General features: G+C 47.3%; 3 protein-coding genes across 4 annotated transcripts in view; 1 reads left to right on the plus strand and 2 right to left on the minus strand.

Annotated features, from left to right (window-relative positions):
• LOC149341322 (uncharacterized) overlaps positions 1–3,156 on the minus strand; it is a 6,932-nt gene extending 3,776 nt beyond the window's left edge. Inside the window, exon 1 of the mRNA XM_089542848.1 lies at positions 340–3,156. Coding sequence (XP_089398974.1) covers positions 340–3,156 — 2,817 coding nt within the window. The remainder of the gene's footprint in view (positions 1–339) is intronic.
• A 21,390-nt stretch (positions 3,157–24,546) lies between these two features.
• LOC149341323 (insulin-induced gene 1 protein-like) lies at positions 24,547–34,537 on the minus strand. Its single transcript, XM_089543351.1, has 5 exons — positions 33,607–34,537; positions 33,086–33,207; positions 31,764–31,930; positions 29,159–29,258; positions 24,547–26,566 (listed from the first exon to the last, which is right to left on the minus strand). Exons 1-5 carry the CDS (start codon positions 33,788–33,790, stop codon positions 26,519–26,521), a joined length of 621 nt encoding a protein of 206 aa, XP_089399477.1. The 5' UTR covers positions 33,791–34,537; the 3' UTR covers positions 24,547–26,518.
• fidipidine (coiled-coil domain-containing protein 93) lies at positions 34,300–60,660 on the plus strand. 2 transcript variants are annotated; one of them, XM_089543349.1, is made up of 18 exons: positions 34,300–34,768; positions 34,942–35,049; positions 35,134–35,228; positions 35,312–35,423; positions 36,368–36,463; positions 36,937–36,996; positions 39,110–39,256; positions 40,446–40,493; positions 41,948–42,034; positions 42,132–42,224; positions 44,023–44,085; positions 46,164–46,454; positions 49,443–49,551; positions 50,784–50,866; positions 51,228–51,265; positions 56,307–56,391; positions 59,065–59,178; positions 60,479–60,660. In XM_089543349.1, the coding sequence occupies exons 1-18, from the start codon at positions 34,748–34,750 to the stop codon at positions 60,539–60,541; spliced, it is 1,713 nt and encodes a 570-aa protein (XP_089399475.1). In that variant the 5' UTR covers positions 34,300–34,747; the 3' UTR covers positions 60,542–60,660. The 2 variants fall into 2 exon arrangements, with proteins under 2 accessions (XP_089399475.1, XP_089399476.1); XM_089543350.1 differs by having other exon boundaries at positions 34,302–34,445.
• The last annotated feature ends 288 nt before the right edge of the window (positions 60,661–60,948 follow it).

The following is a 60,948-nucleotide window of genomic DNA, read 5'->3' on the forward strand; positions in this document are numbered from 1 at the left end:
ATTAGGGTTTTCACATGTCCTTCGAAGCTTCGGATCAACCACAGTATCGTCTTCCACTCCTTTACAACCGTATCAGCCGAAACACTGCCTGTCGGAGCCGAACCATCCGACGCAGCAGCCGTCGCGACGAGGCGCGCGCCGAGCGGTCAGGAGGCGAGTAATGGCGGCGTGATCACGTGATCAAAGATGGCAGCCCCCATGATACGCCGCTGTAAAGCGTCTATACAAGGGGGTGCACCTGCCTCTGCTAGGCGTACACGGGATAGAGATGCCTCCTGGAGACAGGGTGGTGGTGGTGATTTCTTTTATTCTCCCAAAACAGGGGACGAGTCCAAGGACCGGTTGCGCTGGCTTAGAGGAGGTCGCGGCCTCCACCGCGCGCTGGATAAGCCGGCGTTGGTCTGCCGTCTCGGAAGTACGCAGGAGAGACTCCCACGTCTCTGGGGTGTTTGGGTTGTTTGTGTTGTGATGTGTACAAGTCCACACCATGTGTATGAGAGTGGCTGGAGTTGAGCAGTGTTTGCACATGGGGTCTATCTGTTGCGGAAAGATCTTGCTGTATAAGAGGGGGTATGGAAAACTGCCAGTTTGTAGTTTGCGCCATTGGACGGCCTCGCGTCTTGTTAGATCACGGTGTGCGGAAGGATAGAGACATCTTTCGAGCCGGTAGTGCTGTAGTATGTCCGTGTAAGTGGTGAGTAGAGAAGCGCGTGAGATATTAGTGTCAGAGGAAGCAGGGAGGCCGATCACACACTCTGCTCGGCAGCTGAGATCTCGGGCGAGTGTGTGCGCCTGTGCGTTTCCGCTGAGCGACTCGTGGGCTGGGGCCCAAAGAAGTAAGCGAGAGTTGGAAGAGGGTGCAGTAGAAAGGAGAATGTGTGACGCCTGGCAAGAGATACGGCCAGCATCGTAGTTGCGGATAGCCTGTTGAGAATCACTGATGACGACTTTGGTATTAGGGTCAGCTAGCGCTAGCGCAATGGCAACCTCCTCTGCTGCGGTGACTGTTTCTGCATTGCGAATGCTGCAGGCTGTGTACCAGCTGCGGTGAGGGGCGAGAGCTACCGCCACCGTCGCTGGCTTCGAGGGATGGTAAGAGGCGTCCGTATACGTGACGTCCGGACGTCCGCTGAAGCGTTTCTCGAATTGACGTGCACAGTCGGCCCGTCTCTCGGCATGGTGTTCCGGGTGCATCCGTTTGGGAATGGGAGGGATGCGGAGATTTTGGCGATATTCCGGGGTAAGTTCAGCATAACTTGGGGCCGCTCTCGGCGGGGAGATCCCAACTTGCTGCAGTACCGCTCGGCCAGCGTGTGTGAGTGAGAGCCGCTCGTATTGGGCAGTGAGGGTTGCTTCAATAAGTTCGCTCACGGTATTGGAGATTCCGAGAGCCATGAGCTTATGCGTAGCTGTGGACATGGGAAGGCCCAAGGCCGTCTTGTACGCTTTTCGGAGTGACGCCTCTAGCCGTTCGCTCTCGGCACGAGTGAGACGTAGGTAGGGTGCAGAGTAGGTGATGCGGGAGCAGATGAAGGCTTGAACGAGGCGCAGGAGGTTGGACTCTTGCATACCATGATGCTTATTGGAAACTCGCTTAAGGAGGCGTCCGATCTGTACCACCGACTGGTCGATGCGTTGGAGCGTGGTGTTGTTGCTACCGTTGGCCTGTAGGTGTAAGCCCAAGATCCTGATGTGATCTGTACGAGGGATCGGGTTACCTTGCACCTGGAGGTTGATCTCAGGATGTATGCTTGGAGGGCGTCGTCCCGGGGACGGGATGATTATATACTCTGACTTTGTCGCCGAGCAGGTGAGGCCAATTGTAATGAGGTAATCTCCGATCCGTTTGATTGCGGTCTGTAGAGTCTCCTCTATCTGGCCGTCACTGCCGTGCGTGATCCAAAGTGTGAGGTCGTCAGCATAAATGCTGTGGTGCAGGTGAGGGATGTCGGCGAGTAGCTTGGGAAGGCCTATTAGTGCAACGTTAAAAAGCATCGGCGAAAGCACGGAGCCCTGGGGCGTGCCGCGGTTTCCCGGAGAGATGATGGAAGGATCTGCCGTGCCGGTGTTTAGTTGTACTGTGCGGTCGGAGAGGAAATCTCGGACGTACGCATGCGTGCGATGTCCGACACCGAGAGCCTGAAGTTGTTGAAGGATCGCTTCATGAAGGACGTTGTCGAATGCCTTGGGAACATCGAGGCCGACGATGACTTTCGTGTCTAGTGTACGTTTCATGACCACCTGATGATGGAGAAGAAGCATAATGTCCGTGGCCGCTAAATGAGGGCGGAAGCCGAACATTGTGTCTGGTAGTAGATGGTTGTCCTCGAGGTATCTAAAGAGTCTGGTGTGGATAACGTGTTCCATCAGCTTCCCAACGCAGGACGTGAGAGAGATGGGGCGGAGGTTGGCCAAGGTTGGTGGTTTTCCCGGCTTAGGGATGAGGACTAGATTCGCGCATTTCCACTCCTGAGGGATGGTACCGCTGGCCCAACATTCTTGAAGATAGTCGGTAAGAGCATGAATGGATGCGTCGTCCAGGTTCCTAAGCATTTTATTTGAAATGTGGTCGGGACCGGCCGCTGAAGTCGTCTTGAGGCGATTTAGTTCTGCTCGGACCTCCGCAAGAGTGATTGGAGCGTCTAGGCCGGGATTGTCAGCGCCCTGATAGAAGGGGAGGTTGGTTGCTGGTTCGGGGCGGATGTAAGTATTTATAAGCTCTTGTTTGAGCTCGTCTGGCGTGCCAGGATACTGGTGGAAGATTCGCTCGAGCTGTTGGCGTGTTTGGAGTTTGCCTCCAGCTGGGTCGAGTAAATGTCGAAGGAGGTTCCACGTGTTACGAGTGTTTGGAGTCTTGTTCATCTGGTCACAAATGTTGTGCCAGCTCTGTCGAGTGAGTTCGATTGCATAGTTCTCGATATTCGTGTGTGCGCGCGCCAGTCTACGTCGGATATCGCGGTCCCATTTCCGAGTGGCAAGTAGAGCTTCGAGCGACTTCTTGCGCTCCCATAGATGGGCGTAGTAGCGGTCGCAGTGGGGAACTGTGTCCTCTAACTCGACGGTTTTTGTGGCGTCGGCCACTTGTTTGACAATTTCGGTTGTCCACGCCTTGATGTTAGTAATAGTGGGATGTTTGTCATGCTGTTCCCTGTGCATCCGGAAAGAGTCCCAGTTAATCACCTGAGCCTTCCGTGTACATTGCCTGGTGGGCTCATGTATGACAATCTCGAGCACAAAGTGATCACTCCCGAAATTTTCGTGAGTGTGGCACCAAGTAGCTTTAACTGCGGAGGTCGTAAAGGCAAGATCCGGAGTTGTATCTCGGTGTAGGCCCGTACCTTGTCTAGTGGGGTAGGAGACGCCCGTGATGAGGGTCAGCTGATGCGTATGCCAGTCATTCCAAAGGCGTCGGCCTTTAGCCGAGTCGTAGTGGTAGCCCCAAGCACGGTGATGCGCGTTGAAGTCACCGAGGATGAGGAGGGGTTGTCCCTGCGCTAGCTGCTGGGCTTTGAGGAAAAGAGGACCGAAAATATCCCTACGGGCTCGGGGAGGACTATAGACATTAATTACAAACAGACTGGTGCGACGCTTGCGCGAGGGCCGAGGTAATATTTCTAAGAAGACGTGTTCGGGGAAAGTTGGATTTAAATTGTGTTGGAGGACAGTGAGATTACGTTTGACGAGAGTGGCTAATCGAGGCTTTACTCGTTCCGATAGGTATGTAGTGTAACCGGCAAGTTGCGTGTTCTTGTCGCATTCCTGTAGGACTATTAGTTCGGGGCGATCACTCGCGGTGAGGAACTGCTCGAGGACCGGACGCTTACGCGCGAACCCGCGACAGTTCCACTGCCAGATAGTGGTGTTACCCGAGCTGTTCGCCATGATTAGGCTGGAAAAGCTGTGGGGTTGGAGCGGGTGTTGGCGCAGGGGCCACGGGTACCACAGCAGCGAGAAGTTTGCCCTGTGCTTCTATAGTTTTGCTCAGAATCTCAAATTGTCGTGTGACTTGTGAGCCGATTGTGTGGAGTGAGCGTTCAATGTGTGCTTCTAAAGCTGTGATGCGAGTTTGACTGAGGGCGCAGCTTTCCTCGATTTTGACAAAACGCGCCTGCCAACCATCCGTGGGGGAGTCAGTGTCGGGCGTTGCTTTGCGTTTTTGTGCGGATGGGTTGGGGGCAGCGATATCCATAGGTACTGTTTCAGGTGATCCCTGCGGATACGGGGGAGTGATTGTGGCCGTTGGCTTTTCGAGAGCCTCTACTCTGAGTATTAGTTGTTGGATGACTGCTGTCAGTTCCATAATTGCTTTGTGTGTGTCCGGAGTAGTGGGAGTCCCTCCCTGCGTACTCACCGGTTCATGACGTTGTCGTAGATCGGGTAGTGATGGTGGTAGCCCAGGTGGCTGTTGCAGAGGCTGAGAAGAGGCCCGTGTCTGCTGGACGACTGCAGGTGGCCCGGGCCTGGTTCGGGAGGTATCCTGAGACCCCATCCGTGGAGCGGGAGACTTGAGTGGCGGAAAAGAACTCGAGCGGTCTCGGGGCTGCCGTTGCTGGCTATCTGAGCGTTGCCGGTCCCATCGGCTGATGTGCTGGAGCGTGACCCGCTTGGCGGTCTCTTGGGACTTGAGTTTATCTGCCTCAGCTTTTTGGATTTTCTCCCACTTCCTGCGCTTGACTTCGTAAGGAGTCCTGAAGATTTCCCTGCAGCGACTATCGCCCGTGAGATGTTCCTTGCCACACAGGCGGCAGATTGGTTTGCACGTGTGGTCTTTGGTAGGATTGGATAGTCCGCAACCTCTACATTTAGTAGTTGGGCTTGCGCAAACGTCGGCTCGATGACCGAGCTCACCACAGCGATAGCACACCTCGTATTTCTTCTTGAATAAGTTGCACCTATGGCGACTATTGCAGAAGTAGACCCAGGTAGGCACTTGGGGCTCAGCGAACGTGATGAGTACAGCGGTGGTGTTCCCGAGCCGCCGAAAATCCACAATGGGTGGGTTACGGTTGTCTTGTAACTCTGTTTGAATTGTATTTCGATCCAGTCGGAGATCGACGCCACGAATCACACCGCGGCTCGAACTATCATCTGGAGCGCAGTAGACGGATATCTCATACGCCTTGTTGTCGACGGTGATCTCTTTGAGTTGCATGACCCGTTCAGCTCTTTCGACGACTGGGGTGCAGTACGCGAAAGTATTCTGAATCAGGTTAGCTTGTATTAGGTCTTCGTGACGAACAGCGTCCCTGGTGAAGTGAGCAGCCGTGCAGATCGCTTCCAGTAGTTGGTAGGTTGTAATCTTGGAGAGTAGCAGTCCGCCGCGTGGGCGCACAATCAGCTTGAGAGCGTTGCTGGGTAAGCGAGGCTGGTTCGAAGCTACAGATTTCTTGGCTAGTAGGCGTCCTCGCTGCCGAGGCGTGAGTTCAGCTGTCATCTTGTTCACACGCAGCCCATTGGTGATTTGGGACGCTTGGCTCGGTCCCGCTTTGTCTCCAGGGAAATCGGGCACGGATGGCCTTGATGTTGTTCGCGCTTCCCGGAGCTTGTTAACTTTTGTCAACCAATCACTGGCTGCTAATTCTTGAGAAATTGGGATGCCTTCTACGGTGACCTTCATGACGAACTACGGCGCGCGGGCACGGTCCACGGCGCGGCCCAGCTGGCGAACGCTGCTGCGACGCAGGTGGCGAACGCCACTGCGACGCGGAGCTCCGTGTTCTTCGGCGCTGCGCGGTAGGCCTCCTGGAGACAGGGCTGCTCGTTGGAATGAGAAGCAAAAATCAGGGGGCACTTTGACTGTCTAAAGTGCGTAGAGGCGAAAGCGTTTTCCGCACCACTTTGACTGCTTCTGTGGCACTGGTGGCGTCACATGTAATTGAGTACTAATTACTAAGTGATGACAAATCACCAATTAATGGTTAATTACTGATTAATGACTTAATACTAATTAACTGCTAATTAACTATGCTTAAGCTTCGCTTTTAGGAGTGGAACGCGACAGCGTGTTGTAGCGCTGCCAGGGAGTCCACGGAACGCCACCATCCGTTCGGCGCGATGCGTTTCCCTTTGAACGCAACGCTTTTTGAGGAAAGGAAATGGTGCAGTAATTCTCTGTCATCTCGGTGGACACCTGAACCGCACCGTAGAGGAGGGAGGAAGTGGGAGTGAACAAAGAAAGACAAAGATGGGCCGTAATGAAGAAAATGAATATTGTATTTGAGGAAAAGAAATTACGCAGTAACGGTCTCACATATCTCGGTGGACACCCGTTAAAATTCAGGGGGGGGGGGGGCACTTTTTGACCTAAAGTGCGGTCACTGATGTGCGGTTAAGATGTTAAGCTTCGCCTGTAAGTGGAACGCGACAGCGTCTTGCAACGCTGCCAGGGAGTCCGTAGAACGCCATCGCCCATTCGGTTCTACGCCTCGCTCGTCGGTAATTGGTTTTTGAGGAAAGGAAATGTATCTGTCTCTCATATCTCGGTGGACACCTAAACCTCGCCGGAAGGAAAGGCCGGAAGATGAGAGTGAGCGAAGACACCGTATTCTCTAGACGCGCCTTTGTTCATTCCAAACCATCGAGCTGGCTGGCGGAGTGGATAGCATGCTCGCCTCGCACTCCGAAGACCGGGATTCGATTCCCGAGCTCGACCAATTTTCTACTCGGTTTTATTTATTTATATGGCCTGACTAGAAAAGTTAATTAGGCTAATTGTGTAATTAGGCAATTAACTAAGCTTAGTCCCCCTTGGAGCATCACCACATGGTCCCTTCAATTCGTTGCATGGTTACTAGCCAAAGTACAATGGGCCCCGTTTGAAATTCGCGCACTGTGACGTCACGACAGTTTCAACCAATTGAAAAGCGTGACATTTCTGTCGACACCTGCTGCTTACAACGATGAGACATTAAAGGCTTTCGCCTTAAAAGTTGCGGCGTGCTACAGAGACTGATGAAGAGCGTGAAGAACGTCTAGCCAAGCGGCGTGCTCGATATGCAACTCGGCGACAATATGCTTCGCATCTGACTAGGCTTAACCTAAGCTAAGCCTCAGCCATTTTTTCAGTAGCGTCCGCTCCGGCGGACGCAGTTGTTGCTGCGACGTGCGTCTTTTCTTTCCTTTTTCTTCTTTCCTCTGATCTTTTAACTCTCCTCTATCTGCACGTGGCAGCGGTGGTGGCTCGGCTGGAGCCAGTTGGCAGGCCCGTGTAATTTCCTTTTCATCCTTCTCTCAGTCACAACAGCAACAACAACGTCGCAGTCGAGGAGGTGGTGACGAAGCGCCGCTACGGCCGCTTTGTTTTTTCAGCCAGCGTCCGCTTCGGCGGACGCGGTTGTTGCTGCGACGCGCGTCTTTTCTTTCCTTTTTCTTCTTTCCTCTGATCTTTTAACTCTCCTCTATCTGCACGTGGAAGCGGTGGTGGCTCGGCTGCAGCCAGTTGGCAGGCCCATGCACTTTCCTTTTCATTCTTCTCTCAGTCGCAACAACAACAACGTCGCAGTCGTCCCGGCGTAACCACGCTGTACGTTTCAGCCAGGCCACGTCGTCCGACATGCAAGGCAAGGCTGCAACGATTCGCTCAAGCTAGGAAACGACGGCGGGCTGAAGAAACGGATGAAGTTGCTTTCGCAATTTCCGGGCTTAACCAAGCTCAGCCTCTGCCAATTTTTTTTTCGGACCTAGAAACCGCTTTGGATCACCGATTGCATTACGCCTTAGGACATCGGGAAACGAAACTGCTGTGTTTGCGCAGGCGGTGGCTCAAATCACGCTGGGTGATTGTTTTTCCAGCTGAATTTTCTTAACGGAGTCAGGAGAGAGGAGGCAGGTAAAGTGAACGGAGAAAGTGAAGACAGGGCTAGTCAGTGGGCGAGTGGAGTGGGGTTGCAGCGTGTCATACACTTGTCACACGGGCACTTGCAATGCCGATTGAGTCCATGGACATCGAACTCAATGGGGATCGGCCAGTGACACGCGGCGGTTTTCAGTCACCACTGAACTCGATGGACATCGATATAATGGAGGTTCGCAATTGAGAACCATTGAGAATAGCCTCGCACTGACCATACGTTGAAAAAATGACATAAAAACTTGAAACAAACAAAAATATCTTTTTGCTTAATTTACAAAAATTTTTAGACTATATTATCCAGTTTATAGAGTAATTTTTATTCAGTAGTGTTGTGACCGTACTTCTGACCACGTGGGCCCGATCAAGCAGCTACCGTGAACAATCAACGAGGCCGACAACCTCGCGACGGCGGTGGGAAGTGGGATGCTTGGAATGCCCCTCCGAGCCTCAGCGGATTAGTGTAGCAGGAATGTCAAGGGCCATTGTCAGCAGCAACCCCAGCGAAATTCCTTGAGCGGAGGTGACCACTATAGCGGCGAAGGCCGGAGACGCGCCGGAGGTATTGTCCGAGCGACCACGGCGGAGGCGACGTGCCGGCGCCGGTCACGCTGGCGGTTAATTGAAGAATTCTGTGTCCCCGACTCGCGTTCTGGGCAATCGGCGGGGAAGCAAGTTCATTCACCTGCTGGAAGACTTCGGGAGATTCCTTTCCCGCAGGGCTGGATGAGTCAGCATCTCCCCCTCTCATCGACCCAGCTGCGAGAGAGTGGAAAAACCCGCACCTGCCCAGCCGTGGGTGGCAACAAGAACGTCCCCTTCGGTCCATCCGATTGGACAGTGCTCGTCGAACATTATTCCCCAGCCAGGGTTCTGGGGAAACCGAAGGATATTTAACTCGGCCGTGAGTGTGGCCGAGAAGCTAGCTCCAGTCGACTACGGTTGACGAAGACGTTCCCCCCTCCACTGAGAGCCATTCTCAGTCCCGCTCTATGTAAATAATGTAAATAAGTGTATAAAGCGTTTTTCCTTTACTTCCCCTACTCCCCGTCTCCGGCCCACGTTCCTTCCTCCTTCGGCACAGCGGCGGTGCTCTTGGACCCGATGCCTGGTGGGACACGCTACAAGTACGGCAAAACATATCAACTGGTGGCAGCGGTGGGATCGTCCACGCTTGGTCCTGGCTTCAGCAGTGGTGAGCGCTTGACTTTCTTTAAGAATCTGCCAGGCTGATAACTCTGGAAATTTATCAGTACCTGTAGATTAATCTTCTGCACGTGCTCGCTAAAGCATTTCACGTAGCAGCTTATTGTTGAAAGTCCTCGTTCGGAAGTTGCCATGGATTTGAGCAAACTAAAGAAGCCAGATTTGATTTTGCTGTGTGAAGAGCTGGGTATTGAGGTCGGGAAAGGTCGCAGAAAGCCGCAGCTGATTGAGGCTATTGAGGAGTGTGGTGTCAAGGACGACGAAATTGCGGAGTCCTGGGAGATCATTCAAGAGGGGATCAGGAAGGCTAAGGAGGAGGCCGACAGGGTTGAAAGGGAGCGCAAGGAGGAGGCCGACAGGGTAGAAAAAGAACGCCTTTACCAAAAGGAAGCAGCTAAGGAGGAGGCCGACAAGGTTGAAAGGGAGCGTCTTTACCGCAAGGAAGCCGCTAAGGAGGAGGCTGACATGTAGGTTAGACAAAGAACTTGCTCTGAAGCGTTTAGAGTTACAAATTGCGGAGGCAAAGCGCACCGAGAATAATTCGACCAATAATCAGGAGGTCTCGACACCTAGAAAAATTAAAATCAAAGATCTTCTACAGCCTTACAAAGCAAATGAGGACATCGGGTTGTTCCTCGTAAACTTCGAGAGGGTTTGTGAGAAAGAAGGAGTACAACGAGAGACCTGGCCGCAGAAAATATTGCATGTGCTGCCTTGTGAATCGGCCGAAATTATTGCCAGGTTGTCAAAAGAAGATGCTGATAACTATGACAAAGTAAAAGCAGCGCTTCTCAAGAAATACCGACTATCAGCGGATGCATTCCGGCGCCGCTTTAGAGATGCCAGGTGGAAACAGGGCGAGACGTTCCAAGATTTCTCATACAAGTTAAAAGCCGATCTCATTGAGTGGCTGAAAGCGGAGGATGCTTATGAGAGTCGCGACATGGTCATTGAAGCAGTCTGCCTCGAACAGCTTTATGGTTGTCTGGGGGAAGAAATGCGCTTGTGGGTGCAGGACAGGCCAGAAAAGAAAACCGTAGAGCGCGCGGCAGAACTTGCTGATGAGTTTGTGGCCCGTCGGGAATCTGAAAGAGCACGTGTTCGGCCCATGTCTCAATCTGACAAAGATAGTCGGGCGCGTTTTCCAGGAAATGAGAGAACTAAGAAAGCAGCGAGAAACATGTCGTCGAATGGTCCTCCCGCACCCAACAACAAAGATGCTAGCAACAAGGAAGACGCTAAGAAGGAAAAGGCTTTTGAAGCCAAAAAGCCGATCGTGTGTTTCCGGTGCCGAGAGCCCGGACACCTTTCGACCGGCTGCCGTAAGACAAAACTTATCTTCTCATTTCTGGATAACGAGGACGACAACTTCCGATTGTTGCAGCCCTATCTACGGGACCTACAGGTTAACGGAAAACCATGCAAAGTTCTCCGCGACTCCGCTGCAACGATGGACGTTGTCCGCCCAGAGTATGTTAAGCCAGGAGAATTTACAGGTGAATGTGCCTGGATACGGCAGTGGAGGAGAATAGCTTATGCTTGCCCATCGCCCGCGTCACAATCGAAGGACCATTCGGGGTGCTTCACACCGAAGCAGCAGTGTCACAAAACCTGCCCAAGCAGTATCCTTACATTTTTTCTAATCGCTCGGATATGCTGCTCAGAGAAAAAGGCCTTAGTTTTGGCGATCACGCTGTCCAGGCTCTCACTCGTGCAAAGGCTCGAGAAATCGCAGCGCATGCAAAGCGCCTGGAGGAAGAGGGCAGGAATGAAACTTTTATCCAAGAGCATGTCCACAATGACGAGCCAGACCAGGACTTACTCACTTCTGGCACAGGGGTAAAAATTACCGATAGTAGTGCTGGCTATATGGTGAGTATTCCGAATCAAGCGCAAGTGATGAGCTGGGGCTAGGAGAGGGATTGAATACGAATCTAGTGTTGCCCCACTCGGATGGCTTTCTCGAACTCCTTCGTGTGGACAGAGAAACGTTCGCCGCTGAGCAAGAGAAAGACCAAACTCTACAAAACTTGAGTCACCAAAGCAACATGGGTGTGTCACGGAAGAACCTAACTTTCCAGCGCCGTTCTGGCCTACTACACCGCCAGTATCAGGATAGGAAAGGTATCCAACACGACCAACTTGTTGTCCCGTCTAAGTATCGAGCTCAAATTCTCGGCCTCTCTCATGGAAAAGGTTGGGCCTGTCATTTGGGAATTAAAAAGACCAAAGAAAGATTGTTGAGAGAATTTTATTGGCCCGGATGCTTCAAAGACGCGGAAAAGTTTGTCCAGACTTGCGACACTTGTCAAAGGATTGGGAAGTCACATGAGATCAGAAAAGCACCAATGAAACTGGTTCCCATAATCACCGAGCCTTTCCGTCGTGTTGTTGTTGATGTGGTGGGGCCCTTGCCGGTGACTACGTCTGGTTACAAGCACATTCTCACCATAATTTGCCCGGCTACCAAGTTCCCGGAGGCTGTACCACTGAAACAAATCAACTCGGTGGAGGTAGTTGAGGCACTGCTTTCGGTTTGCCCGGGTCGGATTTCCGGCCGAACTACAGAGTGATCAGGGCAGCGTTTTCACCAGTGCTCTGACGACTACTTTCCTCGAGAGGTGCGGCATTCGCATTGTTCATAGTTCGGTGCGGCACCCGCAAAGCAACAGCATGGAGGCATGGCATTCTGTGCTAAAGAGAGTGCTGAGGGCTTTGTGTTATGAACACAAAAGAGACTGGGAGGCTTGTTTGCCTGCTACAATGTTTGCATTGAGGTCAGTGCCTCACGAAGCCACCGGTTTCAGCCCAGCAGAGTTGGTATATGGCCGATCCCTGCGGTCCCCGCTACAGATGCTCCGCGAGGCATGGGAAGGGCGCGGAGAGGATCCCACTGTCGTAGAGTACGTCTTGCAGCTGTTAGAACGCCTTCAGTCATGTCGCGAGCTGGTAGAGGTCAACATGAAATCCGCTCAGGGACGAGCAAAACTTTATTACGACCGGAACGCCAGAAAAAGAACTTTCGCCGTTGGAGACAAAGTTCTTTTGCTTAGTGCCTCACGGAAGAACAAACTAGAGGTGCTGTGGGAGGGCCCCGCGGAAGTGATACAGAAGCTTTCCGACACTAACTATGCTGTTAGAATTCCTGGCAGACGCAAAGAGGTACGCATCTATCACACTAATTTAATGAAGCCGTACCGAGAGAGAGAAGCTGTTGTACACCTGGCTCTGAACGCGCCTGAGGAAGTGGAGACTGAGATTTTTTTCCCGGAGTCCGCGTTAGATTCCGCACTCGAAGGGCTTTGTGAGAAAGTTGGCAGTGATCCAACGCTAGACGATAATCAGCGAAGGGACCTGGTAGCTATTCTGCGAGAGTTCGGCGACCGTTTTGTAGACCAGCCCGGGAGAACGAGCTTGATGGAACATGACATACAGTTAACTTCTAACGAGCCCGTTCGGTGCAGACCCTACCGTGTCTCGCCTAGGCAGAAAGAGATACTGGCAACAGAGATACAGCGGATGCTAGACTCAGGACTGATAGTGCCGTCGGAGAGTGAGTACACATCCCCGATCATATTAGTTGAAGCGCCCGGTAAAGATCCCCGGCCCTGTATCGACTATCGTCGTCTGAATGAAATCACTCGAGATCAGAGCTATCCGATTCCAAACCTGGAGGAGAGGGTCGAGACCATAAGTAGCGCTCAGTATGTCTCCACGCTAGATCTCACTAGAGGGTACTGGCAAGTGCCTCTGACTGAGCAGGCGAGCCGATTTGCCACCTTTATTTCCCCCATGGGAACGTTTCGCCCTCTTGTCCTTACCTTTGGCCTCAAAAACGCGCCGTTTTGTTTTTCCCGGCTTATGGACCGGGTCCTGCAGGGCATGCCTGACTACGCACTTCCGTATTTGGATGACATAGCTGTCTACTCAAAGAGCTGGGAGGAACACTTGTACCATCTAAAAGAAGTGTTGACACGGTTGTGAGAGGCCGGCTTGACCGTCAGGGCTACGAAATGTCAACTGGGGAGAGCGGAAGTTACCTATTTGGGCCATGTCGTCGGACGCGGTTACCGGCGTCCGCTAGAACTAAAAGTAGCGGCGATATCTGAATATCCCAGGCCAGGCACCAAAACAGACATTCGTTCTTTCCTCGGGCTAACCGGATACTACCAACATTATATCCGAAACTTTTCCGAGCTCGCGAGCCCCCTCACGGACAGCTTGCGAAAGAGCGAACCTGTGAAAGTCGTGTGGGACCTCCCCAAGGAACGCTCATTTCTTGCCCTCAAGGCAGCCTTGACTAGCCAGCCCGTTTTACGAGCCCCTGACTACGAACGGTCGTTTGTTCTGCAGTGCGATGCCAGCGACCGCGGTATGGGCGCCGTCCTCAGTCAACAGGCCGAAAACGGAGAGGAACACCCCGTAGTATTTGTTAGCAGGAAGCTAACGCTACGCGAGCAGGCGTACAGTGTGTCGGAGAAGGAATGCGCCTGTCTCGTATGGGCAATCCAGAAGTTACAGTGTTACCTGGCAGGATCTCGGTTTACTGTGGAAACCGACCACTGCCCTTTGACCTGGCTTCGGAACATGTCAGCTAAAAACGGTAGACTCCTTCGTTGGAGCCTGGCGTTACAGGAGCACTCATTTGACGTGCGTTACAAAAAGGGACGAGATAATGTCAACGCTGATGGCCTCAGCCGAAGCTTTCCCGTGTAATGCCCTTTCCTGACTCCCCAGACGTTATTCCGCTATGCAAATTTGTATTTTTTTTTTTGCTTTAGCGGGAATCATTTTTTTTTTCTCTGTTTTGTATGTATGTTCAGCAGCTCCACCTTCCCTTTGTGCTCTCACGGGAGGTGGCTTTCTGTGACAAAAACCGTGCTACGGCACCCCCCCAAAATTTTAGGAAATTTTTCCCTTTTGGCTAAACAAGCTCTGTGTATTCTGGTTTGGTCAAACTTGGAAACTTTCGGAGGACGTAAATTTCACGCGACAGCTCATTTTCTCTAAAGAGACTTTGTTGACCGAAGACAGCTTGGCAGGTCTTAAAGTTGGTTTGGCGCTTTCTGCTTGTTGGGCTTTGGACTTTGCTGGTTGAGATCGTTACAGCTGTCAACGAAGCAAGAAGAACCTTTGGGCCCAGCTGTGACCAAAAGCCGAACGGACACAACTCCAGGTCTCTGCGCGCAGCAGCGTTGGCTGCAACCACTACGAGACCTCTTCGGGCGGCGGACGAGCTGTTGTGACCGTACTTCTGACCACGTGGGCCCGATCAAGCAGCTACCGCGAACAATCAACGAGGCCGACAACCTCGCGACGGCGGTGGGAAGTGGGATGCTTGGAATGCCCCTCCGAGCCTCAGCGGATTAGTGTAGCAGGAATGTCAAGGGCCATTGTCAGCAGCAACCCCAGCGAAATTCCTTGAGCGGAGGTGACCACTATAGCGGCGAAGGCCGGAGACGCGCCGGAGGTATTGTCCGAGCGACCACGGCGGAGGCGACGTGCCGGCGCCGGTCACGCTGGCGGTTAATTGAAGAATTCTGTTTCCCCGACTCGCGTTCTGGGCAATCGCCGGGAAGCAAGTTCATTCACCTGCTGGAAGACTTCGGGAGATTCCTTTCCCGCAGGGCTGGATGAGTCAGCATCTCCCCCTCTCATCGACCCAGCTGCGAGAGAGTGGAAAAACCCGCACCTGCCCAGCCGTGGGTGGTAACAAGAACGTCCCCTTCGGTCCATCCGATTGGACAGTGCTCGTCGAACATTATTCCCCAGCCAGGGTTCTGGGGAAACCGAAGGATATTTAACTCGGCCGTGAGTGTGGCCGAGAGAAGCCTGCTAGCTCCAGTCGACTACGGTTGACGAAGACGTTCCCCCTTCCACTGAGAGCCATTCTCAGTCCCGCTCTATGTAAATAATGTAAATAAGTGTATAAAGCGTTTTTCCTTCACTTCCCCTACTCCCCGTCTCCGGCCCACGTTCCTTCCTCCTTCGGCACAGCGGCGGTGCTCTTGGACCCGATGCCTGGTGGGGCACGCTACAAGTACGGCAAAACATATCAGTAGTCAAAAGCTCCGCAGAACGTCCCGTGGTCAAACCGCGTCGCAGCGTTCCGCTGTGTTAATTTCTCCCGTTTTCACCTCTTAGAGCACTTGGCGACAGAGACCAAGAAGTACATCAGAAATGCTGCAACGATAGTAGCTGCGAATAACATAGGCGCCGAGTTTTCAATCTGCCGGGCGGTGGGGGGAGGGGAGTTAGCACCCTCTCTCTTCTTCATGAGATGTTCATTTATTTATTTTGCTCTCAGGGTACACAGTACATTACGGAGGGGAACAGCAATCCACAGCAATATATAAGATAACAAAAAGGTAAGGAGGCCAAGCACTGATCCTTGAGTAACCTCAGTAGGATGAAAAAGCGGAGTCCAAGTATAAGTGGATGTCGTAAGTCAAGGAAAATAGTTGAATGTCACAAGATAGAAACTTTCATAAGCCGTGCTATGTTAGAAGAAATTGTTATCTGTGTTAAGGCGGAGACTTGGGCAAGTTGGTACAACATATAAAAGTAAAACAGCGCTAGACACGGGCGCTTTGTGTTGTGTTGTTCTTCCTTCGTCCCGTGTCTAGCGCTGTTTTACTTTTATATAAATTGTTATCGTCCAGAAAATTAACAAGATGTGTAAATATATGTACCATTATTTTTCATGCTATTGATATCAAAGATATGGGTCAATAGTTAGATGTATTGTGTTTATCTCTGGTTTTATGTACTGGTATGACCACAGCAGTCTTCCGCACTTCTGCAGTACACCATGGCGATACGATTGTGGTGGTGGTGGTGGTGTGACACTTTTTATTAACAGCCTTTATGTTAGGTGGTGGTGGTGGTGGTGAAAACTTTATTTACAACTGGGGAGTTCGGGACACACAGGTCCGTGGGCCCCCGCACGGCCCCACTGCACTCAAACGTTCATGTCCCGGAGGCTCATGACGCTGGCAGCCCGGCCGGTGGCGATGGCTTGCTTGGCCGGGTCCTCAGAACGCAGTAGGGTCTCCCAAGCCTCCCAAGCGGTAAGGTGCTCCAGGCCCCGCGGGGGAGGATCCGCCGGGCAGAGGTAAAGGATATGGTCTAGAGTGCCTTTGGGGTGGTGGCAGAGGGTACAGGAGGGGTTTGTGTGGACTTGGTCATAGCGCGAGCGTATATAAGCGGAGAGTAAGGTGCGTGTTTGAAGCCTCCTCCAAAGTGTCTGATGATAATGGTCGAGGGAGGGATGGGGTGGAGGGTAGAGCCGACGCTCGGCTTTGCAGGCCTGCGTCATTTCACTGAATGAGTGCATGTGCTCCCCCGAGAACCCCAGGTCGGAGGCCGCCGGTGCCCGGTTGAGAGAACCTCGGGCTAAAGCGTTGGCGGCCTCGTTTCCGGGATTCCCGGAGTGGGCAGGAACCCATATCAACTCCATGTGGCGGGGTGGGTGTGCGGCGAGGGAGTTCAGTATGCGAAATGCAGGGACGTGAACTCTCCCGCGAGCAAAATTTAGTATGGCAGTTTTAGAGTCGGATAGAATATATCGGGCCTCCGTGCGTGTGATGGCCAGGGAAATGGCGGCCTCTTCGGCATATCCTCCGAAGTGGCAGTAGGGGTTATGTGAAGGGTGACAATCGGTTGGAGGGAGGGGTTCGTGATGGCTACAACCGCGTCCTCGCCCGTGCATGCGGCATCCACCCAAACGGCATACGGTTCCGTGCCATAGTGTTTGTGGAGTGCCCGTGCGCGAGCTCTGCGGCGGGGTTCGTGGTAGGTGGGATGCATGTTTTTGGGGAGAGGTTTAATAAATAATTCGCGGTGAATGTGGCGGGGGACCTGGAGCTGTGTGGGATCCGTAGCTGGTAGGTGGATACCGAGGGTGTGTAGGATGTGTCTGCCGGTGGTGATTTTCGCGAGTATTTTCTATGTCTCCATCACTGCCATGGGTGGTCCATAGCGTGATGTCATCGGCATGAAGTGTACGACGAAGGTTAGGAATGGTTTGTAGATTGCGGGCAAGGTTTGCCATTTGTACCATCAATTCCGCTAGAAGATGTTAGTTTCAAATCGATAATCGGTATGATGCCTTGCAAGTCGAACATGGTGGGATCCATCGCGAAATGATCGCACAGTTGGAGATCGGGACGTTGGATAACATTGGATGAAGAAGGAAACGACTTAACGAAAGTATTATTTTGTACAGTAGCACAGAGGTGGTCGTGAGCAGGTTCGCTGTTGGTGCAACACGACGTTTTATTGGTGTCTCCAGGTTTTATTTTGTTCCAGAAGCGTTTTGGATTAGTCTTTAGAATGTTTAGTAGGTTTACTTTAAAGAAGGTTGATTTAGTAGACTTCAGTGCTCGTTAATATGCTGAAGCAGCTGTCTTGTATGCTGTCTCGCCGCCAGTCTCGGGCGTCGGCTCGCTCGTGCTCACCCGCGGCCCTGTCCAATGAGCAAGAATGTGCCAGTCCGTACTGCTCAGTCTCCATAATAAGCCCCCCAGGATAAAACTCGGGCGGGGGGGGGGTGGGGGGGGGGGATGGCTGAAGCACCCCCCCCCCCTCCCCATAAAGACGGTCATTGAACTGTGGCAACTTTTCCGCGGAAATGCCAATGCTTCTGAAACGAAGGCTTTATCGTTGCCCATCGTGGCCCTGCCATTGCTGTCTCTAGATTGGGCCGGACTGTGAAGTATTTAAATAGCTTTCTCCGAATTAAGTTTCAGTTGAAAATAGCGCCCACTCCAACATTCGGCTCGGTTTATTTTGCTTAAATTGTAAATTGGTTTTTGAGGAAAGGAAATGGTGCAGTATTTGTCTCACATATCTCGGCGGGCACCTGAACCGCGCCGTAAGGGAAGGGAGGAGGGTAGGAGTGAAAGAAGAAAGCGAGAAAGAGGTGCCGCAGTGGAGGTCTCCTCCCTGGTCACATGGGCATCCCCGGCAATGAGCTGCTCACCAGCTTGCCTGCGAAACTGTACACCGGGCGCCGGGGATCCCATGGACGAGCCCACCGACGGAGCAGGCGGTCAGGGCTTACAGACGTACTGTCGACGAATACTACACGCAGCAAAAATTATACTTAGCTGATTTACCGCCACCGCACCCATCCTAATCGATCCGTGAAGCTCGCATTCTTCGCCGAATACAGTTCAATCTCCTACGTACACCAGCCAAACTTTATCTGTACCGGCACACTTCCACACCTCAGTGCCCAAACTGTCCACACATATATGCAGACATAGAAAACTGCCTAACACAATGCCACGTAGCCTTCCAGTCCCCCGCCTATCCTTTCCCGCCACCCCCACCGTGGCCCATCTGGCTTGCCTCCTGGGACCTGAACCTGCAACGCGCCCTCGTCACCTTGGCCCAGGACCTATTGAACGCCTAACATAAAGGCTGTTAATAAAAAGTGTCACACCATCACCACCGGAATAACTTCGACCATTTGGGGTCATTAACGTGCACTGACATCGCACAGCACACGGGCGCCTCTCGCGTTTCGCCGTGTGGTAGTGGTGTATCTGAATGGCCCTCGAAAATTTCGATGGCCATTAACTCAATGGGCATTGAGATTGCTTGTGTGAATGAGGTATCACATGGTGATCGATGGACCGGATAACGCTACCCGCCACCGTCAGAGGGGAGCCCTAATGCCATAGAGTTAATATAACCAACTAATATGCTATATATGCTCCTCCAAGGATCAGTGTTGCGCTACTATTTTCCTCGCGCCACTCGTAACTCTATATTCGCGGAGCGGCGATACATGATCCCGCTGCAGTATTTTGTTCCAATTCAAGCTGATACCCAACATACGAGCCAGAAGAGGCTAGCCGCTCCCGTCTTGAGCACAGTCTGCTCTGTTGTCCAGCTGAGGGGGTATTGTGAAGTCCCCATCGGGAGGAGGATGGGGCCAGCCGCTCCAATCTTGAGCGCGATCTGCTTTTGTTATCTGACTGAGGGGGTATTGTGAGCCGCACGAGAAGCGGCTTTCCCGCACAGCTATTTTCCTCGCGCCACTCGTAACTCTATATTCGCGGAGCGGCGATACATGATCCCGCTGCAGTATTTTGTTCCAATTCAAGCTGATACCCAACATACGAGCCAGAAGAGGCTAGCCGCTCCCGTCTTGAGCACAGTCTGCTCTGTTGTCCAGCTGAGGGGGTATTGTGAAGTCCCCATCGGGAGGAGGATGGGGCCAGCCGCTCCAATCTTGAGCGCGATCTGCTTTTGTTATCTGACTGAGGGGGTATTGTGAGCCGCACGAGAAGCGGCTTTCCCGCACAGCTTGGAGCAAAAAGCAGTCCTTCGTGCAACTGCTTTCTGCGGGAGAGGCAGGCACAGGCAGGCAGACAGGTAAAAAAATCTCTGCCTCTCCCGTAAACGAGAGTAGAGTAAGCATGAAATGTTTACGGGCCTAATGTCATCTCGGTGGACACCCGAACCACACCGTACAGGAAGGGAGGAACGCCACCACCCGTTCAGCGCAATGCCTTGCCATTTGAACGCAAGGTTTTTTGAGGAAAGGAAATGGCGCAGTAATTCTCTGCCATCTCGGTGGACACCCGAACCGCACCGTAAAGGAAGGGAGGAACGCCACCACCCGTTCGGCGCGATGCCTTGCCCTTTGAAAGCAGCGCTTCTCCCCCGGATCACGTATGACAACGAAGTGTAACGTGGCATTTATGTGCTTTTTGCACGCGTTATTAGAAATCGGAAATTATAATTCCGTGCATTATCAAACCCACAGCTCCACTGATATCTTGATAAACATTGAGAAGGCACTGGCAGCAGTTATTTTTTGTCTCATTTGGAGACCAACCGGCGCTTGCATGCCGGTCGCGTAGGAGGGCTTAGAGAGTCTCGCTAAATCTCGTTAAGTCTCGTACGGTGCCCGGATGTTCTCGTTTCAGAGCCCGGATGACTGGAATTCAGTGCCCGGATGACTGGATTTCAGTGCCCGGATGACTGGAATTCAGTGCCCGGATGACTGGATTTCAGTGCCCGGATGAGTGGATTTCAGTGCCCGGATGATGGCTCTCGGTCTCGGCGTGACGTCACCACACTGCCGACAACGGGAGCTAAAAGCATTTCATGCTTAAAAAAATCTCTGCCTCTCCCGTAACCGGGAGTAGAGTAAGCATGAAATGTTTACGGGCCTAATGTCATCTCGGTGGACACCCGAACCGCACCGTACAGGAAGGGAGGAACGCCACCACCCGTTCAGCGCGATGCCTTGCCATTTGAACGCAAGGTTTTTTGAGGAAAGGAAATGGCGCAGTAATTCTCTGCCATCTCGGTGGACACCCGAACCACATCGTAATGGAAGGGAGGAACGCCACCACCCGTTCGGCGCGATGCCTTGCCCTTTGAACGCAGCGCTTCTCCCCCTTGCCCCTGTGCGCCTGCGCGGCTTTGCTTCGATGCGCGAAGCCCCGAAGAGATCACGTATGACAACGAAGTGTATCGTGGCATTTATGTGCTTTTTGCACGCGTTATTAGAAATCGGAAATTATAATTCCGTGCATTATCAAACGAACAGCGACTGATATCTTGATAAACATTGAGAAGGCACTGGCAGCAGTTATTTTTTGTGACTCCTTTGAGACCAACCGGCGCTTGCATGCCGGTCGCGTAGGAGGGCTTACAGAGTCTCGTTAAATCTCGTTAAGTCTCGTACGGTGCCCGGATGTTCTCGTTTCAGAGCCCGGATGACTGGATTTCAGTGCCCGGATGACTGGATTTCAGTGCCCGGATAACTGGAATTCAGTGCCCGGATAACTGGAATTCAGTGCCCGGATGACTGGATTTCAGTGCCCGGATGAGTGGATTTCAGTGCCCGGATGAGTGGATTTCAGTGCCCGGATGATGGCTCTCGGTCTCGGCGTGACGTCACCACACTGCCGACAACGGGGGCTAAAAGCATTTCATGCTTAAAATCGTTACGAATTAAAGGGATGCCTTCAGAAAAGCAGGGGGGGGGGGGTTACAGAGACCACTGGTGCACAAATGAAATGACGCGGATGGAAGTGCTGGTACCATACTGTTACAACTGCGCCGAAGCTGTTGGGCCAGAGCACGTTCATCGGCAAATGGCGGGGCGGCCGAGCGAGCGAGAGAGAGAACAAACTTTACTGGTGCCGGGTGCCTTTTGTTACGCGGGCGGCTCGCCCAGGTCTAGGGAATCACTGTCATAGACTGTCCTTGAACGCAATAACGGTTTGGTGAAGCAAGCGCCGAATCCTTTCGCTTCAATGCGTGACCTGTCATGCCGAAGTTCTTCCGCGGACAAAATATTGCGTTCGAAATGCGGCTCTGTGTTCGCTGTCATATATGCCACAGCCGATCGCTCCAACACGCGCAATCCGTGCATGCTAAAATCCCTACATAAGCTGATCTAGGGATTTAGGCATGCATGCGTTCATTTGTTACTTGGCGCCATCTAGGGTCGACGGGCGAAACCACAGTAATAGAGGAACGGAATCAAGAACCGCCTAATATGCGACTTAAGTCTGCAGTGAAGCTCCGCCCAAATTAAGCCTTCGCGTACAGAATTCCTCCACGACAAAAAAGTAGTCCGTTGCTTAAAAGCTTCTTGTTACGTAAACAAAAAGCTTATCAAAATAAAAAAATTATGAGCGCTAGAATTTTGATACTTGCATTGTTTGATATAGTCAAACGTTAAAAAGCTGATTTTGTTTACAGTTGCAATTGGCCAGCGGAGTAATACAAGACGCCGCGGAGCGCGGCCCAGTGTTAGCAACTGCTGTTTTTTTAAGTTGTATCCTACTGTACCTGCAAAGATGTTCTGCCACAGATGGCACATTGACGATTGTTTCAAGAACCGGAGATCCCCGGAACCGTTACTGAAATGGCAGTTTGAAAAAAATGAGAGATCTGAAGTTTTATCGAAGTTCATTGTGTAATACCTGTGCCACACGCGCACATAAAATGGCAGTAAATGCTTAAGGCCTTAAGTTTGTTAATGTCATTATTTTCGGAGTTGGTGCTACACGTCCACATTTAATGCCATTATCGAAAGTGACTATGACGATAACTCTTGCAAGGTAGTCAGAAGTTTCATCTGAATATAAACATTCCTAATGGGCACAATATATCGGGAATGTTGTTCAAATGTAATGTAAAAACGATTTTCTAGAAAATACGGCTGTTCCTGCTTTACAAGTCGAAAAAGTTGCCATAAACTCGCATGTCAACACCCAAGTCGAGAGTACCTGTCAATAAGGCTGGTTAAAACGGCGCTCTTCGCATCGAAAATGCAGTATTTAAATGCCTCATGTGACTGAAAGTTAAGAATGAACCATTTCCTACTGGTTAGGAAGTTGTTACTAACAAAACTGCATGCTTTTCTGCGTGTGGAATGGGAACGAGAGTACGCATTGCACGGGCGAATGAGTTGTCGCGAACTCAGTAGGTCGCGAATGGCAGTAAGGCTAATGCCATTAAATTTACGCGTGTGGCACCAAACGAATGCCATTAAAACTTAAGGCAGTAAGCACTTAATGGCATTAAATCTGTCCGTGTGGCACGGGTATAACATGAAGTAGAATGAATACCTAGTCATGCCGTTGGAAGTGCAAATGCAGAATTCCCATTTTTTGCATCAGTATTCACTTATTTCGAGTGTAATCTAGGTGCCCATATGTCAGCCTTTTTTATTTATTTATAAGGAAGACGAGAAGGAAGGCAGGGAGGTTAATTGTTTCTGTATTGTGCGGAGCCAGAAACAATTATTATAGTAGGGTACAACTTAAAAAAACAGCAGTTGCTAACACTGGGCCGCGGTCCTTGGCGTCTTGTGTTACTCCGCTGCCCAATCGCAACAGTAAACGAAATCAGCTTTTTAATGTTTGACTATATCAAAGAATCTACGTATCTAGCTTCTTGTTTAGGTAACAAGAAACGGTTAAGCAGTGGACTACTTTTCCGTCGTGGAGGAATTCTGTGGGCGGAGCTTCACTGCAGACTTAAGTTGTATCTGACTATCAATTTCTTCTCTTTTGTTGCTGCAACACATCGCCAAGGAGGCGACTGTTAGAACTTCCATTCCAAAAACTAAGTTCGCGCCTGAATTCTGCGGTCGTTCTATCCCTTAGCTTCTATGCTAGGACGTACCAATGAGAATGTACCAAGAGAAATTGGCCAATCCCAGCAAACCAAAAACCTCAGAGACGTCTAGCTAGACGTCTCTGAGAGGTTTTTGGTTTGCTGGGATGGAAGGTGGTTGGTAAGTCACAGGTCTTAGTTGGTAGCCAATGAGTTCGGCTGGCTAAACTCGGGCCAGCGTCGGGCAGCGGCTGGCCAATTGCTGTCGGCTAGTGACTGGCAAAATGCAAACAACCGACCACTGGCAAACGCCTAGCAATCGTTGGCCGCCGACACGTAGGCAAGCAAACAGCACTGGCCACTAGCCACGTTGGTTATATTTTGGAACAATTGTGCATAATTAGTGCGCAGTAGCTAGCCTAAACGCTACATCTTGATTGCACGTATGACAGCCAACAGAACGTTTTCAAATGTACGGGAGTATCACCTTCATGACATGTGCATGAGGGTTGTGTGCCTGAGAAAATCACGTCTCATTACGTTTGTGGAGCGTATAACGTGGAGCGTATAAGCGTATAAGCATTACGTGGAGCGTATAAGCTTGTGCAAATTCTTCGTTCTGTAGATGTGTTCTCAGCATGGACGCCGAGTACACATCCACAGAACGAAGAAGCTGCACGAGCTTATATGGTGAACAGGAACCGAGAAACGATTACAATAGCAACCTGGCATGCGCTTTTAGCGAGCTCTATGAAGAATCCTAGCTGCACCAAGGCATCACCGTGCCGCACGTGACCTACCGGTGACTCACAATGCAGTGAACGTGGTAAGAGAGCTTAAAATTGTACTTATCTCCGAATGTTTGCCCGCACTGAAGATCTGCATCCCTGTGGCTCTTGGCTGCTATAGCAATTTCTGTTCCTTTCAATAACCATGTGCCATAGTGAAAAATAAGCTTGCTCATTTGATGTGTGCAAATAACACTCGTATTACAAATACACAAATATTCTCCTCCAGCATGAATCAAGTAACTTTCAACTGTGACCACGTTGCAGACAGGGACAGCACCAAGATATTTGTAGTGGGGTGGCGCGGAGAATGGGTAAGTGGCAATGGGCGGTGAAATTTTTGGTAGGCTTGATGCCTTTGTGGCATATTGTTTTTCACAAAGACAAAATGGAACGGCGAGAGCTTCATATACTCGCTCACCAGCCAGGGGCCTAATACAAACTACGGTATCGGGAAACTTCCTCTCAGTCACCGTTTGAAGGAAGTGCTGGCAATTTTTTTGGGAGGCGGCTGCCACCCCTTGCCTCCCCTTTGCACCATTACTGGTTGCAGAAACTCATTAGTTCCTAAGAAACTGTCACATTTATATTAACACTGGCACTGAGTTGTGGGGAAGCAGGTACATAAACTTTATTAGACCACTCGAGGCCTGCACATATTGCATTTACTGTACTTCACTCTTGTACGGAAACAGCAACAAGCACTAAAATGTGTTCAATATATGGCACACTGAGAATAGACATGAAATTTCTGATGAAATTCAGTTTACTCTGTCGTCACACAGAGGCTTGGGTAACCAAGGAGAAAACTGCCAAAACAACAGAACTGCACAAATAGAGAACATTTAAATTATGTGATGAGCTTAATGGAGCTTATCAGCAAAAAAGCTGTTGCAAGGCAGGGTGTAGAGAGTACCACAGTCTATCGCATGATGGAACGTCACAGTTGTTTGCAGCACAACACTTGAGCATGAGCTGTTTATGTGTGCTGAATGGGTGCTAACTGAACGCAGGTACATACAAGCCCCCAATATTCCAAAAAGTGGTTGTAAAAGACAATCACCCTAACTAACATCTGGAACAGACCCTAAGTAAAGGTGTGTTTTATAAATATTGGCAGCTTCTCCTGCCCTGGACACTAACTCAAGCAGTACTTTGCAAAAAATATAAAAACAGCAATGTGTAATATGATAAATACGATGAAGCAAGTGAGCAGCTGTAGAGTTCCACCGCCAGCAATATGAATGCAAAAAAAGTATTGCTTGGATAATCTGTGCATTTGGTGCGATATAGAAACAGTATTGTGCATGTTTGAAGCGACTAAATGCAGCCCAATATTGCAATTCCATGCATGTTTGGACAATCAAAAGAAAGTATTGCTATGCTGCTGTCAACTGCTACGAGGGTTGGCATTTCTCAACACACACAGGTAGCTTACTGCCTCATTGAAACACGTGGTCTTTACACAAAGCAAAAAAAAAAGCAATAATAAAAATTCCACACAACAGTACACTAGCAGACTTGTAACTAGTATTAAATTTAACAATCCTACACAGATACAGAAGATATTTTTTCCTTTTTTGGCCTGAACTAACTGTACACACTGCATATTTGGCAGTAATTAGGCAACCATTTTTATTACAGAGGCTATGTTCGCTGCATTGCAGACAGCAAGAGCCTCTAGGTGAACTGATGCAGTGACTTATGGCTGCAACAGTTCAGCACCACACCAAAAAGAAACCTTTTTCCGTAACATAAGCGGCATGCTATCAAGAGGCTTGAAATTGCCAGCCATCAGTAACACACACGTCATCACTTTCTTTGGCCACATAAAAACTGTTCCCTGCAGACATATGCTACTAAATTTAGAATAAAGTTGCAGCCTTGCAAGATATAGCAACTCAAAGGTTGCAATCCTTGAAACAGGATGTTTGCTGTCAACAGCATGCGCAGAATTTGCCCCATGCTAAGCCTTTCTGGAGCCAGTAGACGAACTTTCACAACTGAATGCATGGCTTCAGATCACCCCATTAGTCCACAAGAAGTTTAAATATCAACATGTCATGAAACATTCTGCAATTTTACACATGCTGCGCAAACTGTCAAAAAAAAAAGTAAGTATGTATAAAGTGCTCCCATTATATACCCATTTACACTTAATGTGTAAGCACATGAGGAAACCAGAGCACAAATTTTAGCGAGTCTTGATCTCTCGGCCGAACAGCAAGCAACATGCACAAATGCACGTTGTCTAGCTTAGTTTGTTCACACTGACCACAATAAGTGAAGAGGTCCACACAAAGAAGACACACAGTCACACACACGTGTCACAGTGTACGATCTGTCTACAGTCAGCATCACAGACACACGTTTCTTTTGTTGAGCCTGCAGACACACACAGCTTGGTAGTGGTGCTGCTTGCTGAAGTGAAGGCATTGCGCACACCAAGTCCAGGCAAAGAAACGTTTCACACACGTTTCACTGTCCTCAATCAGCCACCTAAGCTGGTGCCACGTGCTTCACTGCAGGCCCTGGGGAGGTACGAGCTGAGTCGTCCAGGGGACTGGCAAAGTGGATCTTATTCCTGGTGCTTCTTGGAAGTGAGAGGTTCGTCAGGTGACTCACCCTACAAAGCAATACAGGCACAAGGCGAGTCAGCAACAACAACAACATAAGGGAAGTTGCAAAGGCTTGTGCTAGACGGCAGCACTGTTCCCAAAAGCAAGTCCACAGAGCAAAGTCCAGGAGATGTTCCTTTTTCGTGCTGGCTATCATCACTGTAAGGAGCTGATGTAAAACGCACCTCGCCCTGTCAAAAAATTAATTTATAAGTACACTACCAGGTATCAGTTTGCTTCCATTTTTTGACTCATGGATGCAATTACAGTTCTTCATGCTGGTAAAGTTCTCACAAATAATGCCACCGTTAATAACAACGTATATGACGAGAATATACCCAATGTCAAGCAAGATAAATGAAAAAAACTAGGCTCTATCCCAAACTGATGCTATCCATACAGGAACAGGTAACAGATACGCAATTGTTATTTTAATCAAGCAACTACTTTTCCTCGTGCAAGAAAGTTGCACTCTGGATAGGTTATACATCTACTGCTCTGATCACCCCTGTGAACTACATGTGTCAACTGAAATGGAAGCATTAGCCAGAGATTTTTTAGCGCTAAGTGGCAGATGAACCGTAGTCACTGGTGCTATCATCATAATAACCAAGTCGAATACATAGCAGGAAAATGCCTGCCTTTGTGACCTGTAGTACCTCACCTATGCCCACTAACTACTGCATAACTTATTCATTGCCGCAAATTATACTAATAGGTTTTAACTTGATTGTATACTTTTGTTCCAGCTCATCTGCCAAACTTGTGCACTTATCTTATGTATCCCTGATGGGAGGTCCCCCAGACAGTTTTCACTTTGGGACCTCCTACTGTACTAACTTTTTTACGAAACTTATAACTCATTTGTATTTCATTTCAATAAACCTTCAAACCCCTTGCACAAATCATGGCCACCCCCAGCAGGCTTTCTGACCTTATCATTACACCCAATTCTGTCTCTCACAACAAGGTTCCCTTGCTCTTATTGTCCACGCTGTCATTAAGCGCTAACCGCATGAGGCGATAATTCGCGGAGACACGCCGCGCGATAGCATCGCGCGATGAGCTGAGGGCCGCCGAACCACTGTCGCTCATCGCGTCGCCCGGTTTCTGGGTTTGCAGAAAATTTCGCCCATCGCCCGGAAGTGCCGCACGAGACTAGCCAATGGCGGTAGGTCGTGCGGGTGCGCAACTTCCGAGCCGTGCGAAAGTCGTTTCTTTTTTTTTTTTCACCGGAGCAGCGGCCGACCTACCCCTTACCACGGCCGGTCTCGACGCGCTCGCTGCTGAGCGCGCGCGTCGAGACCGGCCGTGCCCTCACCATGGCAGGTTGTTGTGTGGTGTTTTTTTTTATTTTGCATTGAATATGGAAGGTAAAAGAATTTTTCTACCCCGGCATCTGCTATCGCTGCTGGAAGCACCTGAGCTGGGGCAGCGGAAGGAAAGGATAGCAGGCAGTGTGTAGGAGTGAAAAGAAAGAGGGGAGGGGATAGTAGAAAGACAGACATTGCGAGTTTCCGTCGGCGTTCCATGGTGGAAAAAGACGCTGGGAAGGCCGGCAGCAGACGGAATGAGCGCGCGCTCATGGAGGAAGGAAAAAATGCGTGCGCTTTTCTATGTCACGTGACTTTGCGTATTAGACAAAAATAAAATTATTGCCCACATATATTTTTGTCAATGTTTTTATTGTGTTTTATCTTGTGTGGAGCCTTAGGAACGTTGTTCTACGCGTTAATTAACGCAAAATGACTGAACGCTGAAGTGGCAGCAGTCGAGCAACAGTGAAAACGCGCCGCTCCGACGCTGAGTCCCGTCGCTTCGTGCGGTTTGCGCCAGCGACAGCGGTGGGCGACGGCGTCGTCATCGCGCGACGCATCGCGAAGGAATATCGCCTCATGCGGTTACCGCTTTATTATATTCCAGTTTATCTAAATTTCAGCTAGAACAAGCCCATACTAGTCTTCTAATCTGCACTTCTGTCTTTTTGTCTCTTAACAATGCATATTTTCTTCTCGCCCCACCTCCCGTGCTCTCCCGTGATTCTTATAAAAGTGTCTGAACAAGAACAGACCAAGTCCATATATTTCTTTGCTACAGTATAAACAATGCCTATTGTGTGCTACATTTGTGGCTTTACAGATTCTTTATAGTGCTGTAATTACTTCCCTCTTGAGAGCAGCATTTGGCAATGACCTGGTATGCACAGATGTTCTCCCTGAGGTTCACATTAATTTATTCTACACACCAAAATCTATGCGCAGAAGTTTACTTTTGACTCTCTTCAGGTTTCAAAGATGTTTGTTCTATTGCATTATCTCAATAAAGCATAAGCTTTCAGCCATGCTATTTTTGCCACTTGAAGCATTCGAGGTGACCTTAAATAAGAGCTAGCTGGCTTGTATATAGCCCATGCTATACTATCCCTGCTATTCTTCACATTTCAGCTACATCATTTAGACAATTCACTAAGGTGGAACTTTGGATAGTTGCTGTGACATAGCCAACAGAGGCAGCCTGTCTCTCCCATGCTGTATCTCTTTGCCTTTAGGGAGAGAGAGAAACAAAAAGTTTATGTATTTAGACAAAAACAGTTTTCTTACCAAAGCAAGCAGCCGACCAATATTGCCAACTGTAATGCCTCCAGAGAAAAACACGCAAGGAAGCCAGGATCGCACAAATGCCAGGTCTTTTTCGGAGCACCTAAACACAGAGAGACGCAAGGAAAATGTTTGAGCCTCAAGAATGCAGAATACTAACCAAAAAACACTTGTATCATAACTCTGCACTCTTTCTATCCCAAAGCATCTTTTAACTGGCACTGCTGTAATTTCTAGACTGTAGTTAGCCCTGCAGGGCCAAATTATACCCAAGAAAAGGTTTAGGTTTAGTTGGTTTATGGGGTTTAACGTCCCAAAGCGACTATGGCTATGAGAGACGCCGTAGTGGAGGGCTCCGGAAATTTCGACCACCTGGGGTTCTTTAACGTGCACTGACATTGCACAGTACACGGGCCTCTAGAATTTCTCCTCCAAAAAGAAATTAGATTGTTTGCACCTGGTATACAGTCTGCTGGGATCACTTGCAGGAATATGTTAGCTGCTTTAGTCCCCAGAAAGGCTCGGTGCGGGGAACACCGTCCTTTTTGGGGGCACTGCGACTGTTGTTGTACACGCAAGACTTTCACAATCATTCTTACTGCAGGCCAAACCCCCAGAAGTACATGCATTGTGAACGTCAAATGCTTGGATTAGCCAGTTTCATTTTAAAGACAAGTTAGAAGAACAACACTATCTCAAATCAAGATGCCAATAACTGCTGGTAAGTATGCGTAAAATCAGTCAGTTGTGCAATGGTTATGAAAGCATAGTGAAAGTCTGAACGAAAAAAAAAAAAAGCATTGTGACAAAGAGTACAAAAGGCTGAGAAAAAGAACTGCCGTGACAGTCAGAATTAAGTGCGACAGAACACACTATGACAGGAAATTTTGAAAACGAAAATGCTGTATAAGCATGCACTGGCAGAGAGTCTGCAAAGCGTAAAATTTTAACTATTCAACATGGATAGTCCACGAAATGTATTGCGGAATTTACGGTATCTTTTTTCTTCTTTTTTTTTTTTCAATGCACCAACATGTGATGCATGTTAATGAGCTAGCATACAAAATCCACTAGGATGCCTAAAGTGCAGTGTAGAGATAGAGAGTTCACTGGTCCGGTCTAATAAAACTGCACTGCAATTTCCAACTTGGCAGCTTTGCAGTGAATATGCCCAATGTTTCAAAACGTTTCAGTGAGCACTCAGTACTGGAATTGTATCTCAGGAGCATAATTATAACAAGGCTAATTCAAGTTATCTGTAAATGCAAGTAATTCCAAGTAATGGTGGCAGTGATGGTCTTGACTGACATGACAGTTAAAACTGCTCTAACTTTTGCCAACAAAAGTGATCCAACAAAAGAAAAACTTAGCCACAATATGCATGACATGTCCTCTGTACTACAATTATGTGACCTTCTATGGCTAATAAGTTCCAAGTTTCGTAATCTAAAAGCTGTTGGTTTGAAGCTGCCATGTACGAATCTCTTGAGTGCAAATATGATGGCCCTTGAGACAAAGAAATTTTTGGGTATTCAGTAAAAGTTTACTCGAACCTCAATAAATCCAATCCTCAAGGGCTGTGGGCCTCTGTCTCTAAGCACCTTGTGCTTAAAGGAGTTTGGACACGAAATCCTTTTTGGGCATTCTTTCTTTGCAATGCAATGATGCGCAAGACACCAGTAAACATGGATCGTCATATGGAATTATTCTAAACAATAAAAATACTTAATCATTAATTTTTTTCTTCTCGTGTTGTTCCAGTTTCAATTTCTCTGGCAGACTGGTGGTTATAATGTCACGGACCAATTGAGACTACATTAAGATCATGCAAAGCATGCAAAAACACCAATGTATTAGCTGCTTGTTTATTTGTTGTCCTGCTGGCTTTTGAGGCAGGCTGGCGTAAGGCACAGAGTGAATTAAAATGATGAAACAGCAACTACATCACACTTTTTGTATGCCTTGCATGACCTCAACATTGTCTCAACTCATATGCGATGTCGTGGCCACCATTCGGTCATTGGAACTGAAACAACATGAAAGAAGAAACTGAACTATAAATTATTTAATGGGCATACACGAATTCTACACATTGTTATGATGCCAGGGTATCATACCATTAAAAGCTGACAGGTATTTAGTATTTAGGCTCCTATGACAAAGACAAACTGACAAATCCGACACCACCGCCATGCTTAACAACCAATGACGTATGGCTGGTGAGCCATTCATGCTTGGGGAAACTGCAGTAAAAAAACTAGCACAATGCAGTTCCTTGCTTCTTACACGTCACTGCGACTGCCTATAGATGGCGCTACCTGTGGACGCCTTCACATCCCTAACAAGTCACGAGGGGGGGGAAGCTCCTCACTCACAGGTTTGTCTGTTATGCTCCCGTTCTATGTATGCATGCAAGCATGCAAAGAAAGCTTTTAGTGATGTTGAGGATAAAATACACAGAACACTGCTTAAAAACACATGCATAACCCCCTTTGACTAAGTACTAGTTTTTTGACCGAGATTCTAAGCTTATTTATTATCTTTTTTCCCCACTTCAGCATCACAGAATGACCCCTTTCAAAATGACCGATGAAAGAAAGATGCCCACCTTCCGATCCTGTAATAGACGAGGAAGTGGGCGACCAGTGTGGCCACAAGTGCTGTGAGAATGCTGAGGCCGAAGCCGCCCTGTGTGCGGTCGCAAAGCCACCACAGGCTCACCGACAGGAGCACCAGGGAGAGCGCAGGCTGCCAGTCGCTCTGCAGCTCAATCTTCTGTGGGCAGTGCAGTCAAGGGCCAAGGTGGCTCTCACTTGAAACATGATTCAGCTGCTAGATAGCCTCACTGTGCACCTCATGAGCTCGCAGCAAAGTTTGGTTCAATGTAATAGCACACATACATAACAAAGCACGAAATTGATACTACATAGAAGAGTATTCTTCAAGAATGAACAAGCTGTTAAGAAGAAAAAGAATGTGTAAAACATTAGAGACGCCACACTCGCTATAAACTTCCAAGCTCACAGTATGACAAAACTAGATCAGCTGGAATGTTACGCCACAGCCGCAGCACTAAAAGTGGTAGCTGTCAATTTTACTCCAATTTGATGTTTGGCAATAATAGAAATGTTGAATGAGGTTGGCCAGCTATATGCTTCACAAAAAATTGACTGCAATACCCGTGCAACACATACACAAAAAAATTACAATAAGCACCAGCTGTCTTAACCTTTAATGCCATTCATGTGGTGCCACACAGACTGAGTTAATTCCGTCGGCTATCCCAATGAAGTAAGACTTTCAACGGATTAGTTGGTACACAATCTCGCATGAAAGGCTGTGTGCTAAACAGACATTCAATGCCAACAGTGTCCTAATAGGTTCACCACAACTGGGCCACGACATACATGCTTGCATATAACTTGGTCAGAACTACCATCTTACCATGTTACAAATAATTTATACATAAGCCACAATACGACAAGGCATCTCCAGAATAATTCTGTTGCGAGGAGCACCTATATTACTAGTCTTTCAGTTGGCATGGTCTAGCTTTGTGTGCTAACACATGGGATTCTGATTACTTTTCCAACTTGCCAACAAACAAATGTTCTAAGATATAACACTCACAGTACAGATGAGTAACATTTTGTGCTCATAAACATTGTTTACATTCATGGGACACTTTTGCATAGGTTTCAGGCATTATCATCACTGTGTAAAATAACGTTAAATCTGGACGTGTGGAACTGATTTAGAAAACAATGGCATGAACAGATGCAAGACATTTAGCACTTAATGCCATTTCTTTGGCAGAAGTATAGCATGGGTATAAGACAGCACGCATTGCAGTCCATTACACGCTGCAAAGCCGTACATGCACTACTGTAAAGTAATAAGCACTGATATGCTGGCATACACCAAGGATACAGCACTGGCTTGGTTAATTCCAACGAATAGTGCGATGCACTTCATGACATCCGACCAGTGGTGTGGTATTGTTTCTTCTCCAAGCTTATGGTCCAGGCATGGGTACAACAGGCCCACCGAGACTGCAAGAAAACCAGGCAGAAAATTAAGCCCCACGATCACTAATAATTTTCTATAGACATCCATAAAGAAAGTAAAAAAAAAAAAGCTACTTTCGCCGCGCCAATATCCAAATAGATGGACATGGCCCTACACATTTAAACCTTGTAGGCGCCTTCCATTGGTAAAAGTACTGGTTGAGGAATACGGAACATAACAAATTACGCGAAGGGCCGTTTCAGCTGTCGCTAAATTTCGGGCCGTAACACGGTCGAGTGTAAGCAAAGAAAAGAAAAAGCCATCAGCATCGGAATTCTAGTAACCTTTTACTCCATTGCACTGTCGCGAAAAGCCAGGGGGGGGGGGGGGGAAGTGATGAAGGGCTAAATAGCTTTTTTAAAAAAAATAACAGACTGACTCACCAGCTGCGGTACCACATATGGCGGGGACCCACCACGGCGACGACATGAAGACGGAGCCGATGAGATTTCGCTCAAACGCCGAGAGGCGGTACTGAATTTGGAAAAAGTCCAGCATAAGGCTGAAGAAGACTCCGACGCAGAAGAGGAACGAGACCCTCCATAAAAGACTTCTCGAGGCCATCATGTTTCTTGGCGACTGTCGCGACGTTCACACTCCGAGAGAGAGACGAGCTCGCACGCTACCAGTGATCTGTGGCATCCCAGCTCGGTGCAAGGCAGGTCCTTCGGAGCCGGATCTGTGTGACGTAAGGGATCTGAACGTTCACCTCTGTCGAGTGGCGCGATTGACAAGTCACACGTCTGACAATGGGTCAGCAGGCCGCCGCTGCGGCGTCTCGAGGCGCGAGAAACACTGGGCGTTCAGCGGCCGCGCGGATGATGCCCCTTCACAGTCGCGGGTTCGTATATCAGTTACCTTTGGTCGGGGAACTCCTTACGCGCGAGCTAGGTGCAACTCTACGTCGTCTTTATCACACGGGCGACGCATCGACGAGCACGTTTCTTGGGTCGTATCATTGTTTATGTTTCACTTTTACCCTCTGGCGACGAGGGAGCGCAAAAACAGACGATAGATAGCGTCCAATCGGCGCTCAGCGGCTGGCTCGTGCGATGCCGTGACCAATGGGAGCGCACTGCTCCAACACATGACCGACTTCGGTGTCGCACCATCAGCGCCGGTTCCGTTTCCCGGCCTTGCTTCGCTGGCCTGTCATCCCTCGCGCTTTAGTTTTGCTTAATTTTTCCCACGCAAGTGCAAGTGCGTTGGCATCGGATGTTGAGTTGAGTCGAGCATAGCGTTTGACGTTTGACACTGAGGCGTTTCGGATCCCGGCGCTTTGCTGTAGCTGAGCCGCTGTGCTGTCGCTACAGTCGCTCACAGCTGCCAACTCTGCCAATCTGTGGCGCCCTCAACTGCTTCCACGGCTAACTTCCGATGTTGCTGATATGAAACGCTGTTGGCGCTGCGAGGGGCGTGTGCATTCGCCGGGAGATTTGCGGCGTGCCTGCTTTGATTCGTGCTGATAGAATCTAGTTAGTTGAAATAAAGCCTCGAAGCCGTACACACTAACCGTTGAGCACCATGGAGTCAGCGCTTATGCAGGTAACCACGACTCATTGAAGTCTGGAGCCTAATTTGTCGATTGCGGCGAACCACTGCCACGATGATTGTAGCGCATAGTTACATTGCGTGAATGTCTTCAGCTTGTTCTTTTTATATCTGGTTGGATTGCTGCTAAGCGCGTTTGGCATTGCACTGGCGCTTGCTGTATGCAGGCTCAAGGCAGCGGTGACCAAAATGACAAGCTGCAAGAAATCGGCGAGCTACTTGTTGCGGCTGGTTACTTTCGTGCTCGAATTAAAGGAATATCGTCCTTCGATAAGGTAGTGAGCTGTCTTCATTGAGTATATCATGATTTAGGTTTCAGAGTGTGTCATCTTCTAATGAAATTCGCTCTGCTTGCGTAGATAGTCGGTGGCATGGCTTGGGCCATTGAAGTCTGCGCTGTGGACATCGACGTCGACCTCCCTTTCAATGAAAACCTCAGCATCGGTCAAAAAATGTAGGCAGTCGTTCTTTGAACACACTTGAACATATATTACTACTTCCCATGTGTTTGAAATGTACACAACTGCTCTTTACCAGATCACTGACCGAGAAGATTGTGCGAGTGCTGCTAAGGATGAAATGCCCGCATCGTATTGAACCCCATCAGATACAGGGTCTAGACTTCGATCACATATTTCCCGTTATACAAGTGAGTTGCCGTGTTTTGTTGTAAGGTAGAGTTTATACTTTCAATTTAGGCTGCCGTACACATGTTTGAAAATGAAAGCTGTCTCTGTTGCCTGAAGCTTGAGCATGTAATAAGGTGACTTGCAGTTTACTTTTGACGCAGCACTGTGGTGAAGGGATCATGATGGATACTGTTTCAGTGCCACAAGATTGCGGCCTAAAGAAAGGGCTCTACGCAGTCAAAGTCTAAATGACTGCTCAGTTCGTTGCTTGTGTTGTCAAAAGAATGCTATATTAAATATAAGGAACATCTGTTATCTCCAGTGAAACTGTGCGCAGTTGTTAACATAAATTTGAGAATGGTGCTGCGTGCAGTTTGAAAAACTTTCAAACAAGCACATGCATAAGTGTTAACTGATAATGAATCTAGTTAGCATTACATGCTGAAAAATACTGTGATCACAGCTCTCTCATCACATAATTGCTGAGGGAACTCATGCTTTACCTAATATTTCCTGCAGGCACGTGTCTAACATCATAGTTTTATTTCGTCTGTGATTAGTAAATGGAGGAACAGCCTGCTTCACATCTAATAGGTCAGTTTGCGGTTGTTGAGTGTTTTGCTCAGTCATTAACTTTAGCAGAATAGGAAACTAGGCTAGTTAGTGATGACTACACATAGCGAATGGTGCCAGTATGACGAGGACAGAGCAAGGGAGTGACATAAGTGCTGTGTGTATCGCTATGATGAGTTGGATGAAGCTTCATTTGAGCTTAAAAGTTCAGATAATCAGGCAGCCTCAAAAATTTCTTACGTTCCTTATTGAAGGCATGCAATGAAAATGTTGATGCATTTTCCACTTTATAAAATGTGCTTGAAAGCATACCCACTACAGTTTTCTCTCTCTTGCTTTCCATCCAGTAACTGTTCTTTCATTTTACTTTCACCTTCTCTTCTGACTCTAGTGGCTTGTAAAGAAAGCAATTGAAACAAAAGCAGAGACCGAAGACATTCATCGTGAATATGCCGTTTACCTCTTTGAGAAGACGCATGGACCTGTGGTACGCTGCCTTTGCTGCTCACTGCTTTGTGCTGTTTTGCCTCATAGCCATGCAAGGCTACACAGGTGGCAAGTGCTGCTGTGGCTTGGGCATTCACTGTTCTCATATGCTGACCTAACCCTGTTTGTAAATGCTGATAGCCTGCTGTTTTTGATAACCTATTGAAGAATTTCAAACAGCTTGCATTATTATCCCTAGTTTGAACTTTGAGAGAACTCCTTATAGGGCTTGTTGGTAGTTCACCATTGTAATTTCAAGGTGCCAAAAACCACACGCACACACACAAGACAATAGAATGGGACAGAGCGCCAGAGCTCTGGCCCTCTGTCCCGTTCTCTTACTTTGTGTGTGTGTGTGTGTGTGGTTTTTGCGCCTTTAAATTAGTGTTGAAGCTGGAGGCTCAGGAAGTGAGTGCTCTCTCATTCCTTAAATGGTGGATAAGTTGTAACAACTTCAATTTTTTTCTTTGCTAGGATGCCCCTAACAGGGTTCAGTCTGCGACAGCCTTTTCGGGTGCATATACAGCCCTCCAGGTATGCTCGTGTTTTTCTCTCGCATGTGTAAAGTGTCTGACCAGCTGATTGTCATTTTCATTGTCAATTGTAGTAATGTGGTGCAAGTTCTTTTGACAAGGCATTTTGTTATTAATTTACTGAACTTTGAGAGTTTCATTGTACCTAAATTAGTGGTGTTCATTTGGTAGGTGCGAAATAATTTGTCCTGTTGACCTGTTGTAACCTCTGGCATGGTATTGATACTTTGAGCCACATGTTTCATTGTGTGTAATACGGTCAACATTGGATGCTTCAGGGTTGCTTTTAGAGTAGGTATTGCTTGTTGTTAGATACAAATGCCCTTTGCTACTCTTTCAAATAATGTTTGTACGTGACCTTATAAAAGTAACATGCCACATTTACTCTCATAATGAATGCACCCCCTCTCCTCCTTCCCCACTTTGGCTGCTAAAAAATGCAATTTTTTTTTTCCTTTGCATAATGAATGCACCCTTTTCTTTTGGCATGTAGTATGCTGCTGATAATAGTGAATGTTAGCATGTTCCCACTTTGAACGCTGAAACTATGCAATGCAACAAAGATTTATTTGTTGAAGTCAAGACTACTATACCTTACCCTACAGGATGAGCAGCCGATCAGAATGTTCCATGAGGAATACGAGAACCAACAGAAACCAAGGCTAATCACAAAACGTTTCTCTATTTGAAGCCATCATGGTGGCTCAGTGGTTATGGCGATCGGCTGCTGACCTGAAAGACACTGGTTCGATCCCGGCCATGGCGCTCACATTTCGATGGTGGCTAAATGCTAGAGGCCCTTGTACTGTGCAATGTCAGTGCACATTAAAGAACCCCAGGTGGTCGAAATTTCTGGAGCCCTTTATTACGGTGTCCCTCATAACCTGAGTCGCTTTGGGATATTAGAACCCCACAAACCCTAAACCCCCATAAAAAAAAAATTCTCTGTTTGAACTGCTAAATTAAGGACTGTAGCAACTTGTTGTGCTTTAGCTTTGCGCTCAAAAGCCACGAGTTGTGCTAGAGTGAGCTCTAGTTGCGCTCTCTTTGGACAGCGTTATGGGCTGCTATGTGAGTTACACTCACAAATTCAAATAAAAGGTGTCAGCTATTTTCTAGCATGGAAACCATGCCGAAGAATCTGTTTTGTTTTATTTAGAAGGTGAGTTGTATACTTAATGAAGTATTTATTCCACCAGCCTACTTTCTGGTCCGGACGTTTTTACTGCTTCAAATTTTTCCTGAATATTTTTTCTTAACGCATTCCACAAATTTTCAGTGAATTTCTGGGGAAAAAGTGCATTTGTTGTGTGAGCAAATAGAGTATATTTTTGCCTATATCATTGCTTGTGAAAGGAAGGCTATATTTCGTCAGTGAGACACCAGCCTTTAGAAATTTCTCATTGTGCGATCAATGTTTGCTTGCCTTTGCCTCTTGCTCTGTTAGGCAATTATAAATTCGCTGTAATTATATCATTGCATTGATATAACATTTTGGTACCATGGATGTCAGTGACTTGGTGATGGGACCTTAGGAAACATGATTGAGCTGCGTGCGTGTCTGGGAAAAAGGCTGTGCGAGTGCTGGCCATCTGCGCCATCAGGATACATGTGCTGCATGCTGCACAGCGATGCACCTTGCATGTGCATCATTGTGCAGTGATGCATCTTGCATGTGCATCATTGTGAAGTGATGCACCTTGCATGTGCATCATTGTGCAGTGATGCACCTTGCATGTGCATCATTGTGAAGTGATGCACCTTGCATGTGCTCATTAGCCACTGTCCTTCACGTCACAGCTACTCTGTTGAGAGAGCGCAAATGAAATCAATGGTTATTCGCTTTCCCATTTCAGTGCTTTTCATTTTACATTTCAGAACAACAAAGACTCTTTCTCGGACATGCAGTAGGCATCTGGGCTAACAGTACATATATTGAGGCAATTCTATGTGTGCAAAAGGGAAACTCACTGTATTTTACTGGTTTTACTCTTTGTAGTAGCGCAGCCTCTTCCAGGAAACAGGGATCTAGTATGTTCAGATAAAGTTCATTTGCTAAATGATACCTTGAGCTACACACTATGATATTTGCCCCTTTTATGTGTTCTTTCCAGGAGCGGTACCGTCCAAGACGACGCTACCGCCATCATGCACGAAACACACTCAAAACAGAAGCAGCTCAGGTGCAGGCCACACTGCTTGAATACGGCTCCGGTGTTCATCGACCCAAGGGAGCTGTTGAAGGTGACCAATCCCAGCAGGTATGAGTACTGAGGCCGTTATTTGTAGGTTTGTGCAGTTGTAGGTGCAGTTTACACCTCTTAGACATAAACTTGTATGTCTGAGAGCACATGAAGCTTGATTTATTTGCACTGTAGTTGGTCCTGCTGTTGGAATTTTTGGAATTCACCCTTGTTAAGCAGTTTTTCGCTTTGAACTTTGCTTTATTTTGAGGCAGACTAAGATAAAGATACTTGCATAACTAAATTCATCTTTCTCATACTGTCTTCCATAATGTGATGGAGAAATCTGCATGCGTTTACACACCTGTGCGTTAGTAATAGAATGTGGGACGTACAGTTGGCAGCAAAAGTTTACGGAATGGGTGTGTTTGGGAGCAAATTCATTTCATTGCTGCCTCATGACCCAGTCGCCTGGTGTGCAGCGGATGGAGCTTGCACATCCCTTCTTGCTTGCAGGCATTTCAGACAGTTGGCTGAAGTCATCATCATCAGCAGCCTGACTACACCCACTGCAGGGCAAAGGCCTCTCCCATGTCTCTCCAATTAACCCTGTCCTTTGCCAGTTGCCGCCACTGTAACCCCGCAAACTTTTTAATCTCATCCGCCCACCTAACTTTCTGCCGTCCCCTGCTACGTTTGCTCTCTCTTGGAATCCACTCCGTTACCCTTAAGGACCAGCGGTTATCCTGCCTTCGCATGACATGCCCTGCCCAAGCCCATTTCTTCCTCTTGATTTCAACTAAGATGTCATTAACCCGCGTTTGTTCCCTCACCCACTCCGCCCTCTTCCGACCTCTTAACGTTACACCTATCATTTTCCTTTCCATAGTTCGCGGCGTTGTTCTTAACTTAAGCTGAACCCTCTTTGTTAGCCTCCACGTTTCTGCCCCATAGGTGAGTACCGGTAGGATACAGCTGTTGTATACTTTTCTCTTCAGGGATATTGGTAAGCTACCATTCATGATCTGAGAGAACCTGCCATATGCGCTCCACCCCATTCTTGTGCTCCACCCCAAGTGACTGTGCTGAAATATTCTTTTCCCCATACCCCCACATTCCATAAACTTTTGCTGCCTAGTTGCAACGGGTCAGGCCAGCGATGAAAAATGAGAAGAGCATATGCTGTACAAGGATGCGGTTGTTCGAGTAAGCTTCACTGCTACAACTAATGTATTGTTTTCAACAATACCTCACCACAACCTTGCAGGAGTCTGAGGTGATTCTGAGCAACATGGCTCCCCTTGCTTCTTCTGAGGTGAGTGCCCATCTGGCATACTGTAATTCTCTGCATGTATGCTACAGTTATGGGCCTGAATTTATCTTATATGTTTGTTACTGCTGAAAATTTGGCAGTTTTACATATATTTCAAGCCACTATATATATATAGAGAGAGAACAAGCAAATGAGTGGTAGGTGACCGCCAGCATGGCCATGGGTCGGTTAGCAGAGTGTGCTTCTTCGGGTAATGAGAATGTTACTTATTCGTCATGGAATGGCCAACATAGTAGAAAGCTGTTGTGTTGATATCACAACACTTGCCTAGGGAATGCCAGCACTTTGCTGTATAGCAAGACGGTGAACTCTACTTATGTCAGTATTGCTGCATCATGGTAAAATGATATTTCTGTCTGATGGTATCAGATGTCCAAGTCATGTTTGTGGTAGCATAATAATGTACTTTAGTTATTTTCTTTGAATTTTTCTTTCCTTTTCCTGTGTACATACTGCATTGTGTACATACTGCATTGTGAACAGATTTCCACACGTCTAGAGTGCTCAAGCTGCATGCACCTGGATGTGTTGGCGACATCTATCACTGCCAGCTGGGCTCAATATAGCATTTTGAAACATGAAAAGTAAACCACAGTCCTTACGAAAGTGCATGCTTTATTTAATATTATTTGGAGGCCTAGGCCACTAGCAGATGATGCCAGCATAGTTCACAGTGTACATTTGCATGCATTAGACAAGTGCTTGGAGCAATGTAGAGTGAAACTTGGCTGTAAGTCATTGTCTTATCTGTTTTGTACGGTGTGTGTGTTTCATGTGCTTTATTTTTCTTCAATAAAACGGAGAGTTGAGCTAGTTGGTACATGTTTCTTGGAAAAAACAGCGCTAAACGAAAGGACAACGAAAAAGAGTACAACAGGACCGGCGCTGGAATAGGGCTCAATGTACAAGAAATAAACTTCAATAAAACGGAGAGTTGAGCTAGTTGGTAGTTGGAGCTGGTTGGTTATTTTTCTTGTGGTCTAGATCTGATTTTCCTATGGTTGAGAATCAAGTGTGAACTTTATGTGAAAAAGGCCAACTGTAGAGATCCCCACCTGATGGTTACAATGTGCAGTGAAAAACATTTGCTGCTATGTACTAAATAGCAAACCAATGTGCACATCTAGACGTGCAGCATCTCAAAGCCAGCATCTTGTTATACTAGATTATGGAGTAATTTGAATAGCTATTACATGGAGCTGCCATTGAGAAAATGGCAATTGGTCTGCAAGGTGCAATATTTGAAGTGTATGAAGTCAGCAGAAGCAACTGGTCTGAGGAAAAGTGCATCACTTTCGAGCTTGTCATTCCCAGATGTGGTGCTAGATGGCGTGAAGCTACTTGCTGTCAATATGTTGTGCCTAAATCTGCTCTTGGGGGTGAATTAGACAAGTATTTTTCTTAGGTGAAGTGTCACTCATTCTTGTGGCTTGCAGGGGCGCCTCACAACCAAGTCTGTCGGCAACATTGTACAGAAGCAAGCTGCTGAAGCCCGTGAGATTGCTGAGGACTTGGAACGCAAGGCAAGCTTCCTCATTTTTGACTGGGCGTTGAGGGTTTTCACTGTTGGTAGGGGCTGTTATGACCAGCTGTGATTGTCTGTTGCTTTGCTGCTTGCAGCCAATGATCCAAATGCCTCGTGCTGCCCGGCATGCGAGGTTGCTGAGTTCGGTGCAGAAGCAACTGGAAGCCAAAAAGGAACTCTTGCAAAAGGTGGGCGCTCATGTTTTTCTTGTAGCTTGCTTAGCTCTGTGCCACACTGCTCATTTGAGAAGCTTAGTATATCCATATTAAAATGTATGAATAAATTTTATGACTAAGGCGTCATGCAAATTTAGATGCATGCAAATCTAGCACTGTGGGGATTTCAAGTTCTTTTTCTGCACTGTACAGTGTGGGAGCATTTATGTTGTGTGTGTGAAATGGGTGCCAAACTACTGAAGTAGCAAACGTATTGGCTGGAGGCCGTTGAAACTTGAAAGGGAAGTAGATTAGTGAGGTCCTTGATGCTTGCTTAAAATGCCAGCTTTTACATGTGAGCTTGAAGGCAGAGGCAAAAGATGGATGGCTGATTTAAGCTATGCTTCCTGGCAGACTTATAGAATTTATAATGCAAGCATAATTAATGTTCAAGCTGTCAGTAGACAGCCTCACTATCACAGGAAAATGCAGTCTTACCTGAACAGGAAATATGATACACCTTTTTTACTTGTTTGAGTAAAGCATCAAAAACATTCTTCCACATTGCCTATTGGGAAAGCTCATATTAACATTCTATTTATCCTATTTTCATTTAAGAAGCCTATTAACACCTTTATTATACCTTAAGGACTTCTACTGTAGCTGAAGACCAAGTTATGCATGCGGATGAGTCATGCAGGGTATATGCTGGCGGCTTATCATGTTTGTAGTGAGCGTCACAAACACAACTCTGCAAATATTAGTGTGCACTCAAAATTCTTGCATAATCTTTCATGGAAAATGCTTTCTTGTTTCCTCATTTCAGTGTATGTTCTAGTAGAGATTGTGAAAAAGGTGCAAGTAAGCTAAATATACATCTACTTGGTGTCAGTTTTAGTGTGAGCCTGTTACATTTGCACTTTTCCACTGTTTTAAAGCATTCACTCATGCCTTTTTTTTTTGTTTCAATTAATAAAGGGAGCATTGTGCAAATTTTCTGCTTTGCAAGCACTACAAGATTAACTGCTTCGAAGCATGGGTGCAAGGTTGAAAGGATTTAGGTTCTTTTAATTTTTGTGTTATTGAGAGCAGCTGGCCTGTGGGCTCACATCATTGGCCCCTTCATTATATAATCTATTATTCATCATTCTTTTATAGTGCACTGCTAACTTGAAGCTATCACATATCCAATTTGTCTGTTGTCTTTGCCTCTGCCAGGATGACTTACCATACTGTTTAACTGCAATGTGGAAGCTTTTATACTTGTGGAAGGTTTTTTTTTTCAGTGTGACTCATACTAGAAGGAAAAACAATGCTGTTATCGCGTTTTGTCCCATGCCATAATTGTGTTTTTGGTATGTTAAAACAGTCAGAATAATCCATAGACATGACTGGTTATTTTCATTGTTTTCACCGAAGGAAAGTTAGTGCTGACATCATTTGTCACTCCTGTCAGTGGGTAGATTGCTGTTTACTCAGGACCAGTATCTTCAGCTTGACTGTAAGGAATGCATCTTCATGGTGTAATTAGACCCAAAGACCCATAGCCTTTCAAAGTTTTACATGTATAGAAAAACATTTTTCTTGAGAAAATGAAAGGCTCATTTTGGTTGGAGTTGTGATTCAAACTGCTTGTTGTTGAGCCATGTAATAACGAAAATAGCTCGGTAAAAAACACAACCTAAAGACCTAATGGGACTGCACTTACCTCTTACAAGCCTTCTTTTTGTTTTGTTCTTTCACAGTGTCTTAATTGTTATTGATTACACTCAAAAAGTTGCAATAGTGTCATCTGGCATGTCTTGCATGTCTTGTGTCCTGTGCCTTGCAGAGTCAGGACCAACTTGAAAAGCTGCGGGAGGAATATGAGGTGCTCCAGAAGGAAGATAAGGAGGTGGGTGTTTCTGTGTGTGTATATTTGCTTCCACATGTGGGCTCATTTTCATCTTTATGCACTTTTTTTCATCACATGCGTGCATCAACCTCCTTAAAAGCGTTCTTTCTTCTTTACCAACTCAATGCAGCAATGTGGATTGCAAAATATTTTGATGACTTGTTGAAACTAAAACTGGCCAGAGGAAGTGTAGTATTTTTTGTTGTGGTACTAGAAAGTAACGTTCTGGGGCTCTTTTGATGTAATTAAAGCAAAGCAGATAGAAAATACAGGCACAATATAGAAAACAAAATAGTAGTAAGTTACTATGGTCGCATACAAGTCAAGAACGAAATGGCAAATTTCTCTCAAAGGAGGCCCTTTAGTCAGCAGCGTCTACCGGTTTTCATGCAGTCATGGCTAATCCGTGATAACAGGTTAACTGCGGACTAACCGCACATGATGAAAAATAGTTCAGAGGGAACACGAAGGACGAACAGGTTGACACAGGCATTGTCGTCCTGTTCACCCTTTGCGTTCCTTTTCCAATACTTTTTATCGTGATCGTACACCAAGTTGCCCAGCTTTCAGTTTTAATTAGCCATAAGGTTATGAAAATTGGTCGACGCCATTAGCTGGAGGGTCTCCTTTGAAGGGCATTTGTCGCTTTATTCTTGAATTGACCTGACTATAGTAAGGACTATATCCGTGATGGCTATGCCTTAAAAGAGTACAGACCTCACTGTGGGTGCCTTTGTAGGGATGGTTGTTTGCTTTTTTAGGTATAGACTCAGTGGTCTCATCTCCTTTAATCTTTCCCTGGGAAGTCACTACAGTCGAACATAATATAGTGCTGCACAGCAGCAAGCCGAAGATTGAGTCCTGATGGTGGATGGCGATAATATGATTTAACTGATGCGGGCCTAGTGCAAGCACTGGGGCTTCTTCTTCGCCTTCCTAGCCCATGACAGTAGCTTCCGTACACTGTGTTGAATGCACTAATTTTGCAATGTCGGCCTCTTGCCTCACCTTCAGACTGCATCGAGTTTTGTATAAGATAAGGTTAAAAAGTAAAATATTTACCAATCGAGAAGGATGTGTTCACTACTGTGGTCTGTTCTGTTTGAAGAATGAATCTTCTTCATTCTGATCAGCTGCGAATCATCTAGCTACGCTCATTGCAATATGTAATGCTGCTTTCTGGTTTTTTTTGCATGCTTTAGTCAACTTTTTTTTTTTAATGGAAACTTTATTGCAAGAACAAGTGATATACACAAACACTGTTTGGACCGATAGCTACAAAGCTAGTGGCTGGTCCAATACAGAAATTACTTGCAGGTTTTTGAAAGCAGCTTCTCTGTCGTCGTATGAAAAGAGTTAAACCACTGAATGAGTTACTTAGCGACTGTTTGGCTTTTTATGTGCTTGTGCTGTCAAGAATTTTGGTAGTCAGTGCTTTTTGCTCACTTGTTCAAGTATGGATCCATTTAGTGACTCACTAATGGCTTTGTTTATTTCTGGGCTGTTCCATTCTTTATCCACTTATGTTTCACTGTGAGTCACCTGTGGCATAAGCATCGGTTCTTGTATGACCTTCACAGTGACGTATATATAGTACCGAAGTAGTAATTTAGGTATTGGCCGGCTCATGCCTTGGCGTGAATTATTAGAGGAAAAGGTGTGAATTACTGAAATATATGTTTAGGTGAATATTGAGTAAATAATGGCGAAAGGCCTGCTCCCATTTTACTCATCCACTCTCTTGCCTTGTGGCTGTACTCCCGATGCCTTGCCATGTTGTTTTCTCCTGCTTCTGCTTCCAAAATAGGCATCAGTTCTTTTTCTATAGCCTGAAACAGAAAGGGCTAGCTCAGAGGCTTGCTGTGAGTCTAAATTGTTGAAGCACTTGTGATGCAGTTAGATTAAAATGGGCGACTTGCTTCCAGTATTTTCAGGTAGTGATGTGTTTTTTATCTGTTGGTCGGAATTTTTATCTCTGATGTCATGTTCTCGAGGGAAAGAATAGGTTCCATACAGTTTACAGAGCAACAAGAGTGTGACACATAAGCAGCATCACCACCACCGTTGCTCCCTTGCAGGCCGAGGCCCAACTGGAGGAAGTGCGTGCAGCTGCCAAGCGCATTGCGGAAGGCGTCGGAAGCCAGGAGCCACAGCTGGCAAAGCTCTGCACACTGCTGCGCATAGATGCGGAGCTGGCTGACCAGGAGGCTCGCTTCCGAGCCAGCTGCCGCCAGGAGATGCAGCGGCTGCAGGAGCTTGTGGCATCTCCAGAGCCTGAACAGGCAGCTGGCAGTACTGAGGAGGACAGTCAGGTCGAAGCCCAATGCCAACAGGAACGAGAGAGGCTGCAGCGTATGCGACTTCTTCTGGTTTGTGCTCCTGACATTCTGTACTTACGTTTTGTTTAGTTTGGAATCTTGTACCGATTTCCACATTTATGCACCTGTGCAAAGACGTGGCCGTGATTCAAAAAGTAGGGTAACAACAGCTTGCATAGACGAACTTAATTCCACAGGCAGATAAACTTCTGTGAATTTGTACGTCACTAGTACACATTACTCTTCAGCATAGTCGCCATGCTTGTACAAACATTTATTCCAGCAATACACCAAGGAGTCAATGCAAGTGTAGCAGAAATCTGTGTTGAGTCTCTGAAGCCATATGGCTCACTGTTGTCAACTGGCTACTGCCCCAGGTACTTCTTCAATGGTTCGCTGAAATGGCAGTCACTGGGTGCCAGGTCAGAGCTGTAGTAGAGAGGATGGAATGGAAAACACACATTTCCCCGCCTTCCAAATGTAATTCAAAACAGCTCCACTGGCAAAGAAGGCTATGGCTCAGCCTTTTGAGGCTACAAGGGTGTGCTCCTGCTTGATTTCCATACCAGGGAAGCAACAGTGCATGCTGCCAGTTTTTGTCACACACACTGAGATGGTTGCAGAGGGCCCCGTTTACAGAAAGCAACATGGAATCCAACAGGCGTTCTGTTGCTACGCGACATTGCCTGACGACTCTCGCCCAACAGCATGTGTGCATTGTTACAGCACTTTCGGAGGGAGGTACTGGACCGATCCTCACCTGGCAACCAGTGAGTTTATGGGGTCACCCGCGAGCAGCCAGCCGGGAAGGCGCGCTTCCGTGCCAGCTATGCGCGGGCGTTCTCGTGTCCCCAACCCGTGGCGCAAAGTCACAGCCACGGCGGGTTCGGACGAAGTAGGCAACGAACAGAGTACGCTAGGAAACCGTTTATTTACCTAGCGCAAGGCAAAGCACACTGCGGAAGAATGTTCTATCCGATAATAGATGGTTCAGCAGCTTACCAAGTCGTCGTCGACTGGCGTTGGATAATCCGGGAGGGCGCGGGCAGGAGACGGGGTCGGCGGGGCAATCGGGCAGTCACCACGGCGAGAGGGGAGACTAGACAGCCTTTGTTCCCGCGTGAGCTCTCCTTAAAACCCCTACGACATTGCACCCCCTTGAGCAACCGGTTGCAACCAAGAGGGGTCGTTCACCCGTTCCTAAGACGCCAGAGCGTAGGCGTGACGTCACGTCCGAGCTGAGAGTGAGGAGAGTTGCCGGGTGCCCTCCTCTCCCCATTCCCTGCGGCGGGCGCTCTCGTCTCGTGACTCGGCGCGGGCAGGCGAGGGATATCTATATCCCACAAGTTCCATCTCTTCAGACCATAAAAGCAGCACCCGAGTTTCAGGCAGTTTATAAGCCACACTGAAAGCTAGCTTGGCGTGGTTTCAGGGAGTTGATGCAGATTTCTTTTATGGTGCCTTGCTGTATCATTTGTACAAAGGCTTGCACAAGAGGGGTGACTGTAGCAAAAATAGTCCAAAAGTGCATTCAGAACAGCGTCATCTACACGGTCTTGCTAATGTAATCATAGCACTGCACGCCAGAAATGTAAGAGAACCTTTAATAGGAGATATACTAATACATAACGTCATAACTGCAGAAACACAAGGACATGAAATTAAGTTCTGCGGGGTAACAAGCCGTATTGGAATTAGGGGCAATGAGAGAGCTGATGCGTTTGCTGCTCAAGCTCTCCATAAGGAAGTCAGGACTGTAAATATACCCCACACAGATTGCATATAATTAATAAAAAAATAAGCAAAGAAAAGTTGTGGTCTACATGGAATAGTGAAAAAAATAACAAACTACAATCAGTAAAACCCATTCTGGGCGAATTGTTCCCCAGGTGAGACCTACTACACCACCTCTTTCTCTCTTTCTTCTTTCACTCCCACCTTGCTCCCTTCTCTTACAGTGCAGTTCAGGTGCTCATCCAGATATGGCAGACCTATTTCCTTTCCTAAAAAAAAAAAACCAATTAAACCAGTTTATTTTAGAATGGAGATCATGCAGGCATCAGGAATGTTTTATAGAGGTAATTTTATACCACATAGGCATTGGACACACACACCTAGCACATAACTTTCTACTGACAAAACAAGACAAATCTCTATGTGAGAAATGTGGAGGTGAGCTCACAGTAAATAACTTTTTATTTTCGTGCCCAGAACTCGCACGGCTAAGGAAAAAATATTTTACTGTATTTTACAATGAACACATTCCCTTCCGCCCAAATTTACTCTTAGGAGATAATCCATTTGTAGATATTTCATCTGCTTTTAGTTTCGTGAAAGAAGCGGTGATCTTAAACAAGCTATAATGTCACAAAAACTGTAAACTCTAAAAATCCTTACCCTGTGCTTTGACGCAGTTCTTGATGCACCTCATCCATTTTCCCAGGCCTGAGAAGAAGGCTGGGGGCTTAGTTTTGATTTGTAGGGCTCCTCAGAGTCCTTGTCCGGACGAGGACTGTCACCGAGGGCTCCCAATTTTTGAAAGAAATTATACCATGTGTTTGGCGCATGATGGTCTGAGTTGCTTGTGCGCCATAAAACCCAGTGCAGTGCAGTATGTCGAAACACAATGCGTACCTGTGGAGTAATTTGTATCTGTATGCGCTCGTATTACCTGACTATCGAATCACCCTCGCAGCTCACCTTATTCAACGCTCCACTATGGGACACGCAGCATTTGATTTCCAGTTGTTCGAATTTATTTGATACGGGAGTGGACTGGTAATCTAGTGAGGTGTACTTGCTCCTTTTGAACATTTTCATCTCAGTTCCAAGTAGTCTGAGACACCACACGGTATTAGTGAGTATGCCTTGATGAAAGTCAAGCACCTTGGTTCTGCTCATTATATGTTCCTGAGCTGCAAGGAAACTTGAGTTGTCATATATCTCTTTTGTTTGTTTTGTAACAATAATGGATGTATTAGTGTCTTCAGTGTTGATTGAGGGAGGGGGCTGCATTGTAGGGACTGCTTCTTCTTGCAGGCTAAGAAGAATCGGGAAATAGCAGCCATTCAGAGGAAGATTGATGAAGTTCCATCCCGTGCAGAGTTGAACCAGTATCAACGTCGTTTTGTCGAGCTTTATGGTCAAGGTAAGCTGCTGATGGCACCTTAACCACCTAGCGGACTTGGACGAGCCAAGCTCGGCATAAGTCATTTCTGGCTCCTGATGAGCCTTGGCATGTGTTTCTAGCACTCATGTGTCCAGTTTAAGGCGAGTGGGGCTTGTCCAAAGCATTTTTTTGGTTTGCCGACAAATGGCAACACAGATACTAATGCCCATTTTTGGCGCCATTAAAAAAAAGAAAAAGTGTCCATTAGGGGGTTAAAGAAACACTGCAGTGCTTGATAATGCTAGGTACGCTGTGGCTCTGAGTGGGTCTCCTGATTTAACACAGGCACTAGCTCTTGTGATGAAAGTAATGACGGTACTAACTTGCGGCAATTCATTGTTCTTTCTGGCTTTAACGAATGCAGAAAGTACCGCAAAATATTTCCGTGATAATTTATAATATAAAAATGCCTGATCTTAAACTTTGACTGGCGACTGATATTAGAATGCACAAACATTGTTTGCTGCTTTTCTTGTCCCTGAAAGATGGTCTTTCATGTTTCTCCAACATTAAAGCCAATTCACATGTTTGCATTTGCCGACACTAAGGCGTTGCTCCCTGCATGTCACTGTGGTATGCATCACTGCCACCGGTAGCTTCAGAATTTTTATATTCATGATAATTTCATGTTAATGCTGGAGATGACTCATTGTGAAAGCTCGGCTTTAGGTGCACAGGAAGCACATATGCAAGATTCTCATTGCAAGGCCCCCTTGAGACGCAGTTCAAAGCCTCTGCCTGGCTTTTTTTTCCCACATTATTGGCAATTCTTTTAATCAGGCTGTTTATCGTTGCTATGCATTTCATAAATATCAGCACTTCTCATAGATTTGTTTAAAAATGACGCAAGAAGTAGCTTTTCGGAATCTCTTTCATTCACGATTATTTGTGTATATCTGCAATTGGTGTAAATAATCGTGCAGTCCTTGAAGGCTTGAGAAGTATTTCTGTGTTAACTAAAGGGTCAAAGGAAAGCTATATTAGTTGCTTGAGCTACTGAATGCAGATGTTGCATGTTGACAAATATTCTTCTAATTTGAAAGTTGCAAGTTCAATTATAAGCAAAAAATATTGGCAGTGGTTGAACCTCTCATTATACAGACAGACAGATCAAAAAGAAAGGGTTGAAAATAAATATTTCAGCTGCCTTGGGTGTGACATATTTTGCATGGAGACTGTACTGAGCTTTACTTGCATGCCTTCCCAAACAGTGGCTGCTACGCACCGAGAGACAAAGCAGTTCTTCACATTGTACAACACTCTGGACGACATCCGAATGTATCTGGACAAAGAGGTATGCTTGCCGTGCATTTTGAGTGACTTGAGCTAAGCTTGGTATTGTATGTGCTGGTGTCGCAGACTTCTACTTAATTTTACGCAAGTTTTTTTGTCTATGTCTGTCCACCTTTTTTTCTTATGAATTGGCTTACAGGCAGCATAGCCTGTCTTGCAAAGACAGCAGTAGGCTAAAAATGTGATTTAATGTCAAGAGAAGCAGCGAGGCATCACACCATTGGTACAGTACATGATGTCTATTCACTTACCATTCTATTGTGGAAGCTTACCTCACATAATGGCATACAATGAAGCTTTTTTTTGGTGCCAGCCCTTGTGTTACTGGGTAGTGATCAGCAATTTTTGTCATGCATTTCCAGATTGGACTGCTCAACTCAGTGCTGGAAAACTTTACAGAGTAAGTTCTGTCTGTTTTCTCGCTGCTTGGCAATCTGTTGTGGGTCGACAGCAGAGCATAAGTGATCAGCAAGTGCCCTGCAGGCAGACCTTTGGTTGGTTTATGGTTTATGGGGTTTAACGTCCCAAAGCGACTAAGGCTATGAGAGACGCCGTAGTGGAGGGCTCCGGAAATTTTTGACCACCTGGGGTTTTTTAACGTGCTCACACATCGCACAGTACACGGGCCTCTAGAATTTCTCCTCCAAAGAAATTCTAGCTGCCGCGGCCGGGATCGAACCCGCGTCTTTTGGGTCAGCAGCCGAGCACCATAACCGCTGAGCCACCGCGGCGGCGGCAGACCTTTCTCCTTTCCCAGTAGTGAAGAAGTGACAGGGGAAATAGTCCTGCCATTCTGTGCAGCATGAATTTCAAATGTAGCCAGCATGACTGACTCAGTGATAACAGCGTTAGATGCTTTGGATAAAAATTTGCAAAATTCACCTGCACAATCGTGGGCTACGAGCACGGGCTAAGAGAAAGTGCTTTCTTAATAGCAGGATATGATATACATATACCCCTGTCACTTCTTCACTACTGGGAAAGGAGAAAGGTCTGCCTTTCTCCTTTCCCAGTAGTGAAGAAGTGACAGGGGTATATGTATATCATATCCTGCTATTAAGAAAGCACTTTCTCTTAGCCCGTGCTCGTAGCCCACGATTGTGCAGGTGAATTTTGCAAATTTTTATCCAAAGCATCTATCGCTGTTATCACTGAGTCAGTCATGCTGGCTACATTTGAAATTTGTGCTGCACAGAATGGCAGGGCTTTTTCATGTCTACATAAAAGGGTTGCTTTTCCAGAGCAAGAAATAAAAAATAGGCGTTGCAAAGTTCTACGGCACACCAAGGAAGTGCTGTCTAATCGCAAAGTAGCTGCTGCATAAAAGGGACAAGGACAGCGAAGAAACACTTGCAACATGCGCAAGTACATATATTCAACATTTCCTTCGCATCTAATAATGAACCAACTAGCCTGAAAAATTGTACTGAGAAGCCACTGCAGTGGCTCAGCAGCTATGATGCTTGGCTGCTGAACTGAAAGACGCGAGTTTCATCTCGGCTGCAGTGGTTGCATTTCGATGGAGGTAAAATACTAGAGGCTCATGTGCTGTGCGATGTCACTGCACGTTAAACAACCCCAGGTAGTTGAAATTTCCAGAGTCCTTCACTACGGCGTCCTTCATAGCCTGAGTCACTTTGGGACGTTAAACCTCCATCAACCATAAACAAAACCAAATTTTACTGAAGCTCTCAATCGCTGTCAGTTCTGTTTTTTCTTGACACAGTGGATTGCCTTATTAGGCTGAGTTTCCTGTGTAGAAGAGCTTCAGATGATAACTGAATTACTCATTTGTGGGTTTAATATGTTCGGTAGATGAATAAGGCTGCAGTTTTTTATATGGGCAAGAGTGTATGCGTGTGAATTTCGAAAGTTTTTGAGCCATTCATATTTGTATGAAACATACACAAAAATTTCGGAACTTTTCTTGATAATATTAGAACTAAATGCATGTCCGAAAGGGTTAAGCTTATGTGAGGCTCGGCTGTCTGGTTGACATCGCCACAGATGTCATATTCTTGACAGAGCCCACAGTCGAGTGCATACTGGCTCAGCCGCACTACCCTGCCAGGGTTTACTCTTTAAGTGTGCGGATTTGGCTACACAGTAGGCATAAAGCGACAGGGGCCACTGACCCCTCACTGCTTCTCGTAACTCCATGTGACCTTGTGCCATTTATTGTGAAGCAGAGTCCGTTCCACCTTCTGGAGGGGGCTCACTCTCCAGTTCATGTAGCCGTCATGGCCCCGACCCACCCAGCTTACTTCCTCATTGGCCATCAGTTGAGTGCAGGAGTAGTTGGTTGTGACATACTACACTGGCAGTGTATGATACCAACAGACAATACTTATTAACTAGGAGGAAGATTCCTCATACAGCTGTTGCCATGCATAAGAGCTGCAAAAGATTGTGAGCTTTGCTTGAGTGCAAGTTTCTATCTGTTGTGAACACCAAAGCTTTTGTGCAAATGAGTAGAGGCCTGGTGGTCATATAAGTACTGTGGGGTTTAAATTGGGGAAGATAAACACGTTCTCCCCGTTTAAGCGCGGCTGACTCAGTTCAAAACCGCGCGGACCCCACCCCGTGGTCGCGTACGCTACCGAGCGCACGCCGACCACGGCGGGCCTTGCTCTGCGGGAACAAAGGAACGACACACTGGCTGACACAAACAAGGCATTTATTGCTATAACAACAATAACGCCAGCTAGCAACAAAATGCACTGAGGAATCTAGGATGTCCGACTCACCAGCACGGCTACGAGCGAACGTTCGCCCACGCTAGGGCAAAGGGAATATCTCCGAGGCCGGACGGGACGAGCTGAGGGGAAGACGTTTCCACACGAGGACGCCCGCGGCCAAGAGCGGAGCTATGCGCGTGAACGTCCAACACGCTTCCCTGTCCCAGGGAGAAGAGAGCCAGCTATCCCCCGCGCGCGCGCAGCAAACGCCATCCGTGGCGCTGGTGTCGCTACGACGCGAGCGCCCGCCCCTGTTAGTTAAAGTAACCAAAACAGAAGAGCGCGTTTCGGAGGAGCTAACAACAGTGGGGTGTGCAATGCGGGAAAGTGAACGCAGGGGACGAAGGCGTCCCCACATCCCCCAACCTTAAATAGACCCACGCGCCTGCAAGTTACATGCTATGGAGGAGTCTCCTGGTCTTCATGCACTTGAGGCAGGTCGTGCAGTGGAGGTCACGCCGACAGAGTGCACGCAGTCTTCCGCGGTATTCCGAAGGCGGCGTGAAGGTCTCCGCTGGGACGACTCGCATGGCCCGCGGGCTATGTGCCCGCAGGCCCGCGAAGAGGAGGGCCGGTTGACCACTGCAGGCCAAGATTCCGCAGTAGTCGCCAGGGGAACAGCAGCCAGAGGTGGCTGCTGTCTGGTCTCGCCACGGCTGCCCCGGATGGATGCGGCGAACAGGATACAAGCCGCTCCGTCGCAGCAGGCGGCAGCGAGACGATGTGCACAGGACAGCAAGCCGGAGTGGCTCCACTGGATCTGAAAAATTTCCGAAACACACTCCGCATGCCTTTAACGTAGGTCACGGGAGGGGAAACGGCGTACACAAGGGCCTGGTGGCTCAATGCTCAACTCGCTAGCAAAACGTGTCCGGCGGCTGTGCAACGCAAAGTTCGAGTGAACAAAGCCCTTTCTTGAGTTGAACGAGAATGCTCGGTTCATGCGAGGTTAAAAAAAATGGGTGGGCCAGCAAAGTGCGCCCCCTCTCAATACCACGGTCCGGTGGTCGTGTCACTTTTGACAAGGTGCAGGCAGCTATGAATAGCCTTAGGCCTCACTACCACTGTGAAGGTCGACGACCCCCAACAAAAGAAAGACCCGAAACGGGTTTCGTGCGCGCAGCCGCGAGGAGACATCAGCGTTGTGGGATGGTCCTCCCCGCTCACTGCACAAAGCAGCTTCTGAGCGATCGGCGCCCACCGTATCGGACGGTGTCGGAACGCCCGGTGCTGAGCTGCAATACCAGCGAGCTCGTAGAGGCACCCGTGGCCCCAGGCCACCCGGCTCCCGGAGCCGCGACTCCCAGAGTCGAAAAAGAGACAGCGAGAAAATATATACAGAAAACTCGGACCACCCACGCGGCTTCCGTACTCACTCGCTTCGGGCTCGGCAACTCCGCGGGCGCTAGGCCTCGCACTCCCTCGATGCGGACCAAGTGGTTCTTGAAGAAACTCCGGGAAGAAAACTTGACAAAAAAACATGCTGAGCATGTCGAAAAGTTCAAACATGCTGCAGCGCAATACACCTCGCACTCAAGAAAGCATGCCGCAGGTCCTAGCGGTCAGAATTCACACTAGGCCTACCACTTGTCAAGTCCGGACAAAGAGCGTTCCTCGAACCGAACCGACAGTCGTCCAATGTTCCAAGAGCAGGCCCCACGTTGGGCTGCCAAATATGGGGTTTTAAATTGGAGAGATAAACACGTTCTCCCCGTTTAAGCGCGGCTGACTCAGTTCAAAACCGCGCGGACCCCACCCCGTGGTCGCGTACGCTACCGAGCGCACGCCGACCACGGCGGGCCTTGCTCTGCGGGAACAAAGGAACGACACACTGGCTGACACAAACAAGGCATTTATTGCTATAACAACAATAACGCCAGCTAGCAACAAAATGCACTGAGGAATCTAGGATGTCCGACTCACCAGCACGGCTACGAGCGAACGTTCGCCCACGCTAGGGCAAAGGGAATATCTCTGAGGTCGGACGGGACGAGCTGAGGGGAAGACGTTTCCACACGAGGACGCCCGCGGCCAAGAGCGGAGCTATGCGCGTGAACGTCCAACACGCTTCCCTGTCCCAGGGAGAAGAGAGCCAGCTATCCCCCGCGCGCGCGCAGCAAACGCCATCCGTGGCGCTGGTGTCGCTACGACGCGAGCGCCCTCCCCTGTTAGTTAAAGTAACCAAAACAGAAGAGCGCGTTTCGGAGGAGCTAACAACAGTGGGGTGTGCAATGCGGGAAAGTGAACGCAGGGGACGAAGGCGTCCCCACAGTACATGCAGTTTAATCTGCTCTATTCAGAAAACTGCATTTCAGCACAATAGGAATGCTTCAACTACTAGCACTTTCAGCAGCAGTTTTGTTGCACTGATTGATTTCACTATCATTTCACTACCATAGTTTGATGTACACAAGAAATAATGCAAGTAAGCCTACACATGTCTTACTGCAAGTGCAAGTGTTTACGCAAGATATTTTGGTGATTGTTGCACATAGTACAGAGCTAGGAGTATATAAACATATTCCCATGTGGCTGCAAATGAGCATTGACGAAAAGAGAATAGAGGGAATGCTGTGCAAACATGTAGCTATTAAAAAGCATGTCAATACAAGGGTAAGGAACAACAGCATGGGGAGCTAGTGCTTATGAAAGGCAACATTTCTGTGTGTTCCTGTACACTCGAGACATCCTGCTTCCTTACAGGGCCATGTCTAACCCTGCGACCAAAGACCAGTTCCTGGCTCAGTTTGAGCAGATTGTCGATGGAGTGAAGCAGAACAGGCTAAAGGTATGCCCACATTTCTTGAAGACCTACTGCACCTCCTCTACTGCTAATTCTGACTTGCTTGCAGAAGCCATTACGAAAAGAGGCATGTTGGCTGTGCATCTTTGGTGGTTCATGAAGTGAGCACTAATTGCATGAGGGCGGTCTACGGCATACTAGCACTTCCATTTTCTTGGTCGTGAACCGTTTTTTTTCTGCACACCATACATGATGTCACATTTTTAAACTACTACACTATGTAAGCTGTGGAAGGAAGAAACTACAAGGCTCCAGTTGGTTTCATTATTTAGACATCAAACAAAAAAGTGCCGTTGCTTTAAGTAAATTTAACTGCCTTCCTCCGGGCCTGGCCCAGGCCTGGCAAAACAGCACATTTTCCGGCCTGAGCTTTTGAACCGCCTTAGCCCGTGCAGCGCTGTAGTAGACACTACCATTTTGATAGCCTCATGAGCTATTGTTGTGACACCACCAGAATGTGGGCTATGTTTTGGTAAGTTCAGGTCAGCTGCATCATCTTACATACAATGCACTAACTTGCCTAACAACATCAAGCTTTAAAGGGTCACTAAAGTTAGGCTAGACTCGGAGGGTGGCTCACCTAATAGGAATTATGTCATTTTTTACCAAAAACAACACTTTTATAAGCCAGAAAATTGCATAAAAGTGAGGGATGCGTGGCGCCACCACTGGAAGGTTCGTGCAGCGACAACAGATGGCGTATTCATAAACGAACGCTATTTCGCTGTCTCTGTGAGCAATTACCATTAAAATACGAGGAAAACAGCGTTGTGAGATTAGCCGGCAGTGCAAAAGGTCTCATAGGTATAACAGCGCAAAACGAATGATGGGGAGAAGGATTAGTTGCAAACACGAGCGCAAAAGCTTTTGCCTCGCATTGTGTGCACTCAGGCTGTTTGTAGCCGTTGAGCACAGCAACATCAAAACCGCAGGCCTTCAAGGACATTCACGCTGTGTGCTTGTCATGCGCCCAGCGAACCTTTTTAATTCTTGCTTCAGCTGTTGAATAGACTACTTTGTGCAGGCTGCGGGTGTAATGGAAAGTGTTTGTTTCTTTATTTTTAATACGCGGTCATACAGAACATGCTCATGCATGCATAGCGTCTACATGTGAAGTGCTTTGCGAGCTTGTGGTCTTCTATGTTTCTGCTTAGTGGTAAGACGAATGTACTCTCAGATGTGCTGAAAAATATCTGAGGAGTACCACATGTATGCAACGGTACCTCTCATTTGGCTCATTGAAGAAGAAAGTTTTTCAGTGCTGGTCATCATACATGCAGTATGTGAGACGCTGGAATGCGAGGCAGGGTTTTCCGTGAAAAATAAATTCAATCAGCTGATACGCATTTGTCAAGATTATGCTTGCGTCTCCTGTCGACAGCTAGAACTGTCAGGCGGCAGACTGCTGTTCGGTGGAATGTACCCGATTTGTTTCTGCTTACAACCCACAGGAAGCAATTCATGAATGTAGAAATCACAATGACCACAGCAGAGTGAATGACAAGGGTTGTCTGTGATCATAGCACATAGTTAGTCAACAAATGCTCGATAATCAACAGCACAGTGCTCCGTTTGATGAGAAATGCGCATCCAATTTTTCACTCAGATGTAGTTTTGAATGAATACGTTAGAGCATTACAGATGCTTGTATAATTTTTAGGGTCCCTTGAAGCTTATGTGTACGCTTCATGACAGCACACAATGTACTGAAGGCCACATGCTCACGTTATCAATGTTGATGTACACATGTGTGAGCGTGGTCAGCAGTTCGTTTTGCTGTCTGTGGCTGCGCTAAATAACTTCTCAGTTTCTTTCGCACCCACAAAGCTGGCAACAAGACACAGACACATGTGATGCAGCAGAGAGTCCCCGTCAAAATGGGAGGAGGAAGGGAGGGGGTTGGGTTTGGAGTAGCCTGAACTGCCGCCGTGACCACTGATCTGTTGAATTTCAATTTTCAGTTTCTGGCGGTGCTTCTGGTCTTTGCTCTGATTGCGCAAACGTCATAGAAATGATGTCACCACGCTTCGATTTTTATTGGGTGCTTTGAATTTGGAAAGGTTTCAGGACTTTCATTTGTGGCTTTTTTTCAGCTATGCAGCTGGATTTCTCTGTATAAAAAACATTGGTAGCGTTCCCAAGGAGTAATCTATCAAGGAGAGGGCTGAGTCGGGCTGGTTGGTTCATGTTGAATGGTACGGCAAAACAGCGCTGACGGACAGGACGGAAGAAGATGAGACAAACACATGCGCTGATGTATTTGTCTCATCTTCTTCCATCCTGTCCGTCAGCGCTGTTTTGCCGTACCATTCAGTAATCTATCTGTCTTACCTAGTTTGATGTTTCGTCCCTTTAATGAGTTGTCTTAGTTTTTCAATTTCCTTAGTGCTGAACAGAAATGAAGAAATAGAGTATACTGTTTTTGCTTTATCACTGCTTGCTGCTTTTCAGTTCTATTGCTTTATGTGCCTGGTAATTAGAACAGAGCTTGCCCTTTCTAAAGAACTGTACCTTTTTGCTGCGTGTCAGACTACACTCACGTAAGAAAAGAGGCATTGCCTACTTGTGCTGTTCATTGTAAGTTGGAGGCTGCTGCAGAGGCAGAATCGCATTTCATTCTCACTAAATGTGACATGTACGACATTCTTTCCCTCACAGGTGGACAAGAAAAGGCAAGAGGCAAAGATGTCACGAGACCGGTTGCATGACAGCCTCTTGGAGCTGGTGGACAAGCAGAGGCTCTACTTCCGTACAGTCAAAGAATTCAAGGAGGTATGTTTTTCGTCTATAAGACCCCTGCTATTTTTTTTTTCTTTTTAGGACAAGGCATATTGTAAGTTCTAGTAAGTGCTCATACTTGATGGTGATTGTACGTTATTCACTCAATGTGAATTAATTGGTTGGTTGGTTTATGGGGTTTAACGTCCCAAAGCGACTAAGGCTATGAGAGACGCCGTGGTGGAGGGCTCCGGAAATTTCGACCACCTGGGGTCGAAATTTCTGGAGCCCTCCACTACGGCGTCTCTCATAGCCTTAGTCGCTTTGGGACGTTAAACCCCATAAACCAACCAACCAATTAATTCACATTGAGTGAATAACGTACAATCACCATCAAGTATGAGCACTTACTAGAACTTACAATATGCCTTGTCCTAAAAAGAAAAAAATTAATTAGACTGTAGTTTAGGAGGTCATATTATAGCTGTACGTACTAAGCTGGCGGAGTGCCGTGTACAGCATGTGGAGACCAAGCACTTGCCTTTTGTATTGTGCTCAATGTCATTTTATTTTGCATTTTTCTTCACTTGTTCCATCCTTTCTTAATTTCTGCACCGCTACTGATTAAAAACATTCCACTTTTAATTACTGTATTAGCCCTTGCAAGACCTATAGTGGCCTTCAATGACGACATAAAGGACAGGTTGGTCAATGACGACATAAAGGACAGGTTGGACAATCTTTGAATTTTTTTACTGAAAACAGAGCAATTTAGCAGCATTGCGAGAAAGATGTGTGTTTTGGCAGCGCAAAAGAAGACGTCGGGGTGGACTTTTGGGCACACTGTCAGCATCTGCCATGAACTGCTATGTTTTAAATATGTGAATACTGTATGCTCCCGACATAAGCATGCCTGCTTTCTGCAAGAAGCTTTTTCATGACTGGCGTAATCCTCGCATTGCTTTGTATGTGTGCACAGAACATCTACAATATATTTTCTTTCAGCTTTGCTGGTTTCCAGGCATTAGCCGAGTTGAAGGTATTGGCAAAACATGCAAAAGGTCAAAACTGGACCCATTCCTGTCGAGAGCATTGAAATTGTGTCTTTTCATAAGTTGGTAACTTCAGTGAAAATCAAACCCTTTCAATCACAGGTATAATGTTGTATGACAGACATGCTTAAGTGCTTCTTTCCTTTTTTTTGCTTGTGCATCTCCTCTGTGAAAGTGGATGGGGACCCTATCTGTTTCCCACATTTAGGCAAGCATTGTTGCAGTGCTGTGCATTGTCTGTGCATTTTTTCCTCTCATTTGTAAGTGACATATGCCCTTGTCTTCCTTTCTTTTGTTTGAAGGAATGCCGAAAGAACGAGGTTCTTGTGGGGAAGTTGAAGGAGTCATCTGGAAAGCAGCGCTGATGGATTACTACTTAACCCACAGCACAGCGACATCTGGAAGTGTGTCGTTCATTCCATAGGCCTTTTTTCTTGCAGGTGTAGGATCTAAAATAAACAGTGTTATATCTATTGAGTACAAATGTGCATGCCGCTTTCCTTTTTCTCTGTATTTCAGATGTTTATAGCTCTACATATGAAGCAGTCTTTAATTACAACTTGTGCTTGCTAGCCAGTCACTACAGTCCAAAGTACAGAGACAGGCAGTAATTGTATATTGCTTCTATCGTTAGCTCATTCTTTCCATAGAATGTTTTATTTAGCTATTTATTGGCACAACAAAATTCATGCATGGTAAATAAAATAAATATACAGGGTGTCACCTAAGACTACACAATTTTTATAGGCTTTTTGATTTAGAAGGGCGCTTT

Source organism: Amblyomma mixtum, chromosome 5, assembly GCF_055824585.1.
Source record: "Amblyomma mixtum isolate Tamu chromosome 5, ASM5582458v1, whole genome shotgun sequence".
Classification (NCBI taxonomy): Eukaryota; Metazoa; Arthropoda; class Arachnida; order Ixodida; family Ixodidae; genus Amblyomma; species Amblyomma mixtum.

What these genes read in the sequence shown, in the direction of transcription:
- LOC149341323 (XM_089543351.1), bottom strand. Translation starts at nt 33,790, where the DNA reads ATGATGGCCTCGAGAAGTCTTTTATGGAGGGTCTCGTTCCTCTTCTGC. An exon ending in CATATGTGGTACCGCAGCTG is followed by an intron (nt 33,208 to 33,606) that starts GTGAGTCAGTCT and finishes GTTTTCTTGCAG; the next exon opens with TCTCGGTGGGCCTGTTGTAC. An exon ending in TTGGTCGGCTGCTTGCTTTG is followed by an intron (nt 26,567 to 29,158) that starts GTAAGAAAACTG and finishes ATTGCTTTGTAG; the next exon opens with GGTGAGTCACCTGACGAACC.
- fidipidine (XM_089543349.1), top strand. Translation starts at nt 34,748, where the DNA reads ATGGAGTCAGCGCTTATGCAG. An exon ending in ACATATTTCCCGTTATACAA is followed by an intron (nt 35,424 to 36,367) that starts GTGAGTTGCCGT and finishes TTCTGACTCTAG; the next exon opens with TGGCTTGTAAAGAAAGCAAT. An exon ending in CAGTCAAAGAATTCAAGGAG is followed by an intron (nt 59,179 to 60,478) that starts GTATGTTTTTCG and finishes TTTTGTTTGAAG; the next exon opens with GAATGCCGAAAGAACGAGGT.